We start from the raw sequence: 67,750 nt of genomic DNA, 5'->3' as shown, positions 1-67,750 counted from the left end.
TACTTAAGTGAGCCCCATATATACACATCACTCATTTATAATTTTTTTAATAATTGAAATTCCTGGCACACAGTGGACAGGTGTTGCTCAAGGTGTAGCAACACTTGTCTGTTGTAGACAGATGTTGTCACTGGTGCGCCAACACTTGTCTATAAACAGAGCAAATAACATAAAACAATACAAACAGTAAAGTAAATAACACACGAGAGTTGTTAACCCAGTTCAGCCTAAAGCCTACTCTGGGGGATACCAATCCAGGAATGAAGTCCACTATCAGCAGTATTACTTCGAAGCTAAACTCACCCGTTTACAACTTCTCACTTAATCACTACCCAATGACCCTTCTACCTAGGAACTCCTAGATATGAGACCCCGTCCCAATTCCCACCTTAGCAACACAGACAGCGCTGCTACTCAATTACACAATCACAACAGGTGGAGACACACTCCTAAGAAACTAGGATTCACTCTTGCTTAAAAGCTTGCGAGTAAACCACACAACACAATAGAACAATCTCCGTACTTCAAAGCTTAGGAGAAGTTCACACTTACAACTCAATAACACTCAGGTCCTAAGCTTGCATCAATGAGACACAAGATAGGCTCACAATTAACACTCTAAAATCCCTAAAAACACACGCTTTGTAATACACGATTTTAGATGCTTGAAACCATATGCTTGCCTTCGTATTTATAGTAGTAGAACGACTTGGGCTTCAAGACAAAATTAGGGCTTCTAGAATTGCGGCAGTAGTGATATATTTTTGAAACCAATAGTTTATATTTTTGAAACCGCAAAAATATATTTTCCAAAAATATAATTCCTTTGGAAAATAAAACTAGGGTTTAGCTGCCTCATGAAACACATTAAACACGTGCGCCTTCCTCTGTAAGAAACCTTGACATAATTCTTCAAACAGATCTTCAAAAGATTGAGTAGAAAATAATAACATCCAGCTGGCGCGCGCAGAACAGAGTCAGGTGTTGTTCCAAAGTGTAACAACATTTGTCACAACACTTGGGGTCAGCACACTTGTCTCAACACTTGGCTAAAATATGTTTTTGCAAAATGTAGCCAATATACAAAAACCCAACAATCTCCCCCTTTGGCAAATTTTGGCTAAAACAATATTAGACCAGTATATAGAGAGATATAGTATTACCTTTCCTTCGAGTCAACATGATCACACAACTAGGAAAGAAAGTAACACATAATAAAAACTACTTCCAGAAGAATTAAGTAGTATCAGAGGCAATGCAACAGCGGAACAAAACATCTAGCCTCATGGAACAACACAAGGGAGAAATAAACTCCCAATAGTAGATGCTTAGAAATAGGAGAAATAAACTCCTAATAGTTTAAGGCGCATTCCTTCAGTATAAGAACAACAGGGAAAAATAAATTCCCATAAACATCTGAGAAAAATAAATTCTCAGTCATAGTGGATAGTGGACTCAATAGTCAGGTGCCATAACACTTGGCACAACATTTGTCATCAAACATTCAGGCGATCAAGAGATAATATCACTCGCACTCCCCCTGAATTCATACATACACACACCAGATAGAGAAAGAATATTCACTACTCCCCCTCAGTACATGCATATTACTCACACTCCCCCTCAATACGAGCATACGAACAATTTCATGCAAACACAGTCACCAGATCCAGATGTGAGAACATCTGACCACACACTTGTCACACACACACACTACTCCCCCTTTTTAGCCACAATTTAGACAAACATCATGAATAGGAAATCATAGTGTACCAGAGCATAGAGAATATCAGTGTGCAGTTATTACAGACCATAGAGCACACACAGGTGCTAGAAATTCAGGGCCTAACCCATAAAGGAATAACAAAAGAAACACCAAAAGTACATCAGAAACAAATATAAGGAAAACATCAGAAATTAGATTGAAGAACTTTCATCAGAGTCCTCCATCACATCCTCAGAACCATCCTCAGACTCACTAGCCTCTTCTCCTTCTTGTCCATTTGGCTCACCCTCAGCCATCTCAGCAGCTTCCTCAGCCTTGAGTGCCTCAATCACACGGTCAATTTTCAACTTCCTGGCCTCAAGAGCTCTGCTAGTTTCAGTAAGATCAGCAATCATCTGTTTCCTTGAAAGTACACCACCCTGGACAGATGTGCCAACACCTGCTGCAGCATTTGTCCCATCCAGCAGCCTCTGCTCAATCACCAACACCCCTTTCCTTTGACAAGGAACATCAGTACTTCTCAAAATATCTGAGTGTTGCTCGAGTATTATATTGCATAGCAGAGTAGGGAGAGCAACTGGCTTCTCAACAGCATAAGTCAGGGCATGGCTTAAAGTTTCTTGAAAGAAATAAGCTCCATAGTCAAAATTGGCCTTGGTACCCACAGCATAAATGAACTTACCCAATCCTCTTGCAATATCACCTGAGTGGGTTGTAGGCACCCAATTATGGGCAGCAATCCTATTTAAAACAGCATAAAATGGAGAGAGGGAAGTTGCAGACAACTTAGCCTTGCTTGGCCATACTTTAACTCTTCCTCCAGTGAGGACCTTGCAGATTTCATTATCTGTGGCTTTCAGAGGAGCCACTTCTTCAGAATCCCTTTGCAAATATTGGTTGATCACAGTTGGAGAGAATTGAACACACTTTCCTCGTACAAAAACTTGCCTATATTCAGGGCTTTTTGGATCATTACAGTCTGCAGCCACATTAATCAGAAATTCCTTCACAAGCCTGTCATAGCACTTGTCCAAACCAACCACAGTTTTCATCAAACCTGCATACTCAAGAGCTTCTACAACACTAGGACATTCAAGAATATCAGCTTTCAAATTTCTTTCCAGAGCTAACCTTCTATGATATACAAACTTCCATCTTGCAGACCCATTTTCCAGATGGAATGAAACATTATCCAAAGGAGCATAGGGAACAGTTTGAGGGATCTTCTTCCTTCCTATACTCTTCCTGGATGTGCTGCCAGATGCAGCAACATCTGTCTCAGGTTCAAAATCAGAATCACTTGTTGGAGGAGCTTTTCTTTTCTTGGTCTCTGACCTAGGGATCACTTTACTGACAGGTTTTGGAGGTCCATACACAGGCTTTTTACCAGTAGCCTTTCCAGCCTTAGAGGGTTTGGGTGTACTAGCAGTCTCTACACCTTTATTAACCCTACTTCTAGTCCTCCTAGCCACACTAGCTTCAGAATGTGCAGGAATGCCCTTATCACTAACAGTAGTTTCATTTTCATTAACAATTATCACCTCAGGAGTTTCATTCACAACTTTATCAGAACCAGCTTCTTTATCAGTATTCTTAGGTGGGGGACTCTCATCAGACTCAGAATAGTCCACAAGGTTCTCTTGTGCCAAAGATGTGGTAACATCTGGCACCACATTTGGCGCAGCGCCATGTGTTGCAACATTCGGCGCAACATGAGTCTCAGGAGCAGTTTTCTTAATGGACTCATTAGCAACAGGATTATTGGTCTCAGTAGAAGCACCAATATTATCATCATCAGCAACAGGGGAGTTAGGAACACTTTTCCCCAAATTTTCAGACACAGTAGGTTTCTCTAAACCTAGGGTTTCAACAGAATTTGGAGCATCAGAGTTTTGATTAAGTGAGTTCTTACCAGATGTGTCAACATTAACCTCTGCAGCTTTTACGACAGGAGTAGCAACACTACTCGATGGAAGTGGATCAACATGCAGTTCAGACATTGTAAAACTTCTTCTCGATTCAGTTCGCGATTTCTTGCTCTTCTTCTTCGTTTTCTTAATTGAAGAGGAGGGAGATGAAGGATTTATGCTCGTTCGTGATAATTTTTCCTTCTTCGCAACTGATTTTCTCCTCATCGTTGGACTTGTGGAAGGTATGGTGGTTAGAGGAACAGCATCGATTACCACCTTTTGTAGTGATGGAGTAGCATCTGACTTTGTTGGTGAAGATTTGACAGAGTTCGACATGATTTGGAATTGAAGTTTTCTGAGAAAAGACAAGGTTGGAGAAATGTTGATGCGGAAGATGGATAGTTTTTGAGCGTGAGAGAGAGAATGAATGAGGAGTAATGATTGTGGTTGATGGAGGTTGTGGGAAGTTGAATGAGAACTTCCTTGATTTGCGTGTAACTTAAAGTGATGAGAGGTAGTTACACGCATTGCCTGCTGTAACTGCTATTTGTCTTCAAAAAGGCAAATTCCAAGTTTGCCTCTTAAATTTTCAAATTGACTTGCATCCAACGCTTTAGTAAAAATGTCTGCTAATTGTTCTTCCGATGCAATGTGCTCAAGTGTAACAATTTTTTCTTCTACAAGCTCCCTTATAAAATGATGACGTATATCAATGTGCTTAGTCCTACTATGTTGAATAGGATTTTTAGAAATGTTTATAGCACTAAGATTGTCACAGTAAAGTGTCATGACATCTTGCTCCACACTATACTCTTTCAACATTTGTCTCATCCATAACAATTGAGAGCAACTACTCCCAGCTGCTATATATTCTGCCTCAGCTGTTGATAGAGACACGCTATTTTGCTTCTTACTAAACCAAGATACTAGATTGTTTCCCAAGAAGAAACATGCACCAGAGGTGCTCTTTCTATCATCAGCACTTCCAGCCCAATCTGCATCACAATATCCAATTAAGGTAGAATCATTACCATGAGAGTATAGAATTCCATAGCCACATGTGCCATTGACATATTTGAAGATCCTCTTTACTTGAGTCAGATGACTCATCTTGGGTTCAGATTGGTATCTAGCACAAACTCCAACTGCAAACATGATATCAGGCCTGCTAGCTGTGAGATATAGTAAGCTCCCAATCATACTTCTATAGAGACTTTGATCCACATCAACCCCTTTCTCATCTTTGGTAAGCTTCAAGTGTGTAGGTGCAGGTGTCCTTTTGTGACTACCACCTTCCATACCAAATTTCTTCACAATGTTTCTTGCATATTTTTCTTGAGAGATAAATATGGTGTCTTCCATTTGTTTGACCTGAAGACCTAAAAAATAAGTTAGCTCACCTACAAGACTCATTTCAAATTCAGATTGCATTTGATGCACAAAGTGTTCCACCATTTGTCGCGACATTCCACCAAATACAATATCATCCACATAGATCTGAGCTATCATTAGCTTCCCTTTCTCTTCTCTTACAAACAAGGTTTTATCATTTCCACCCTTCTTGTATCCATGGCTGACAAGAAATTCAGTCAACCTTTCATACCATGCTCTAGGGGCTTGTTTCAATCCATAAAGTGCTTTCTTTAGTTTGTAAACATGGTTAGGAAAGCTTGGATCTACAAACCCTTTTGGTTGCTCAACATATACCTCTTCATTTAGATAGCCATTTAGGAATGCACTTTTTACATCCATTTGATATAGCTTGAATTTCAAAATGCATGCCACAGCCAAGAGTAATCTTATGGACTCCAAGCGAGCAACTGGAGCAAAAGTCTCATCAAAATCTACTCCTTCTATCTGGGTGTATCCTTGTGCTACAAGTCTGGCTTTGTTTCTAGTAATATCACCATTTTCATCAGTTTTGTTCTTGTACACCCACTTTGTACCAATAACATTTATACCATCTGGTCTAGGTACTAGATCCCATACCTCACTTCTTTTGAACTGAGTCAGTTCCTCCTGCATAGCATTGATCCAGTATTCATCAGTCAAAGCTTCTTCAACATTCTTTGGTTCAATCTTTGATATGAAGCATGAATTGGAAATTGCTTCTTTTGATCTTCTTGTTGCAATTCCTTGATTTGGATTTCCAATGACAAGTTCCAGAGGATGATTCTTCTGTGTTCTAGTAGATGGTCCCTTGTTTGGTCTAGGAACCTCTGTAGTAGACTCAGAATGTTGATCAGGTTCAGGTTCAGTTTGATCATCATCAGGTGTTGGGACAGGTGTTATGACATCTGTCTCTTCAGCTGGATCTGCACTTGTTGTATCACTGTCATCAACAACAACATTAATTGATTCCATCATAGTTCTTGTTCTGGAGTTAAAAACCCTGTATGCTCTGCTGTTGGTTGAGTAACCTAAAAATATCCCCTCATCACTTTTGGGATCCAATTTTCTCCTAGGTTCTCTATCTGCCAAAATATAACATTTTGACCCAAACACATGGAAGTACTTCACAGTAGGCTTCCTATTCTTCCATAGTTCATACAATGTTGTAGCAGTACCTTTCCTTAATGTTACTCTATTGTGAATGTAACATGCTGTATTCATGGCTTCAGCCCAGAACTTGTAAGGAACATTTTTGGCATGCAACATTACTCTAGCAGATTCCTGTAAGGTTCTATTCTTTCTTTCAACCACACCATTTTGTTGAGGTGTAATTGGTGAAGAAAATTCATGAATTATTCCTTCAGCAGCACAAAAATCAGCAAATTTAGAGTTTTCAAACTCCTTACCATGGTCACTTCTGATTCTTACAATACCACAGTCTTTCTCCTTTTGAAGTTGTACACAAAGATTTTTGAATTCTTCAAAAGTCTCAGATTTTTCCCTAATGAAATTCACCCAAGTATACCTAGAGAAGTCATCAACAATAACAAGAACATATTTCTTACCTCCAAGACTCTCAACTTGTATGGGCCCCATCAGATCCATATGTAGTAACTCAAGAACTCTAGAGGTGGCCAAGTGTTGCAACTTTTGGTGCGACACTTTGGTTTGCTTCCCAATCTGACATTCACCACAAATATTGCCTTCCTGTATCTGTAAGATTGGTAGTCCTCTGACGGCTTCTTCTGATATGACTCTCTTCATGCTCTTCAGGTTAAGGTGTCCTAATTTTTGATGCCACAGCTTAACCTCTTCATTTTTAGTTAAGAGACATGTAGATACATTACCTTCTTCAAAAGGGATCCACAAGTAGCAGTTGTCTTTTGATCTAACACCCCTCATAAGGATGTCTCCTTCATTATTGCTGACCAGACATTCATTTTTTGTAAAGTTGACTTTCATGCCTTGATCACATAGTTGACTTATACTGATTAGATTGGCAGTTAGTCCTTTTACAAGGAGAACATTTTCAAGTTTTGGTAGACCATGGTCAACAAGTCTTCCAATACCTTTGATTTCCCCCTTTGCTCCATCTCCAAATGTCACAAAACTTGTGGCATAAGATTTTACTTCCTTTAAATATTTTTCAACACCAGTCATGTGTCTGGAACAGCCACTATCAAAGTACCAATCTTCTTTTGATGATGCTCTGAGAGATGTATGGGCAATCATACTTTTCCCACTGCTTTCAGCTGTATACTCCTTGGTATTGGTTGCCTCATCTTTTTGCTTCCATTCCATCTTTGTTTTAGTGATGGATTGATCAGATTCTTGTGGAATTTCACTTGGATAACCATACAGTTTGTAGCAATAAGGCCTTATGTGCCCCTTTCTTCCACAGTGATGACATCTCCATGAATGGTACCTGCTTCTTGGTCTAGGTATAAACCTAGGTCTCTGCCATCTTTGCTGATGTGGTGCCACATGTGGCAACACTTGTCTCTGCTGTCTAGGAGACAGGTGTGGCGACATCCTGTCATGCATTTTTGGAGACGGTTGTTTACTCAACTCAGGCAAAAATTTCCCTTCTTTGTTGTAATCCATAATCCTATTAACATTTTTGTATTCATACCCAATGCCTGTTTTGGATCTACTAGGGGCAGGCAAAGTTTCCAGGATTTCATCTAGATCACTTCCTTTGAATAGCCTAAGAACATGCTTCTTTAAATTCTCAAGATGAGAGTTTAATTCAGTTACCTCTTCATTCAGATGGGCTATCTCAGTCAGTTGTTTGATCTTGTCAGCTTCTAAGTTGATGATAGTTGCCTTCTGTTGCTCAATGATCTTTAAACTATCTTCCCATTTAGTACCAAATTCAGAGATTCTTGACAAATTAGCAGCTTTCTCAGTTTGCAACTTAGTGATTGTCTCTTTTTGCTCTTCAGAGACTCTGCAGACTTCTGCACTCTTCAGACACAGCTTTTTATATGATTCAGCAAGCTCATCAAAGGTTAGTTCTTCTTCACATGATTCAGTGTCAGATGTGCAAACACTTGTCAATACATGTATAGCTTTTGCAGTATCGGCTTCTCCTTCAGAATCTTCATCTGACCAAGTTACAGTTAACCCCTTCTTTTGTTTCTTCAGAAAGGTTCCACATTCACTTCTGATGTGACCAAACCCCTCACATTCATGGCATTGAACTCCTTTATTTGGAGCTGATTTCTCATCTATTACAGGTTTTCTGAAATTCCTGTAAGTGTTGCGACCAATGTCAGCTGCACCTGTCTTAGAGCGTTTGTCCATTCTCTTTAGCACCTTATTAAATTGTTTTCCCAAAAGAACCATTGCATCAGAGATGCTTTGTTCAGACTCTGTGTCACTCAGTTGATCTTCTTCCTCAGCATTTGAAACAAAAGCAATACTTTTGTTTTTCTTATCCATCTTTTCATTTGTAGCTACCTCATAGGTTTGTAGTGAACCAACCAGTTCATCTAGCTTCATATCTGTGATATCCTTTGCTTCTTCTATAGCTGTGACTTTCATGTCAAACTTCTTAGGTAGAGACCTGAGCATTTTTCTTACCAGCTTTTCTTCAGGTATCTTTTCACCCAAGGCATCAAATTGATTGTCAAAATCAAGTATGGTCATGTGAAAATCCTGAATGGTTTCATCATCATTCATTCTAAGATTCTCAAACTTAGTTGTTAGGAGTTGTAGCTTAGACAGCTTCACTTTAGAAGTACCTTCATGAACAGTTTCAAGAATTGTCCAAGCTTCTTTAGCACAGACACACTTTTTGATGAGTCTGAATATGTGCTTGTCAACACCATTATATAGTGCATATAATGCTTTTGAGTTTGCAAGAGCAAGCTCATCCTCTTCTTTGGACCATTCTTCAGCAGATTTCAACTCAAGAGTTGGTTTACCATCTTTGTCCATCTTCACAGGTGGAGTCCATCCTCTCAGAATTGCCTTCCATGTCTTGCTATCAATTTGTTTTAGGAAGGCCATCATGCGGGACTTCCAATAGTCATAGTTTGAAGCACCAACCAAGAGAGGTGGTCTGGTAACAAAACCTCCTTCTTTGTCCATCCTTGCCAGAAACGATTTCCCTGGAGCTCACCCTAAAATTCAGAACAGGGTGCCTGCTCTGATGCCAATTGAAATTCCTGGCACACAGTGGACAGGTGTTGCTCAAGGTGTAGCAACACTTGTCTGTTGTAGACAGATGTTGTCACTGGTGCGCCAACACTTGTCTATAAACAGAGCAAATAACATAAAACAATACAAACAGTAAAGTAAATAACACACGAGAGTTGTTAACCCAGTTCAGCCTAAAGCCTACTCTGGGGGATACCAATCCAGGAATGAAGTCCACTATCAGCAGTATTACTTCGAAGCTAAACTCACCCGTTTACAACTTCTCACTTAATCACTACCCAATGACCCTTCTACCTAGGAACTCCTAGATATGAGACCCCGTCCCAATTCCCACCTTAGCAACACAGACAGCGCTGCTACTCAATTACACAATCACAACAGGTGGAGACACACTCCTAAGAAACTAGGATTCACTCTTGCTTAAAAGCTTGCGAGTAAACCACACAACACAATAGAACAATCTCCGTACTTCAAAGCTTAGGAGAAGTTCACACTTACAACTCAATAACACTCAGGTCCTAAGCTTGCATCAATGAGACACAAGATAGGCTCACAATTAACACTCTAAAATCCCTAAAAACACACGCTTTGTAATACACGATTTTAGATGCTTGAAACCATATGCTTGCCTTCGTATTTATAGTAGTAGAACGACTTGGGCTTCAAGACAAAATTAGGGCTTCTAGAATTGCGGCAGTAGTGATATATTTTTGAAACCAATAGTTTATATTTTTGAAACCGCAAAAATATATTTTCCAAAAATATAATTCCTTTGGAAAATAAAACTAGGGTTTAGCTGCCTCATGAAACACATTAAACACGTGCGCCTTCCTCTGTAAGAAACCTTGACATAATTCTTCAAACAGATCTTCAAAAGATTGAGTAGAAAATAATAACATCCAGCTGGCGCGCGCAGAACAGAGTCAGGTGTTGTTCCAAAGTGTAACAACATTTGTCACAACACTTGGGGTCAGCACACTTGTCTCAACACTTGGCTAAAATATGTTTTTGCAAAATGTAGCCAATATACAAAAACCCAACAATAATAATACATAATAAGTACTAAATTCCTCCAACCCAAAACCTCTTCAAAAGTTCTAAATTGGTCCCACTAGTAGCACATCTATCCAATAACTCAACATCATTTTAAATGGGTCCCACAAAAATTATTTAGGTACTATGTCTTATTGTAGAACTAGTACCTATTAGGTACAATTTTATTTTTGCTCCAATGGGAGTACCTATTAGGTACTAGTACTTAAAAATATAAGTACTACCATTGGAGATGGTCTAAGGGCACATGTTAAGAAGATAAATGTGGAAAAAATTTAATGAACTTGTAGTGTATTAAATTCTCTAAACATTAAATGTTTTCTATCATTAAATGCCATATTTCTATTTTTAGGTAGCTTAACATGTGCCCTTAGGGCACAAGTTAACATAACCCATATAAGAATAAATAGTCATAGCCAGCTGAAGTGTCACTCTTTCTCTAAATATTAGTTGGTATATATATATAGGGGGCTGCTAACTTAGACCCAGTTGGGTCTAAGTTAGCAAGGTGCACCTTTTCAGTTGGACAAAAATACCCATTCTTTTTAATTAATTAACCAAATTACCATCAATGGACGCGGATCCAGTGTCGCGCGCGTATCGCAGGACCATGGTTACAAACCGTTGATTTCCATCAGACAGCCAAGATCTGATCTCATCAAGACTGTCTGATCAATCAGACAGCCCAGATCATCCGAATCCATCAGATTCCAGCGCGTGCACCACACTGGATTACACCCTGGAGAGAGAAGAATCTACTTTTTAAAAGCAGGACACGTGTCGCTGTCTGATCGGCTGGGCGTGATTTTTTTCCATTTAATACTTTGAACTCAATTATTTCGTTGTAAATTAATTTTTTTTTTATACCAAAATTCATAATTTTTTTTTCTCTACAAATAGAGACTTGGTTCGTTTGATTTGGACACAGAAAAAAAAACCCAATTTTTCACTACCTTAATCTCATTTTTCACTACCTTACATCAACTCACTAAAACCATTCTACCAGCAAAATGGTTTCAGATTACAACTCTCTGAAACCATTGTACCAGATAAATGGTTTCAGAAGCAAACACAATTAATAAATTATTCACTGAAACCATTCTACCAGTAAAATGGTTTCAGAATACAACTATGTGCAACCATTCTACAAGCTAAATGGTTTCAGAAGCAAATAACTAATAATCAACTTACTGAAACCATTCTACCAGCAAAATGGTTTCAGATTACAACTCTCTGAAACCATTGTACCAAATAAATGCTTTCAGAAGCAAACACAATTAATAAATTACTCATTGAAACCATTCTACCAGTAAAATGGTTTCAGAATACAACTATGTGCAACCATTCTACCAGTAAAATGGTTTCAGAAGCAAACACTAGTTTTTAATTACTGTTTTATCTCATTAAATTAACTAAAAATAGTTCCAGGTCTCCAAAAATTTCATAAAATATACCAAAAGTTCCAGAATATTATCTACTATTTTCCTGGTATAATGGTTTCAGTGAGTTGGTTGAGTGGTGCGTGTTAAATTACAACACACAAGTAACGTATTTAGTAGACAAAAAATGAGATTAAGGTAGTGAAAAATTGCATTTTTTTTTCGGTGTCCAAATCAAACGAACCAAGTCTCTATTTGTAGAAAAAAAAAATTATGAATTTTGGTATAAAAAAAAAAATAAAAAATTAATTTACAACGAAATAATTGAGTTCAAAGTATTAAATGAACAAAAATCACGTCCAGCCAACCATTGTGTGACACGTGTCCTACTTTTAAAAAGCAAATTTTTCTCTATCCAGGGTGTAATCCAGTGTGGCGCACGCGCTGGAATCTGATGGATCAGGATGATCTGGGCTGTCGGATTGATCAGACAGTCTTGATGAGATCAGATCTTGGCTGTCTGATGGAAATCAACGGTCTGTAACCATGGTCCTTCGGTACGCGCGCGACACTGGATCCGCTTCCATTGATGGGTATTTTGGTTAATTAATTAAAAAGAATGGGTATTTTGGTCCAATTGAAAATGTCACCTTGCTAACTTAGACCTAACTAGGGTCTAAGTTAGAAAACCCCATATATATATATATACTGTTGTTAATTTATATCCACCTAAAAATATAATGGTGTAAATAGCAATATGCTCCTTTTCTTAATTGGACTAAAAAATAAGTAATATTAACTATTTAAAATATGTATAAGTTGAAGGATAGTAAGTTTCATTAAATGATGTACATCCAAGTTGCTAATAATTTACACCCGCTTTATTAAATTTTAAGCAAAACATTAAAATCTTTTTCTTAGATTTGCAGAGTTGTTTTGGTTTCAAAGCACGGCGGTTTCGAAGCGGGTACCTTGACTACATCCCTCTAATGATTCGTATATATTGGGATCTTCCGCTCTTTATAGCTAGCAGCTGGCGTATGACATTATTTGGATTGCAAGAATTGCTATACAGTAGGATTGATTATAATTGCAGCCTGTTTGGTGTGCTGTTTTCTTGCCATTATCGCCTTTTAGGTTTTCTTGACTACCTCATAATGCTTTGTTCGGTTGTCTCGGGTCTATAACTAGTTTTGCTTCTCGCGCCTTTGAGTCGTTATCGGCATTGGTGAGAGATCCCATGCCTGGTATTACCGTTGGTCTGCTATCTAATTGGTTGGTGGTATAACTGTTTGCTTGCAGTTTTGTGCTCAACAAACTTGTATTTTTTTTTTAAGCAAAAGGGCGCAAAACAAAAAGAGAAGGGGGGACATAGACCAAAGCCTTCTCGAGGAAAAAAAGTGAAATGAAAATCGGGGGACAAAATCCACACCCAAAAGAGAACAGAAGCAAGGAAATAAAATACTCGCTCCTGCCTCATATGTGTTCAAAAATAGCTTTTTTAGATTCATTGGAAAATAAATGTATTTAGTCTAAAATATAGACTAAATACATCACGTTTTCAATGAATCTAAAAAAGCTACTTTTGCTTACATATGAAGCCGGAGGGAGTACATAACAAACCAAATAAAACTCACTCTGAAAACTTACCCCTAGAGCGGGTATTACGAACCTGAAAACCCTTATACATATTCTTTTTCTTTGCCTTAGACACGACTTTAGTGAAAGACTCTTCACTAGCATATTCTTTTATTTGTGTCTGGGAGTGTAGCTGGTCTTACATTTATTTCTCTCAAATATTGAAACCTTGTACGGTTATCTCCCTGAAGCATGCCTTGGGGATGTTTTAATTGCTTTTTGAAGAGAAAGAATGAATTTGAATTGGTAGAGAGAACAATGAAGTAGAAGCTTGGATTTTTTTTTAAGTATTATTTATTGGATTTACAATGGAGTCGAGGATTGAACTAAGACCTCTAGCATTGTACCCAAATTCTTCATTATTAGACAAAACCTAGTGATTAGACAAAACCTAGGTGTTCACAAAAAAAAAAGACTATTTACATGGTCAATCGTTAGTTGATTTAATGGTGATTGACAATGAATTGATAGGAAGGACCGCAGTTCGATCTCCCACAACTGCGATCGAGAGAGAGAGAGAGAGCTGGAACCACTTGATGCCAGAACTGACCCCTGAACCAGATTAAGCGGTCAAGTGGACCTGATATTGGTGGTGAAAAAAAAAACTCATATGATTAATATAATTATTTTTTGGCAAAATTATTTCAAAAGTCACTTAACTTAATTTCAAGAAATGATTTAGTCTTTATCTATGTTTCATGACGGTGAACCCCTGGATCCAAACACCACCGACTAGTAACCACACACAAGGAAATATAATCTTCATCTCTATAATAAAAGTTGACATCTTCCCTAGTTTTGGAATTAATAAATAAAAGTTATGCAGACATTTTAATAATTATAACATCATCAGACATTTATGCGTTAAAACTATAGTAATTGAGACCTCCATTTCTTATGAAAAATGGAGAGGATATCTATTCGAGCACTTTCTGACCCAAACACTTGCAACTTTTAATGACAAATCCGGTGCATACACCAACATGATAATCTTGAGCACGACAGGTCCAATGACAATTGAGATCAGTACAGCCCCATCCCTCGGTTTGTAGCACCATCTCTGTATTAATTGATTGAACAAATATGTTAACCAGCACAACTTAATTAATAAAATTTCATTATTTACATTTAGTAAAAAAATTGTTATTTACATATTAATTATAATTATGATTATATGCACCAATTATTGTTATATGTTTTAATGCCAAACATATAAGACTTACCCGAAGCAAGGAGAGTAAGCAAAATGAAGAAAAATCCAAAGTGTGTCTTGTTCATCATTACCACTTGCTACAATCTTCACCTAGAGGTTTATTATACTTAGCTTGTGAATAAACTAAAATTCCCATTGAGTCATCTATTTATAAACGTGGAGGGTGTAAAAAACATTTTTTTTTCATCATTATCACTTGTTAATTATGATCTTCGTACCATATCAAGATAAAAAAAAATTAACTAGCATCTATCTATAGTGTGGTAGAGGGTGTAAAAATATAATAATTAAACTTGGCATTCAATTAACTTCATTTTGGAGTTTATGTCCCTATGGCATCTATCTATAGTGTGGTAGAGGGTGTAAAAATATAATAATTAAACTTGGCATTCAATTAACTTCATGTTTGCCTCATGGAACACCCACAATAAATCTGCAACTCTTCTGCACCGTCTTGCATATACTCTAAAATATAAGAATAAATAATCATAGGTAGCTGAAGTATTACTATTTCTCTAAATATTGGTCCATAAATTATATATATATTCGCTCTCTTCGTATCCAAATATAAGTCACTTTAAAAAAAATTATATCAAAGTATAAGTCATTTTACATTAACAATAAAACATTTAATGTCTGTTTATCTATTATACCTTAACTATTTATTTCTCTTTCTTTTTTCAATTCTTCATTTTATCTTTCTCATACCATTAATGAAGGACAATTTTAAAAACTAACTCAAAATTTATCTTCTCGATCATACTACATTAATTACATTTTTTTACACAATTACATTTTTTTTGGTACATAATTAATTATATTTTTTAATTTATGTAATATATATATATAGACAAAACGATTTATATTTTGCTATATAAAAAGTATAAGAGCATCTCAAATGGTGATACTCCTTTGAGTATCATATATTACTAACAAGTGGTCTCTACAATGCCATGTAATACTTATGCAATTTATACATATTTTGGTTTGACTAAAAATGTAATAATATTAATAAGAGTGTCATACGTACACATGCTGTTATACCAAAGTGTTAGTTTTGCTTTCCAGTGTAAGGTTTATTTTTTAGTAAAAAAAAAATGTGTTGTGTTTATTTGCCTTATACTATGATATAATTAATAAGGTCTAAAGAGATAGTGATAGAGAGAGATGCTTTAGAAATTGGGGAAGAGTTGTCTCTTGAAATTTCTATTAAATCAGATCCTTTGAATTTATAATATGTTGAAGAGGTTCCTACTGTTGATCTGTCTGATATTCTCCATGTTCAAAAAAACATTTTTTGGGTGTGGTATGAGGTATGCCAACATTATTTCTTCATATGAGTTTTTAAATCCCAATATTGTCCATGACTTGGTAATTTTGAAACAATATTGGGAGGGTAAGGATGCTTGTGACATTGGGCATTGGGTTTATACTGACGAGGAAGAAAGACAAGCAGCTATCAATTTTTTGAACAATTGTGTTGCTATTAGAGAAGAGCCTTTCGCTGATGTGGTGTCTAAGGCAAAAAAATATATATATTGAAGAAGGGTTTTGACTAGATACCACTTTCAAGAAAAAAAAGTTTCATCGTAGGTATTCAGCCGATTAAGATCCATCGGTAAAGATTAAGTCATTTCGGGAATTTCTAATCGACCAAGTAACACAGTAAATTAACAACCACCGTATGTGAGCTATCCTACCCGTACTCATCCCTAGCATAAACTCAAACAAGCCTATAATCACCCCAGACAAAGTATGTAACACCCTGATTTTTAGAATTATTTTTATTTTCTTGGGTTTGTTAATTATAAAATAGAAAAGGATGAATTAACATGAAATTAACGGTTAGAATTAAAATGAGATGTTAGTGAATTTTAGTAACTTAGTGGAGAAAGAAAATAAAAGAAAATGGACTTTAGTGGAAAGGAGTATATTTATTTGATTATAAGTAGGTGTGAGGGAGGTGTTAGCCCAATTGGTAGGAGTACGATTAGATAATTATGCGATACCTTAGCTAGCTCAAAGCAAGTATGTCTTAGCAATTAGCATATAATAATATAATTAAAGTAAACTATATGCTCCTTAATAATCAGAGATCCATGTATGTAGCTAGTGAAAAACTACAAATTAACAACGTGGTTTCTTGCAGTAGCAGCGATTATCGTAACCTCTGCATTTACCAAATAGAAAACCTTTAACAAGACAATCCGAAGCACATTTTTCATCACTCAAACAATTCCCATAAATCCAACGTCTCTTTGACTCACACTTCCTTCCATCAGTTAATACCACCATCTCTGTATTCATTAAGATCGATCACACGTTATGATTAACACAAATTAACACAACTTTATTAATTAATAACATATTTGATTTAATTGTGCTTATAAAAAAAATTTGATTTAATTGTCCTCGTAAGCTTAGCTCAGACGTCAAATATATTATTCAGGTTTGAATCTCAGACACTCCACTTATTCACCTTTATTGATTGACACCCTTTCTTTCATGTAATCAACAATTTTCATATGATTAATGTAATTTTTTTTGGCAAAATTATTTCAAAAGTCATTCAACTTAATTTCAAGAATTTTTTTCATGACGTCATTTTTTTCTTCATATTTGAATATGAATTTCAAATTTCAAATTTATAGTAATTTTCTCTCTATGCGCTATCAATCATAAATACATGTTATGCATCAAAAAAAAATCATAAAGTTTGAAGCTTGAAAAATCACGTGCAAACATGGATGAAGGACAGTCAAAATAACGTGAAAAAATAAAAAAAAGACCGAATCATTATCTAAAATTAAATTGTGGGATTGCAAAAGTAATTTGCCAATTAATTTTTTCTCTCAACTCTATTGAAAATCAATTCAGGGAAATAATTATTCTGCTACTTTTCTTTTTCAAAATTTTCATTAATTTATTGATTTTATTCTTCTAGAGGCTTCAATTTTTTAGAAGTTCTTCGTCGAAAAAAAAATTAGGAGAAGTTCAAAAAATCATGGCACAAAATGAAGTTTTTTTGGTTTAAATGTTCTTTTGATATCATTTTATTTTATTTTTCTTAAAAATCAGTTTTTTGTTCCCAATTCTACATTTTTTAGGATTTTGAATAATGTTTTGATGATATGACATTTATTTATGATGCGGCGGTGTTTATCAAACATATTTTTGTTGACATGAATATCTAATGTGGCATAATAAGCACTAACACATCATAAAATAGAGGGTTTAGCTATACTATAGTTTTAACTTATCTGTTCTATATAAAATGACACAACTATTTTTCTATACTTTTATCTTATCCATTTAATATATACTCCATCTAATTTTAAATATAAGCATAAATTTATTTTCAATATTCATTGAATAATTAATGAATTTTATCTATAATATAAACTAAATTTATTGATTATCTAATGAATCTAAAAAATTATTTTTTACTTATATTTAAAATCAAGGTAATAAATATGATTGTATGCATGCACCAGTGATTATTATATGTTGTAATGCCTTTATGTCAAAAATAACTATTGTAGTATGCAAAATATATAAGACTTACGACAAGCAAGGAGAATAAACAAAATGAAGAACAATCCAAAACATGCCTTGTTCATAATTACCACTTACAACAATCTTCACCTAAATCTATTATAATCTTTCTTTTTCTGAAGAAGCTAAATGCGAGTTATCTATTTAAAGATGTGGAGGATATAAAAAATCATTTAATTTATTTTTTGAAAAATTGGCGTTTAAATTCATTTTGGCGTTTGTGATCCTTTGGTTATGGCATTAGTAAATAAAGCAATTTAGTTGAGCTGTTTGGCTCATAGAATACCCGAAATATATGCAACTCTTCTACATACACCATCTTACATATATACTCCAACTTCCAAGTATATAATAAGAATTAATAAATAGTTAGGTCTCTAAAACATTCTAAAAGGTCTCGAAACTAATTTTTCATCCAATTATTTGGTCCAACAATTTTCATAAACATTGAGAATGCTAGAATGTTTCTAGTGGAAAGCTTGGAGAATGGAGAATGGAGATTTAGACTACTATCTTTTTGTTAAATTTTGTTGGTCAAGTGACTCCAAACAACACAACAGGAGGGTGAATTGTGTACTCAAAAATTGATTAAAAATAAGCTCTTAAAAAATTTAATCAAATAAAATAAAGTGCTTGTAAATAAGTTTAAATAAAATAAGTGTAAATAAATTTGTCGAAAACAAGTAAATAAGATGAAAATAACTTGCAAGGAAAATAAAAGAGATGAAAGGGAAAGTAGAAAGAACACAAAGAAATTATCCTGGTTCGGCCAAGAACAAAGGGCTTACTCCAGTCCCCAAGGAAAGCACCTTGATATTTCACTAAACCAAGCTTTTATAACAGGATAAGTTAATAATCTTTACAACCGAGAACTCTCAACACAAACAATGGGATATCACCTCCCTCACGACTAGAAAATAATTCAATTAAGACGGAATTTTGTGACGGAAATATTTTCCCCCAAAATAATTAAATCGGGACGAAATTTGCAACGATTTTCTGTCACGAGTATTTTTTTTAAAACTTTTTAATAGTTTGGGACAGAATTTATATTTTGTCTCCAATTCGAGACGGATTAACATTTCTGTCGCAAAGTTGGGACGAATGGTTTTATTTCCGTCTCATATTTAAAACAATTTTTATTTTATTTCAAAATTTAGTGAAAAAATAAGGGGGAATATTGGCGCCTAATTATTAGATTCTTTTAAAAAATAAAATAAAAATAATTGTTTCCTGTCAAAAAAAATAATTGTTTTTTTAAAAAATAAAATATAAAATAATTGTTAGTAGTAATTTTAAAATAATTTATGTCAAAATATTTTTATGTAAAATCATATTTAAATAAAAATCATTATGAGTGTGTGATATATTTTCAAGAGAGCTATTTTTACTACTCACATAACGATCCTAAAAATATGTGTATTATAACTCAATAAGTCTATAACTCAAGTCTTGAAAAGCTTGACCCTCTTTTCCGCTTTTTGCATCCTTGTCATTCTCGGTCTCTTTTGTCAATCATCAAAACAAAAATATTCCTGTCAAAACATATATTCACAAATTTCTTCTAAAACTTTCACATAGTACTCTCCTAAGTGGTTCACGTATGCAAATTCATTAGACAAGTCGACGATTTAAACAAAAATTTGATGAAAAGAACAAACTTGAAACTTTTTAAATATAAGGGATCAAACTGAAACCTAAAATAAACATAGGAAACCAAATATACAATTAAACCTTAAAAAAAAGCTAAAAAGAAAAATAAAGGCATATTTAAGGGCACACATGTTAGATACAACTTCAAATAGTAATTATATTTGTGGAGGGATAGTATAACACTCATTCTAAACACAATCTTTTTAATTGGTTAAAATTGATAAGGATCCAACAAAATTTATATGGGATCCACATTTTTTATGAGTCCACGAGTTTCAACTAATAAAAAAAGTGCGTTAAGATGTGTGTGTTAAAAAGTGTGTTAAAAAATAGCAATTTTTTACTTCTAAAAAATAAGATGTATAATTTATAATACAAACTTTTTATTTATAGTACACTAATTCTCAAAAACAAATTTTTTTAAGTGCAAAATTGGAGAGATTGCACAGTAAAATCTACTCCTCCATTCCATAATGAGTGACCTAGTTGACTGTTTCATGCATCCAAACATATAACTTTGACTATTAATATTTTTAATTGTATAACGTTAAAAATTATAAAAAATTTATATTTTGAAAATGCTCATTGAGACGAATCCAACATCTTATATGCTAAGTTTGATTCTCTCTGATGTCAATTTGAGTGGGCTAATTTAGCTTATTAAAAAACATATATAAATAGTGCATATAGTCAAAATAAGTCACTCATTTTAGGATTAATAGATTAACTTAAAAAGAATCCAATTCTTTCCAAGCGTTGCTATACTACATTTTTCCTTTTTTTTTTCCTACCTCTTGGGTCATGTGGTGGTTTAACTTTTTGATATATGATGGTACAACTTTTTTAATCTCTAATTTTTGGCTTAACGATAAGGATGTTATGATTTTACCGTTTATGCATTTTATATAATTTTTATATAAATATTTATTATAAATAATGTCGATTTTAGTCCCCACAAGCTTGATTTAGTTAGTAGGGCATCACATTATATACTTAGGAACAACTAGGGGATAGAGAAAATAATACTCAACAAGTAATTTAGCTGATTATGTCCCTATGACTATATAGCATTAGTTAAAAGCAATTTAGTAGCTCATTTGGCTCATGGAACACCCAAAATAAATTTGCAACTCTTTTGCACCATTTTGCATATAATCCTTAAATATAAGAATAAATAATCATTGCTATTATCACTCTTTCTCTAAATATTGGTTCATAAAGTACATATATGGTTGTTAATTTATACACATCTAAAAATATAAAAGGTGTAAATAGTAATGTGTACATTTTTTAATAGACTAAAAAACGCGTGATTAATTAAAAAGAGAAAAAATAAGGAAAAAAATACAAGAAAATTTGGGGGATAGGTCAATATCTAAGGGAAGCTAATAAATACAACTGTCTCATTAAACCTTATTTGTAAAATCTATATTTCGGTAAACTAAATATATTTTTAGTGAAATCATTGTATATATATACTATTTAGGGTGAGCAGATTTGCTGCCGTAATAAATGCCAGAGTTTTCATACAATTTATATTTTGGACCGTCCGATGTAACATATATTTTGGACCGTCCGATGTTGTATTAAGGATCAGAAGTGATCATGGAAAAGAGTTTGAAAACTCTAGATTCTCTGACTTTTGTGCCTCTGAAGGTATCATCCATGAATTCTCATCTCTCATTACACCACAACAAAATGGTGTAGTAGAAAGAAAGAATAGAACTATACAAGAGTCTGCAATAGTAATGTTACATGCAAAGAAACTCTCTCATGATTTTTGGGCAGAAGCTATGAACACTGTTTGTTATATTCATAATCGTGTCACCTTGAGATCTGGAACTACAATTACACTGTATGAATTGTGGAAAGGTAGAAAACCTACTGTTAAGTACTTTCATGTGTTTGGAAGTAAATGTTAGAAATGTTGGAGTAATTAAAAATGGAGATTTAGACTACTTCTATTATAAAAATTTTACATTTAAGAAATAATTTCTACATTTGTTTCCTTAACATGTGTCTTTAACATCATTTTAGTGTAATATTTTTTTTTACGGTCCTTTGTACTGTAATGTTATTGTCCCCACATAAAGGCAAACTAAACAACTAGTACAATGCAAACTTTGTTAAAAAAAAAAAAACTACAATGCAAACATAATTATACACTTGAATAAATTATTTACATGGTATGCCTCTGCCTCGGTAAAAACTAACTAGTAAATCTTTTCAAGTTCTATGGTAGTACTTGTTAAAAAAGAGTTTAATTGCAAATTTAGTCCCTTATGTTTATTTTAGATTTTAATTTGATCTCTTAGGTTTAGAAAGTTTCAAGTTGTTGTCTTATGTTATTGATCTCAACATAAGTTGGTCTTTTTTCGTTAAATTTTGAGTTAATTTTTTCTATCATTTTGTTAAATTTTGTTGGTCAAGTGACTCCAAACAACACAACAGGAGGGTGAATTGTGTACTCAAAAATTGATTAAAAATAAGCTCTTAAAAAATTTAATCAAATAAAATAAAGTGCTTGTAAATAAGTTTAAATAAAATAAGTATAAATAAATTTGTCGAAAACAAGTAAATAAGATGAAAATAATTTGCAAGGAAAATAAAAGAGATGAAAGGGAAAGGAGAAAGAACACAAAAAAATTATCCTGGTTCGGCCAAGAACAAAGGGCCTACTCCAGTCCCCAAGGAAAGTACCTTGAGATTTCACTAAACCAAGCTTTTATAACAGAATAAGCTAATAACATTTACAACCGAGAACTCTCAACATAAACAATGGGATATCACTTCCCTTGTGCAAGGGGAATAGATTCTCTCAAGTGTGATTTACACTTGAGAGAGTAAAGTGTAATCTAACACCATCTAAATTCATTTTCTCTAAATTTTTATATGTTTCTCTCTCTTGATCAATGGTAACAAACCACACTTTATTCTCTCAAGTGTAAATTACACTTGAGAGAATACATTCCCCTTAGAGCCTATAAACCAAGAGATATCACATCTCTTGAAAACCTTGGGATCACACCCAATACAAAAGAAATTACAATGATATTACATCAAGTGTGTAGATATAACAAATTGAAGCACAAGTAATACAAAGTAAACTATGTAGTATAAAAGAGCTCTAAAGTAAATATATTAGCAAGTGTAAAAATAGTGAGAGTGATGAGTATTATTTTCTATATGATTTTGATGTAAAAATTCAGTCCTTCAAATGGATGGCACAAGACTCTATTTATATAGAAAATGGAATGAGAATGAAGTGCAAAACAAATACTAGCCGTTAGCCGAGCAAAACACGTCTGATCATAAAATAAAATCCAATTTATACCATTTAAACCAAATAGCCGTTGTAACAATAATGGTCATTGAAAACAAATATGCCATAATCACATTGAAATCAATTTGGCTATGATCTCCAACATGCCATTTTGAGAAACACGTTGACATGCTAAGATTAATTTCAAAAGCATGGTCAAAAATATTTTTAAAGATATAAAGAAATCATGCAATTTTAAAATAATTTATGTCAAAATACTTTTTATGTAAAATCATATTTAAATAAATATCATTATGAGTGTGTGATATATTTTCAAGAGAGCTATTTTATTTTACTACTCACATAAGGATCCTAAAAATATGTGTATTATAACTCAATAAGTCCAAAACTCAAGTCTTGAAAAGTTTGACTCTCTTTTCCGCTTTTTGTATCCTTGTTCTCGGACTCTTTTGTCAATAATCAAAACAAAAATATTTCTGTCAAGGCATATATTCACAAATTTCTTCTAAAACTTTCACATAGTATTCTCCTAAGTGGTTCACGTATGCAAATTCATTAGACAAGTCGACGATTTAAACAAAAATTTGACGAAAATGACCAACTTAAAACTTTTTAAATATAAGGGATCAAACTGAAACCTAAAATAAGCCTAGAAAACCAAATATACAATTAAGCCTTAAAAAAAAAGCTAAAAAGAAAAATAAGGGCATATTTAAGGGCACACATGTTAGATACAACTTCAAATAGTAATTATATTTGAAGTGGGATAGTATAATTAACACTCATTCTAAACACAATCTTTTTAATTGGTTAAAATTGATAAGGATCCCAACAAAATTTATATGGGATCCACATTTTTTATGAGCTCATATGAGTTTCAACTAATAAAAAAAAAGTGCGTTGAGATGTGTTTGTTACTAACACTATTCATTATATTTTAAAATAACAATTTTTTACTTTTAAAAATAAGATGTACAATTTATAATACAAACTTTTTATTTATAGTACACTAATTCTCAAAAACAAATTTTTTTAAGTGCAAAATTGGAGAGATTGCACACTAAAATCTACTTCTCCATTCCATAATGAGTGACCTAGTTGACTGTTTCATGCATCCAAACATATAACTTTGAAAATGCTCATTGAGACGAATCTAATAACATCTTATATGTTAAGTTCGATTCTCTCTAGTGTCAATTTTAGTGGACTAATTTAACTTATTAAAAAAACATATATAAATAGTGCATATAGTCAAAATAAGTCACTCATTTTGGGATTAATGGAGTAACTTAAAAAGAATCCAATTCTTTCCAAGCGTTGCTATACTACATTTTTCCTTTTTTTTTTCTACCTCTTGGGTCATGTGGTGGTTTAACTTTTTGATATATGATGGTACAACTTTTTTAATCTCTAATTTTTGGCTTAACGATAAGGATGTTATGATTTTACCGTTTATGCATTTTATATAATTTTTATATAAATATTTATTATAAATAATGTCGATTTTAGTCCCCACAAGCTTGATTTAGTTAGTAGGGCATCACATTATATACTTAGGAACAACTAGGGGATAGAGAAAATAATACTCAACAAGTAATTTAGCTGATTATGTCCCTATGACTATATAGCATTAGTTAAAAGCAATTTAGTAGCTCATTTGGCTCATGGAACACCCAAAATAAATTTGCAACTCTTTTGCACCATTTTGCATATAATCCTTAAATATAAGAATAAATAATCATTGCTATTATCACTCTTTCTCTAAATATTGGTTCATAAAGTACATATATGGTTGTTAATTTATACACATCTAAAAATATAAAAGGTGTAAATAGTAATGTGTACATTTTTTAATAGACTAAAAAACGCGTGATTAATTAAAAAGAGAAAAAATAAGGAAAAAAATACAAGAAAATCAATAGGTCAATATCTAAGGGAAGCTAATAAATACAACTGTCTCATTAAACCTTATTTGTAAAATCTATATTTCGGTAAACTAAATATATTTTTAGTGAAATCATTATATATATATATATATATATATATATATATATATATATATATATATATATATATATATATATACTATTTAGGGTGAGCAGATTTGCTGCCGTAATAAATGCCAGAGTTTTCAGACAATTTATATTTTGGACCGTCCGATGTAACATGTATGGATGAGATCATTTTAAATGATTTTACAACTTTATCAATTTGAGCCGTCTGATCAATAATTAATGGTTGAGATTTAAAACCGCGTACTTCTTAACTGCAGTAAATCAAAATCCTTATTTAGAAATAGTGTTCCACCATTGAGAGTCTTGAATTTGCAATCGAAGAGTAGCGATACTATTAAGGCACTGATTGTCTTCCCTATAAATATGCAAGGTAATGAAAAAACATATGCTTTGCGAGCTCAACATAATTTAACTAACGACTACGTTGCATCCAAGGAATCATACAAGGATTTTTAAAAGCATCAGAAACAAAAATAGTATTTGTCTCAATGAAAGTAAATTTCCTCCCTTCCTATTAGCAATCTCAATAGCCAACATCACCCCAACAATTTCAACCTCAAAAGCATAAGTAACACTAAGATTCTTAGCAAAACAACCAAGAGTAACCACGTAACTATCCCACAAAGAATAATGCTAGCAACACACTCTTTAATAAACACACTCCAACACACTCTCTTTTATTGGTTGAAATTTACATGGGTCCCATAAAAAAATGTGGACCCATATAACTTTTATGAGACTCATATAAATTTTAACTAATAGAAGAGAGTGCGTTAAAGTGTGTTTGTTAAAGAGTGTGTTGCTAGCACTCCTCATCCCACAAAATACATCACGAATGGTGCAATTTCACTATTTTTTTTTAATTGAAAATACATCACGAATGCAGAACAAAAGTATCATAATAATTGGCGCTAGCTTGCTGGCTCAAACCAATCTAAAATGCCTAAGCAACTAGACATAAAGTGATGCCACTTAAAGAAATTTTAGATTAAACAAAATAAAGCATGACACACATATACTCTTTAATAACCAGAGAAATTGAACACAAGGATATAGTAGCTAAAGTCTAGTGAAACTGCAAAATCTAGAGCACCAGCGAAAAACAATATAATCTTCATCCCTCAAAAAAATATTGAGATCTTCGTTAATACTACCAACGTCCCCAATTATAAGAAAAAAAATCCATTTTTTTGTTTCAAATTATAAGAGAAAAAATCATTTTTAAGAATGTTTTTTTCTTATTTTCATAAAATTAAATGCAAATTGCATTTAATTTCCTCTCTCTCTCTCTCTCATTTTCTCAATAAACAACAACCAATAAAAATTGTTTACATCTTCCTATGTAACTTATTCCAAGGAAAACCCACAAAAACATACTACAAATTTTCATGTTTTACTTTTTCTTAATAAGTATGATTTTTTTATTTTCTTTTATAAATTGGGACGAAGGGAGTATACTTTTGGAATGAATAAAGAAAAGTTATGCACGCATTTCAATAATTTTGACATACCAACATTTATACATCAAAATTATAGTAATTGAAACCTATGTTTCTTTTAAAAAATGGAGAGAATCTCTATTCGGGCACTCATAATGAGCGGAGCTATTGAATTCTCACCGCTTGGCAATAGCAACTTTTAATGGGAAATCCCTGGCACGATCCAAAAATCCATCCAAGAGCACGACATTTGGAATAACAATCGAGATGATCACAGTCTGATCCCTCAATTTGTACCACCATCCCTGCATTAATTGACCGAACAAATATGTTAACCAACACAACTTAATTGAACAAATTTCATTATTTATATTTAGTAAAAAAACATTATTTATATATTAATTATTTCTATGTACTACTTCCTCCGGTCCTTTTTACAAGGAACGCTTTGGGAAAAAATTGGTCATTTTTATAAGAAACTTCGATCAATTTTCAAATGTTTTAAATGTTCTATTTCACTTATGCCCTTATTTTATTATTAGAGAATTTTAAAATAAGTAAGTTAGTTGAATAAATAGTAATTAAATAATTCTATACATGGAATAATATTAAATTTATCAGAGTATTAAATGAAAATAACTATATTAAATGTGTTTATTTGATCTGTGTAATTTTTTCAAAGTGTTTCTTATAAAAAGGACCGAAATGAGTACTATGCACTTATAATTACGATTGTATGCACCAATTATTGTTATATGTTTTAATGCCAAACATATAAGACTTACTACCAGAAGCAAGGTGAATAAGCAAAATGAATATAAAAATTGAAAGTGTGCCTTGTTCATCATTACTGTTGGGTTTTTGTATATTGGCTACATTTTGCAAAAACATATTTTAGCCAAGTGTTGAGACAAATGTGCTGACCCCAAGTGTTGTGACAAATGTTGGTACACTTTGGAACAACACCTGACTCTGTATCTGCACGCGCCAGCTAGGTGTTATTATTTTCTACTCAATCTTTTGAAGATCTGTTTGAAGAATTGTTTCAAGGTTTCTTACAGAGGAAGGCGCACGTGTTTAATGTGTTTCAGGAGGCAGCCAAACCCTAGTTTTATTTTCCAAAGGAATTATATTTTTGGAAAATATATTTTTGCGGTTCAAAAATATAACTATTATTTTCAAAAATATATCACAGCTGCCGCAGTTCTAGAAGCCCTAATTTTGTCTTGAAGCCCAAGTCGTTCTACTACTATAAATACGAAGGCAAGCATATGGTTTCAAGCATCTAAAATCGTGTTCTTACAAAGCGTGTGTTTTAGGGATTTTAGAGTGTTAATTGTGAGCCTTTCTTGTGTCTCATTGATGCAAGCTTAGGACCTGAGTGTTATTGAGTTGTAAGTGTGAACTTCTCCTAAGCTTTGAAGTACGGAGATTGTTCTATTGTGGTGTGTGGTTTACTCACAAGCTTTTAAGCAAGAGTGAATCCTAGTTTCATAGGAGTGTGTCTCCACCTGTTGTGATCGTTGAATTGAATAACAACGTTGTCTGTGTTGTTAAGGTGGGAATTGGGACGGGGTCTCATATCTAGGAGTTCCTAGGTAGAAGTGTCATTGGGTAGTGATTAAGTGAGAAGTTGTAAACTGGTGAGTTTAGCTTCGAAGTAATACTGCTGATAGTGGACTTCATTCCTGGATTGGTATCCCCCAGAGTAGGCTTTAGGCTGAACTGGGTTAACAACTCTTGTGTGTTATTTACTTTACTGTTTGTATTGTTTTATGTTATTTGCTCTGTTTATAGACAAGTGTTGGCGCACCGGTAACAACATCTGTCTACAACAGACAAGTGTTGATACACCTTGATCAACATATGTCCACTGTGTGCCAGGAATTTCAATTACCACTTGCTACAATCTTCATCTAGAGATTTATTACTTAGCTTATGAATAAACTAATAACTCGCATTAAGTTGTCTATTTATATTTTATAGATGTGGAGAGTGTAACAAACTTTTTTTTTTTTGTGAAAACTTGGCGTTTAAATTCATTTTGGAATTAATGTTCCTTTGATTATCGCATTATGAACAAGAAATTTAGTAATAGTATCTTATTAAAAAAAACAAGCAATTTGGTAGAGCTCATATTTGGCTATATGGCTAAATGGATTTTTTTTCTTTGTATTTTTTAAAATAGATTTTCTAAAATCGTTTCTTAAAATATTATAAGTTTTTTTTATATTCGTTTTTTCAAAATTGAAATCTAACTTTGACATCATATAACATAAACACACATTATTGAAGATCAAAACATAGTCAAAATCACAATTTGAAAAACTATTTGAAATAGCTTCAAAATTAAGTGATTTTTCGAAATTTTGATATCCGAATTTTTTTCTAATAAAATGAACAAATACCTAAAATAACATTTTAAGAATAACTATTCAAACCAAATTTTCATTTGAAGTTTTATAAAAAAATTCTTTATAAATTTTTTTACACAAAATTATTTAACACTACAAGAATCTGTTTTAAAAAAATTTATAACAAAGAGCCCCATATTAGGATGGAGAAAGTAATAAATTAACTAGCATCGGGTATCTAAAGAGATAGAGGGTGTAAAAAATCGTTTATTTTCTTTTTTGAAAACTTGGCTCTCCTCCTCTTCCCTCTGATTCCCTCATAAAAATTGAGCCAAACACAATAAATTAAGAAAATTTTCCCCCTTCACTTCCCTCAATCTATTCCCAACCAAACAAACCCTAAGGGAAGTGTCATCAATTATATGTTTTTTGCTTTTATTTAAAAAATAGTCATAAATATGATTTTCTGCACCAATGATTATTATATGTTGTAATGCCTTTATGTCAAAAAAAAAAACTATTGTAATAATGCCAAATATATAAGACTTACGACAAGCAAGGAGAATAAACAAAATGAAGAACAACTCAAAGCGTGCCTTGTTCATAATTACCGCTTACAACAATCTTCAACTAAATCTATTATAATATTTTTAATGGCAAATCTATTACGATCTTAATTAAATAACCCGCATCGAGTGATGTATTTATAGATCTATTTATAGATGTGGAGGATATAAAAAATCATTTAATTTATTTTTTGAAAAATTAGGCGTTTAAATTCATTTTGGAGCTTTTGTTCCTTTGGTTATGGCATTAGTAAATAAAGCAATTTAGTTGAGCTGTTTGGCTCCTGGAATACCCAAAAATATGCAACTCTTCTTCACCATCTTGCATATATACTCCAAGTATATAATATTTTATTATAAGAAAATATTTATTTTTAAGATTTATAGAATGTTTGATGTATCTAGACATAAATTAAATTATGTCTAGATACATCAAACATTCTATATATTTAAAAATGTAAAATTCTATGAAATAATTTTTACATTTATTTTTTTAACATGTACTGTTAACATTCTCCTTGGTGTAATATTATTGTCCCCACATAAAGACAAACTAAAACTACTAGTACTACAATGCAAACTTTGTTAACAAAAAAACTACTCCATGGTTATACCTCTGCCTCGGTAAAAACTAACTAGTAAATCTTTTCAAGTTCTATCCGTACTCAGGGACGGATTTGGAGGGGGTAAACAGTGGCCAAAGCCCCCCTCCCCCTCATTTACATATATACATATACATAATATATTATATGATATACATATTGTATTATATCATATCATATGTATATATTGTAATTTATAATTATATTATATAAATAAAAACTTTATTGATATACATTTACAGTGTTAAAATATTTATATTGTCGAACAATTATAAGTGTTGGATTATTAAAATTATAACCATTTAATTAAAAATTTAGTTGGTTTAAGTGGTAAGAGTCTCGAGTCCTTTAAGCAAGTGGTCAAAAGTTTGATATTTGGCTCTTGCGTATGAACAATGTTGGGTTTTTGTATGTTGGCTACATTTTGCAAAAACATATTTTAGCCAAGTGTTGAGACATATGTGCCTACACCAAGTGTTGTGACAAATGTGGGTACACTTTGGAACAACACCTGTCTGTCTGACTGTGCGCGCCAGCTAGCGGGTTTTAATTTCTACTCAATCTTTTGAAGATTTGATTGAAGAATTGTTTCAAGGTTTCTTACAGAGGAAGGCGCACGTGTTTAATGTGTTTCAGGAGGCAGCCAAACCCTAGTTATATTTTCTAAAGGAATTATATTTTTGGAAAATATATTTTTGTGTTTCAAAATAGAACTATTATTTTCAAAAATATATTAGCTGCTGCCGCAATTCTAGAAGCCCTAATTGTGTCTTGAAGCCCAAGTCGTTCTACTACTATAAATACGAAGGCAAGCATATGGTTTCAAGTATCTAAAATCGTGTTCTTACAAAACGTGTGTTTTAGGGATTTTAGAGTGTTAATTGTGAGCCTTTCTTGTATCTCATTGATGCAAGCTTAGGACCTGAGTGTTATTGAGTTGTAAGTGTGAACTTCTCCTAAGCTTTGAAGTACGGAGATTGTTCTATTGTGTTGTGTGATTTGCTCGCAAGCTTTTAAGCAAGAGTGAATCCTAGTTTCTTAGGAGTGTGTCTCCACCTGTTGTAATCGTTGAAGTTTATAACAACGCTGAGTGTGTTGTTAAGGTGGGAATTGGGATGGGGTCTCATATCTAGGAGTTCCTAGGTAGAAGTGTCATTGGGTAGTGATTAAGTGAGAAGTTGTAAACGGGTGAGTTTAGCTTCGAAGTAATACTGCTGATAGTGGACTTCATTCCTGGATTGGTATCCCCCAGAGTAGGCTGTTAGGCTGAACTGGGTTAACAACTCTTGTGTGTTATTTACTTTATTGTTTTATGTTCTGTGCTCTGTTTATAAACAAGTGTTGGTGCACCTTTAGCAACATCTGTCTAATACAGACAAGTGTTGATACACCTTGATCAACACCTGTCCACTGTGTGCCAGAAATTTCAGTTGGCATCAGAGCAGGCACCCTGTTCTGAATTTTAGGGTGAGCTCCAGGGAAACTTTTTTCTGGCAGGTATGGACAAAGAAGGAGGGCTCGTTACCAGACCACCTCTTCTGGTTGGTGCGTCAAATTATGACTATTGGAAGTCTCGTATGATGGCTTTCCTAAAACAAATTGATAGCAAGACATGAAAAGCAGTTCTGAGAGGGTGGACACCACCTGTAAAAATGGACAAAGATGGGAAACCAACTCTTGAGTTGAAACCTGATGAAGAATGATCCAAAGAAGAGGATGAGCTTGCTCTTGCAAACTCAAAAGCATTATACGCATTGTATAATGGTGTTGACAAGCACATATTCAGACTCATCAAAAAGTGTGTCTCTGCTAAGGAAGCTTGGAACATCCTGGAAACTGTTCATGAAGGTACCTCTAAAGTGAAGATGTCAAGGCTACAACTCCTAACCACCAAGTTTGAGAATCTAAGGATGAATGATGATGAAACCATTCAGGAATTTCACATGACCATACTTGATTATGATAATCAGTTTGATGCCTTGGGTGAAAAGATACCTGAAGAAAAGCTGGTAAGAAAGATGCTTAGGTCTTTACATAAGAAGTTTGATATGAAGGTCACAGCTATAGAAGAAGCCAAAGATATCACAGAAATGAAGCTGGATGAACTGGTTGGTTCATTACAAACCTATGAGGTAGCTACAAATGAAAGGATGGATAAGAAAAACAAGAGCATTGCTTTTGTCTCGAATGCCGAGGAAGAAGACCAACAGAGTGACACAGAGTCTGAAAGTAGCATCTTTGATGCAATGGTTCTTCTGGGAAAATAATTTAATAAGGTACTAAAGAGAATGGACAAACGCTCAAAGACAAGTGTAGCTGACACTGGTCGCAACACTTACAGGAATTTCAGAAAACCTATAACAGATGAAAAATCAGCTCCAAATAAATGTGTCAAATGTCATGAATGTGAGGGGTATGGACACATCAGAACTGAATGTGCAACCTTCCTGAAGAAACAGAAGAAGCGGTTAACTGTATCTTGGTCTGATGAGGATTCTGAAGAGGAAGTTGATACTGCAAAGGCTATACATGCACTGACAGGTGTATGCACATCTGACACTGAATCATGCGATGAAGAGCTGACCTTTGATGAACTTGATGAATCATACAGAGAATTGTGTCTGAAAAGTGAAGAAGTTTGCAGGGTCTCAGAAAAGCAAAAAGAAACAATTACTAAATTGCAAACTGAGAGAACTGACAATTTATCAAAAATCTCTGAGTTTGGTGCTAAATGTGAAGAGAATTTGAGAACCATTGAGGAGAAAAAAGCAACTATCATCAGCTTAGAAGCATATAAAGTCAAGCAACTAACAGAGATAGCTCATCTGAATGAAGAGGTAACTGAATTAAACTCTCATCTTGAGAATTTAAAGAAGCATGTTCTTAGGCTATTCAAAGGAACTAATCTAGATGAAATCCTAGAAACATTACCTACTCCTAGTAGAGCCAAAACAGGCATTGGGTATGAATATAAAAATGTTAATAGGATTATGGATTACAACAAAGAAGGGAAATATATGCCTGAGATAAGTAAGCAACCTTCTCAAACAATGCATGGCAAGATGTCACCACACCTGTCTCCTAGACAACAGAGACAAGTGTTACCACACATGGCACCACATCAGCAAAGAAGGTAGAGACCTAGATTTATACCTAAACATAGAAGCAAATACCACTCATGGAGATGTCATCACGGTGGAAGAAAGGGGCACATAAGGCCTTACTGCTACAAATTGTATGGGTATCCAAGTGAATTCTTTCAAGAGTCTGATCCATCCATTACTAAAACAAAGATGGAATGGAAACAAAAGGAGGATACAACCAACATCAAGGAGGGTACAACTGAAAGTAGTGAGAAAAGTCTGATTGCTCACACTTCTCTCAGAGCCTCATCAAAAGAAGATTGGTACTTTGATAGTGGTTGCTCCAGACACATGACTGGTGTTGAAAAGTATTTAAAGGAGGTAAAATCTTATACAACAAGTTTTGTGACATTTGGAGATGGAGCTAAGGGAGAAATTAAGGGTATTGGAAGACTGATTGACAATGGTCTGCCAAAACTTGAAAATGTTCTTCTTGTAAAAGGGCTAACTGCTAATCTAATTAGTATAAGCCAACTATGTGATCAAGGCATGCAAGTCAACTTTACAAAAAATGAATGTCTTGTCAGCAATAATGGAGGAGACATCCTTATGAAGGGTGTTAGATCAAAGGATAATTGCTACTTGTGGGTCCCTCTAGAAGAAGCCAATGTATCTACATGTCTCTTAACTAAAGATGATGAGGTTAAGCTGTGGCACCAAAAATTAGGACACCTTAACCTGAAGAGTATGAAGAGAGTCATATCCGAGGAAGCTATCAGAGGACTACCAAGTCTACAGATACAGGAAGGAAACATCTGTGGTGAATGTCAGATTGGGAAGCAAACCAAGGTGTCGCACCAGAAGTTGCAACACTTGTCCACTTCTAGAGTTCTTGAGTTACTACACATGGATCTGATGGGGCCTATGCAGGTTGAGAGTCTTGGAGGTAAGAAATATGTTTTTGTTGTTGTTGATAACTTCTCTAGATACACTTGGGTCAATTTCATTAGGGAAAAGTCTGAGACTTTTGAAGAGTTCAAAGAGCTTTGCTTACAACTTCAAAAGGAGAAAGATTGTGGTATTGTAAGAATAAGAAGTGACCATGGTAAGGAGTTTGAGAACTCTAAGTTTGCTGAGTTTTGTGCTGCTGAAGGAATAGCTCATGAATTCTCCTCACCAATTACACCTCAACAAAATGGTGTGGTTGAAAGAAAGAACAGAACTTTACAAGAATCTGCTAGAGTTATGTTGCATGCCAAAAACCTTCCTTACAAGTTTTGGGCTGAAGCCATGAATACTGCATGTTACATTCATAATAGAGTAACATTAAGAACAGGTACTGCTACAACATTGTATGAACTATGGAAGAATAGAAAGCCTACTGTAAAATATTTCCATGTGTTTGGATCAAAATGTTACATTTTGGCAGATAGAGAACCTAGGAGAAAATTCGATCCCAAAAGTGATGAGGGGATATTTTTAGGTTACTCCACCAACAGTAGAGCCTACAGAGTTTTTAACTCCAGAACAAGAACTATGATGGAATCAATAAATGTTGTTGTCGATGATGCTGATACGACAAGTGTAGACCCAGCTGAAGAGACAGATGTCATTACACCTGTCGCCGCACCAGATGATGATCAAGCTGAACCTGAATCTGATCAAAATTCTGAATCTGCCACAGAGAATGTGAGACCTAACAAAGGACCATCTACTAGAACCCAGAAGAATCATCCTCAGGATCTTGTCATTGGAAATCCAAATCAAGGAATTACAACAAGAAGATCAAAAGAAGCAATCTCTAACTCATGCTTCATATCTAAGATTGAACCAAAGAATGTTAAAGAAGCCTTGACTGATGAATACTGGATCAATGCTATGCAGGAGGAACTAACTCAGTTCAAAAGAAGTGAGGTATGGGATCTAGTACCTAGACCAGATGGTATAAATGTTATTGGTACAAAGTGGGTCTACAAGAACAAAACTGATGAAAATGGAGATATTACTAGAAATAAAGCCAGACTTGTGGCACAAGGATACACCCAGATAGAAGGAGTAGACTTTGATGAAACTTTTGCTCCAGTTGCTCGTTTGGAGTCCATAAGATTGCTCTTGGATGTGGCATGCATCTTAAAATTCAAGTTATATCAAATGGATGTAAATAGTGCATTCCTAAATGGCTATCTAAATGAAGAGGTATATGTTGAACAACCAAAAGGGTTTGTAGATCCAAGTTTTTCTAATCATGTCTACAAACTAAAGAAAGCTCTCTATGGCTTAAAGCAAGCCCCTAGAGCATGGTATGAAAGATTGACTGAGTTTCTTGTCAGCCATGGATACAAGAAGGGTGGTAATGATAAAACTCTGTTTGTAAGAGAGGAAAAAGGGAAGCTAATGATAGCTCAGATATATGTGGATGATATTGTATTTGGTGGAATGTCAAGACAGATGGTGGAACACTTTGTGCAACAAATGCAATCTGAATTTGAAATGAGTCTTGTAGGGGAACTAACATACTTTTTAGGTCTTCAGGTCAAACAAATGGAAGACACTATATTTATTTCTCAAGAAAAATATGCAAGAAACATTGTAAAGAAGTTTGGAATGGAAGGTGGTAGTCACAAACGGACACCTGCACCTACACATTTGAAGCTTACCAAAGATGAGAAAGGAATTGATGTGGATCAAAGTCTCTACAGAAGTATGATCGGAAGCTTGTTATATCTTACAGCTAGCAGACCTGATATCATGTTTGCAGTAGGAGTTTGTGCTAGATATCAGTCTGAACCCAAGATGAGTCATCTGACTCAAGTAAAGAGAATCTTCAAATATGTCAATGGAACATGTGGCTATGGAATATTATACTCTCATGGTAATAATTCTACCTTAGTTGGCTATTGTGATGCAGATTGGGCAGGAAGTGCTGATGATAGAAAGAGCACTTCTGGTGCATGTTTCTTCTTGGGAAGCAATCTAGTATCTTGGTTTAGTAAGAAGCAAAATAGTGTGTCTCTATCCACAGCTGAGGCAGAATATATAGCAGCTGATAGTAGTTGTTCACAATTATTATGGATGAGACAAATGTTGAAGGAGTACAATGTTGAGCAAGATGTCATGACACTTTACTATGATAATCTGAGTGCTATAAATATTTCTAAAAATCCTATTCAGCATAGTAGGACTAAGCACATTGATATACGACATCACTTTATAAGAGAGCTTGTGGAAGAAAAAATTGTGACACTTGAACACATTGCATCTGAAGAACAGTTGGCAGACATGTTTACAAAGGCTTTGGACGCAAATCAATTTGAAAAATTAAGAGGCAAACTTGGAATTTGCCTTTTTGAAGACAAATAGCAGTTACAACATGTAATGCGTGTAACCACCTCTCATCCGTCTCTCCACTTAAAGTTACACGCCAATCAAGGAAGTTTTAATTCAACTTCCCATAACCTCTATCAACCACAATCATTTCTACTCATCCACTATCTCTCTCACAACCAAGTTCTCTTCAACTTCCTCATCAACATTGTTCTAACTTCTATTTTTTTCAGAAAATTTTATTCAAACATCATGTCTGATTCTGCAAAATCCTCACCAACAAAGAATGATGATGTTCCATCGCAACAACAACTTGTAATCGATACTATTCCTCTCACCACCATACGTCCTACAAGTCCAACAAAGAAGAGAAAATCAACTTCGAAGAAGGATAAATCATCACGAACAAGTACAAATCCTTCCTCTTCTGCTTCAATTAAATCTTCAACGCGTAAAAGCAAGAAAGGAAAGGTTGAATCGAGTAAGGTTTTTACAATGTCTGAACTTCACGTGGATCAACTTCCATCGAGTGGTGTTGCAACGGCTGTCGCCGAGCCTACAGTTGAGAATGTTATTACATCTAGTAAGACTTCTGTCAATATAGGTCTTAAAATACCAAAGTCTGTTGAAACCCTAGGTTTAGAGGACCCTGTTTTGTCTGAAAAATTGGGGAAAAATGTTCCTAACCCCCTACTACTGTTGATGCTAATATTAGTGCTTCCACTAAGACCAATGATGATGTTGCTGCTGAGTCTCTCAAGAAAACAGGTCCTGAGACTCATGCTGCGTCAAGTGTTGTGACACCTGACGCTGAGCCAAATGTTGTGCCAGATGTTACCACATCTTTGGTACCAGAAAATCTTGTGGACTATTCTGAGTCTGATGAGAGTCCCAAACCTAAGTCTGCTGATGAAGAGATTGCTGCTGATAAGGATGTTAATGAAAATCCTGATGTTATTATTGTAAATGAAACAACTGTTAGTGATAAGTCTGTTCCTACAAATTCTGAGGCTAGTGTGGCTAGGAGGACTAGAAGTAGGGCTGGTAAAGGTGTAGAAACTACAAACACACCTGTCCAAACACCCAAACCATCTAGGGCTGGAAAAGGTACTGGTAAATGTTGGAACAAAATTGATTTAAAAATGTTTGCCCCTAAATCTATAAAGGTTTTGATGATAACAAAGTATTAATAAACAATTGGAAGGACTAAAAATTTATTTTAAGTGCGCAGATATAAGCATCATATAAGCTCTGAGTGAAGTTCAGAGGATGTGAATTCAGAAGTTCACAAGCGCTCAGAAGATGTTGGACTTCAGAGGTTACAACGTTCAGAGGATGAAGACTTCAGTACTTCTTGTCTGTCTACGAGCTTCATCAAACTCTGAAGATCTCTTTGAAAGCTGTGAAGATTCTCTTTACTAGTCAACTCTTCTACCAATGAAGAAAAGGACCTTTCAAGTCTGATCAGCTCAGCTATCTCTGTTTTGTCTGTCCTATCTTGAGAACGTGGGTCTTCAGTTTTGTTAGCTGAATAAGGAAAGTCCACTCTGCAGTAGTCAAAGTAACTGAAACTCTTTCTTAGTTTTGGATACAACCAAACTGCATCAAGACAGACTGCTTGAAGACAAAAGGTTATCAACTCCAACGGCTCCTTTGCAACGACTCTTTTCTAGTGGTATATATACTTGAAGGATCAGCTGCAACAAAATAATAATTATCAAGAATTGAACGTGCGCTGAACAAACTCTGAACTCTGTGATATACAAGCTCTGAACCTTTCTCAAGTGTTTTTGCACTTTAGTCAAATACTCTGTACTATTTGTATTTGCTCACCTTAGGTTCATCTAAGAGCATTTGTATATTTTTATATACTTTACCATTACTTGAGGAAACTTAAGCTTGTGTGCTTAAGTGTGTAACTTAAACTTGTGTGTTTAAGTGTGAAGTCTTAAGCTTGTGTGCTTGAGCATAGTTGTGAAGTCTCTTGCTTGTGTGCTTGAGCAGGTGTAATCTTGTGTGATTATAGTGAACTCCCTTGGAAGTGCAAGGGGACTGGACTACTCTCGTTTTGTGAGAGGAACCAGTATAAATTGCTTGTGTGATCTCTCTCTCTATCTCCTTAACTTGTTATTTATTGTGTTACTTTTCCGCTGCTAACGTAGTTGAGTTAAGAACTTGAAAAAGTTTTAACTTAGCTAAAACACAATTCAACCCCCCCCCCCCCCTTCTTGTGTTTTCACACCTTCAATTGGCATCAGAGCACCTGGTCTGTTACTTTCACTTAACAGTGAGACAGTAAAGATCTTGTGAGAACACTATGTCTGGAGGAGATGATAGTAGTACTAGAACTACTGGTGAAGGTGAGGCCAGTGGAGCTGGTGGTGGTCCTAGAAATGCTTTTGGTTATGACTACTTAAGTAATGAATCACATGAACATAGTGGCAACAGAAAAGCCCCTATATTCAATGGTGATGCTTCATTATTTGAGTGGTGGAAAGAGAGACTGTATAGCAATATTACTGCTATTGATCATGAGTTGTGGGATTTGGTTGAGTTGGGAGTAACTTTTGAAAACTTGAATGAACATGGTAGGTTGTCCATGGAGAATAGAAAGTTACTCACACCAGCTAACCTAAAAATCTACACAAAACATCATAGAGTAAAGGACATTGTTGTTGGTGCTATTAGACATGAGGACTATGTCAGAATAGAGAACAAGTCTACTGCTAAATCTATCTTTGATTCTATGTGTGCTACCTATGATGGTAATGAAAAGGTTCAAGAGGCTAAAGCTAGTCTTTTGATAAGACAATATGAACTTTTCACTATGCAACAAGATGAAAACATTGAGACTATGTTTACAAGGTTTCAAATCCTTGTATCTGGTCTTAAAGCTCTTAAGAGAAGTTATTCTACCTATGACCATGTTCAGAAGATTCTGAGAAGTCTTCCTATTGCTTGGAGACCCAAGGTCACTGCAATAGAGGAAGCTCAAAATCTCAAGACTCTGAGTCTTGAAGCTCTGATAAGCAATCTCAGAAGCCATGAGATGGTTCTGGATGCTGACTCAGAAACTAAGAAGAAGTCTAAGTCAGTGGCTTTACAGTCAACTAAGACTACTTCTAAGGCTCTTAAGACTCAGCTTCTTGATATTGAAGAAGAATCTTCTGCTGATGGTCAAGAGGATGAGATGAATGAGGATGAGTTTGCGTTATTCACCAAGTTTCAGCAATGGAACAGATTTAACAAAAGAAATTTCAGAGGAAACAGCTCCAGAAATTTTGTCAGCAAAAAGGATGATCAGAAGAACTGCTTCAACTGTAAGAAGCCAGGACACTTTATTGCTGATTGTCCAGAAATGTCTGCTAAAGACAAAAGCAAAAGATACAGCTCAAAGAAGCAACAATTCAAGAGTAAATTGAGAAAGAGTCTGATGGCTACTTTTGAAGAGCTATCATCTGAGGAAGAAGTTGAGGAAGAAGAAGAAGCAAATCTAGCCCTGATGGCTTCAACTGACTCAGATGTAGACTCAGACGATGAATCAGAATCAGATTCAGAAGTAACTGATGAGGTATTTTCTGACTGTTCTAAATCTCAACTTATAACTGCACTTAACAAGGTCATTGAGAAACATCTCAGAGTGTTAAGTAAACAAAAAGTTTTACAAGAAAACCTTAACACTCTGACTGAACAAGCAGAACATTTTCAAGGTCTATATCAAGAAACTCTGAATAGAGTAAATGATCTTGAAAAGGGTTGTGCTGTGTGTCACAAACCTACTGATGAGCAAGAAATGGCTCTTCAACAGTTTGTGCATCTCAACCTTGGTAAGAGCAAAGCTGCTAATCTTGTTTATAATGTCATGAGACATAGAGGAGAGGGACTTGGCTATGAATATGGTAGAACATATTCAAAGCTAAAGACCTATCCCAAAAAGGTTGGAAAATCTTGGGTTTACTATGTTGTACCTCAGAGTGAAGAAGGAAAGAAATTTGGTACTCTGGAAGATGAGAATAATAATCTGAGAGATTTGGGAAATGACAACTCAGAGGAACCAAGTTCCTCAGGATCTGGGAAGAAAAGCTCAGAAGATAAAACCTATTCAGAACTTGACAGTATCAGTTCAGATGTTCTGAAAGTTTCAAAATCTGAGGCTTCAACTTCTGGAACCAGAGGAACTCCAGTTCATGAGAAAAGTCAACCTAAAGGCTCAGAAGTTTTTAAAAGAAAGTCAAACCTCAAACCTCAGAGGCAACATAGGACTAAGGTTATTTATGATTCTAGAGTCAGTAAGTATAACCAGTCAAATCAATGGACTGGTGATAAATACAAACTCTGGGAGCATAAACAATCCAAGTCCTGGAATAATAACAGAACTCAAACTAAGAAATATTTTCAAAAGAGTTATTATTCCAAACCAAAATCTTTCTCTCACACTCAACAACACAGTAATCATTTGTGGACTAACAAGCGTGGACCCAGAAGATGGGTACCAAAAGCTGAAATTATGTATCATTCAGATTTACCAACTAGGAAAGGATATGTCCTACCTAGAGTTTGGAAACAAGTTCTATGCAAAGGAAGAAGGGCTTATGTCCTTGACCAATGGCTGACAAGTTCTCAAGTGAACAATCAGAACTTGATCAATGAAGAGGAAGAATATTGGGATGACTTTATCATTAACTGTGATAAAGAGTTCCATTGTAGTGATTAAAGTTGTTTCTCATACAGCCTATCACTCAAAGAAGTATCATGAATCATTCATGGTATCTGGATAGTGGGTGTTCAAGGCACATGACTGGTGACAAACAACTGTTTTCCAAGCTAACCATGAAAGAAGGAGGTTCTGTTGGCTTTGGAGGTAATCAGAAAGGAAAGATAATAGGTACAGGTACAGTAGGTAATTCCTCCCTATCTATTAATGATGTTTGGTTAGTTGATGGACTTAAGCATAATCTATTGAGCATAAGTCAATTTTGCGACAATGGTTATGTAGTTGTCTTTAATAAGGAATCATGTACTGTGTCTAAACAATCTGATAACACCATGATTTTCAAAGGTCTGAGAAAGAACAATGTTTATAAAATTAATCTTTCTGATTTGAATGAACAAAAAGTGATGTGTCTTTTGACCTTGAGTGAAGAAAAATGGATCTGGCATAAGAGGTTAGGCCATGCTAACTGGAGGTTAATCTCTAAGCTTAGTAAGCTTGACCTTGTCAGAGGTTTACCTAAAATTAAATATCACTCAAACACACTTTGTGGTTCATGTCAAAAAGGAAAGATTACAAAGTCATCTTTTAAACCTAAGAACATTGTCTCTACCTCAAGACCATTGGAACTTCTTCACATTGATCTTTTTGGACCAGTTAACACTGCTTCAATCAATGGAAAGAAGTATGGATTAGTGATTGTTGATGATTACAGTAGATGGACCTGGGTAAAATTCCTAAGAACAAAAGATGAAGCTTATGATGAGTTTAGCATCTTCTGCAAACAAATTCAAAATGAAAAAGGCTACACTATTTTAAAAGTTAGAAGTGATCATGGTGGAGAATTTGAAAATGAACCTTTTGAAAACTTTTGTGAAAAATTTGGCATTCTGCATGAATTCTCTTCTCCTAGAACTCCTCAACAAAATGGGGTTGTAGAAAGGAAGAATAGAACTCTGCAAGAAATGGCCAGAACCATGATGCATGAAACAAATGTAGCAAAGTTTTTATGGGCAGAAGCTGTAAACACAGCATGTTATGTTCCAAATAGAATCTATATCAGATCTAAGTTGAACAAAACTGCTTATGAATTGTTCAAAGGAAGAAAACCTGATATTTCTTATTTTCATCAGTTTGGATGTACGTGTTACATCTTAAATAACAAAGTCCATCTAAAGAAATTTGATGCTAGAGGTTATAAGGGTATCTTTATAGGATATTCTGAACGCTCAAAAGCATACAGACTATATATTTCTGAAACACACACTGTGGAAGAAAGTATGCATGTCAAATTTGATGACAAAGAGCCTGACCAAGTGTCAGAGCTTGTGGAAGGTTTATCTAGATTTCAGGTATCAGAGGATCAATATTCAGATATTCCAAACTACTCAGAACATCCATTCTCTGAAGTACCTCTGAACACAATAGTTCCTACAGACTCTGAACAACCAAGAACAGAAGCATCTGCTGAACCTGATGTTGATGAGTCTGAAGATGATGAGCCCCCAAGAAATACTTTCAAATACAAGTCATCACATCCAGAGGAACTGATCTTAGGCAACAAGGATAGTCCAAGAAAGACAAGATCTCAACTGAGAAATGAGGAATCATTAGTTGGTCTTATCTCAATGATGGAACCTTCAAAGATTGATGAAGCTCTGAAGGATGATGCTTGGATTGTAGCAATGCAAGAAGAGCTGAATCAATTCCAAAGGAATGATGTATGGACTCTAGTGCCTAAACCTTCACACAAGAACATTATTGGAACAAAATGGGTATTCAGAAACAAGCTGAATGAACAAGGTGAAGTGGTAAGGAACAAGGCTAGATTGGTTGCACAAGGTTATAGTCAACAAGAGGGGATTGACTATACTGAAACCTTTGCACCAGTTGCTAGACTTGAAGCTATCAGGTTACTTCTATCTTATGCTGTTAATCATGGAATAACCTTATATCAAATGGATGTTAAAAGTGCCTTCTTAAATGGTTTTATTTCTGAAGAAGTGTATGTTAAGCAACCTCCTGGTTTTGAAGATGTCTCAAACCCTGAACATGTTTTTAAACTGAAGAAATCACTGTATGGTCTGAAACAAGCTCCAAGAGCTTGGTATGACAGACTCAGTAATTTCCTTCTTGAAAAAGGTTTTGAGAAAGGAAAGGTTGACTGCACACTCTTTAGAAAGACAACCAAAGAAGACATCTTAATCATTCAAATTTATGTTGATGATATTATTTTTGGTTCAACTAATGCTGCTTTGTGCAAGAGTTTTTCTAAGATAATGCAGGATGAATTTGAAATGAGCATGATGGGAGAGTTGAAGTTCTTTCTTGGAATTCAAATCAATCAGAAGAAGGAAGGAACTTATGTTCATCAATCAAAATACACTAAAGAACTTCTGAAGAAATTCAATTTAGATGACTGCAAGATAATGAATACTCCTATGCATCCAACTACCAACATGGGCAAGTCAGATGATGAAGGAAAGGTAGATCAAAAGATCTACAGAGGTATGATTGGTTCTTTACTCTATCTGACAGCCTCTAGACCAGATATTTTATTCAGTGTTTGCTTATGTGCAAGATTCCAGTCAGATCCTAGAGAATCTCATCTTACAGCTGTAAAGAGAATCTTTAGGTATCTGAAAGGAACAACTAATCTTGGACTTCTCTATAAGAAATCCAATGATTATGTGCTAAATGGATTCTGTGATGCTGACTATGCTGGAGATAAAATTGAAAGAAAATCCACAAGTGGCAATTGTCAATTTGTTGGTGAAAACCTTATCTCCTGGGCTAGTAAGAGACAAACTACTATAGCTTTGTCTACAGCAGAAGCAGAATACATTTCAGCAGCTAAGTGTTGCACACAACTACTCTGGCTAAAATACCAGTTAGAAGATTATCAGGTAAGCAGTAACAATATTCCTTTATATTGTGATAATACTGCAGCCATTCATTTATCTAAAAATCCTATCCTACACTCTAGAGCCAAACATATTGAAATTAAACACCATTTTATCAGAGATTATGTTCAGAGAGGCATTATAGATATTCAGTTTGTTGATACTGAAAATCAATGGGCTGATATATTTACTAAAGCCTTATCTGTTGAAAGATTTGATTTTATAAAGAAACATCTGAACATGTTTTCAATCTCTGAATGAAAATTTTTTTTGGCAATTAAAGTGTAAGAAGTTATGTATATCAGAACTTATGATTCAGAACATCTGAAACACAAGCTCTGAAGTACTTGACTCTGATAGAGAATTTTAAATAACTCAGAGGCTCTGAATTATTTTAGTGGGAAACGTTCAGTATTCACTGCTGAACAGTTGTCCATTAAAATAGCAGTTACCGAGTAAATTTTCTGCACGTGGTCTACGTGTGTCAGGTAGTGGGTGGTTAATGATGATTTTTGGTATTCAACTTTTTGTCAATTAGCGTAACTTCCCAAATTTGCTATTTTCGTGTTAACTGTACTCATTTAAATAAACTTACACAATACACTTGCACACTATTCACTTTCACAACCTACACTTTCATATTCTCTCTAAACCTCCAACACAATTTCTTTCTCTCTCGTTAGTCTTCCAAACCTTACCCTAATCTCCAACAATGGCTGGTGCTTCGTCTTCTTCTTCAAAAAGGATTCCACCGTTCATATTCAAGAATCTTCAGATTGTTGGGAATGAGATGGAATTCCCAGAATCTGAACTTACTTTTCTTTCAGAGAAGATGGTTGATTTCGATGGTCTACAAGCGAATGGGTTTGATGTTAAAAAGTACTTTATCGCCCAGGGATGGGATAAGTACTTCGACATGCTTAATGGTCCCATTTATCCAGATTTGTTGAAGAAATTCTGGATGAAAGCAAAGGTGTTTGATAAACATGAAGCTAAGAAGGAAGAGCTTGCTGCAATAGAAAGAGATCCTAGTCTGAAAGGTAAAACTAGGAAGGAAATGGGTTTGCTGGATTATACAGGTGTACAGATTAGGTCAAATATCTGTGGGATGAACATGGCAATCTCGCCTATTCATTTCAATGCTCTTCTTGGTCTACCTAACTCTGGGATAGAGTTAGATGTGTTTGAAAAGGATACAAGATACAGGGATGATCTTCTGCATCTCATTTGCACAGATTTCTCTTTAAAAGGGAAAGTAAAGGGTCTGACTGATGAATGTAGAGTTCTTTTCAAGATCATCCTAGCAGCTATCAGTCCAAGGGTTGGTGGGACTGATACTATCTCCTGGACTCATCGTCATCTGCTGTATTTTCTTCTGACTGAAAAGAAGGTTAATCTTGGAGATTACTTTTTTGAACGTTTTTGTGAAGCCATTTTTGCAAGTAAATCTCAGAGGAAAACTACTATAGTTTATCCTAGGCTGTTGTCTGACCTTCTGCATCAAGGTCATGTTGTTCAGAACTTGAGGAAATTCCACCCTGAATTGGTTGAGAAGAGGTTCTATCCAGAAATTCTGAACGCTAACTTTCTGTCCAAGATGCGTTTGATTGCATCTAAGCCTGTTGCTCCCCCACAAGAGTTCACTGTTAGGCTTGAGGATCGTCTGTATGTCGCAGGCTATCCACTTATATCTGAAGCTGATGCTGAGCATGTAATTCAAGGCTACTTGGAAGTGCTCAGACAAGAAGGTTTTGTTGTTGATAGGAGTATGATTCCTCCTGCTCCTGTCAATCTGTATAACCCTAAGAGGAAACCAAAGAGAAAAGCTGATTCTCAGGATGAGCAAGTTAAGCCAGATCTTCTTGCTCAGAAGAAGGTTAAGGTTGAGCAATCTATGGCTGAACAGAGAACTAAGAGGAAGCATGAAGAAACTGCAAACAAGGCTGCTGAGGGAGCTTCTAAAAAGCCTATTGTTATTGAGGAAGATAGTTCAGACAGTTCATCTGAAGGATCTACGTCAGAAGATGAGACTGAATCTGATGAGGAGACTCTTGCTGCTCGTTTGAGGAAAAGGCCTGCTCCTATTTCCAAAGATAAAGGTAAATCTTCTAAGTATGTCTTTAATGAAAATGAGATTGGATTAGGTTACACCAAACCACTCAAAACCATCTTACCAACCTCTGATATTTCAACCTCTGATAACCCCCTATCTGAACTTGAAAAACATCTGAGCCCTGACCCTCTTAATAATCACCCTTTTTCTCATGAAACTCAACACAAATCTAGCTCACCTCCAAAACCTACATCACCTCAACCTGAACCTCAACCTGACATTCCACCATCTGAACCTCAACCAGATATTCCTGTCACTAAACCAACCTCTCCCACAAAACAATCCTCTCCACCTCCTGAACCAACCCCTGCACACAAATCTCCTGAACCAACCCCTGAACAAATTGCTCCTAAACCAACTCCTGAACATAAATCTCCTGAACCATCTCCTGAACATGTTCACCCTGAATCCACTTCTGACATCTCATCATCTGAACCAACCCCTGAACCCCATCCTAACCCAAGTGCTGAACATGCTTCTCCTGAGCGTATTCACACTTGTGCTCCCAAGCCTTCAGAGGTAGAAGTTGTGATTATTGACAACCCTACTCCTGAAATACCTACTCTCTCTACCATTCCCAATCCTTCACCCTCATCATCCAACACTTTTAGTAATCTATCCACTCAATTTCATGAAGACTTGCTTAGATTATCTACAATAAAGGACAGGTTCTTAGTTTGTCCTTCTGATGTGGATCTCGAAGTATCAAGCATTAAGGCAAGGATTTGCAATGCTTTGGATGTTGCTGCTGCAAAGGTTAAGGCTGTTATTGGTAAGCGGGATCTGGAAGGTATAAGCCTCATGAGGGACAGTCTGGCTAGGGCTGAGTTGAAAAGGTTAACGCCATTCAATCATGAAGAGCATGAGCGTGCTAAGCTTGTTGCTATAGCTGCTGCTGTGAGGCGTATGTCTGAATTCAAAGATTGCTGGGTTGATTCTACTCTTCTGCAACGTCTTGAGGATCAAAGGATTGAGACTGCACGTCTGGAAGAAGCTGCTGCTAGAGTTGCTGAGTTAGCAAATGAGGTACATAATGAAGATACCACAGAAGAGGATGTACTGGATGTGCTTGCCTCTCAGGATCAAGAGGATGTGCTGATGATAGACTATCCAGAGGAAAGTGAACCCTCTGATAAAGGCAAGGCACCTTTGATTGAAGAACCAGAACCTGTGATTGAAGATCAAGCTCCTGCTATGGCAGATCAGTTGCAGATTTTTCAAGAAGCCCTGAGGGAACAGCAAGAAGGTCTAGAACGTCAAAGAGTTGCTCAAGAGACATTGGAAACCAAGGTGGATGGTTTAGTTTCCAATGTGGGATCTTTGAATGATAAATTTGACCAACTCTTAGCCTTTCTTAAGAAACCCTAGGATTCTATGCACATTTTCTTCATATTTTTATGTTTTGCTTGCTTATTTTGTCATGCTTATTTCCTTGTTTACCTTCTGAACACTTTTTCTGGTTTATCTATTTCAAGATTTTGTTTATGTTTTGATTGATTACTTATTTTATGTCCACTTGATATCTATATTTTCTTGATAAATAAGAACACAAGAACACAAGATGCTTTTAAAAACGAAAATTTTTATTAATGATCTGATAATGTAGAGTACATTGGTAAAAAGAAAAAGAAAAAGACAACCTAATCCTAATCAGATGGATAAAACTCAGAAGAAATCTCTGATTTCTCCTCAGCATCCTCTGATGATATTTCAATGGGATCTGGGTTTTGCACTTGTTCTTCTTCTTCTTGTTCCTCTTCTGGAACATAGCTAGCCAAGAACTCCACATAGTCAGCATCATCTTCATTCTCTTCAGCTTCAGAGTCTGATGAGATGATTATTATCTCAGCATCTTGTGGTTTCTTGTTATCTTTTTTCTTCTTCTCATCGTCTTCGCGTTTTTCGTCTTCTTTCCTTCTCTTAAAATCTGCGATGCGTAAACTGAATCTTTTCATTATTCCAACCTTCTCTTGCTTCACTTGTTTCTTCTTGTTTTTACGTGAAGCAGGCATGTTAACTTGTTCCTTTTTATAAACCCTTGAGCGCGTTGGTTTTTGTTTTTGAAATTAATTCACCTTTGTAACAACCACTCTTTCTTCTTTGACTGTCTTGGTTTTATAACTTTGTTTTACTTTTTGATAATGACAAAAGGGGGAGTAGTTACGCATTAATTGATATGTTCCAAAACTGAAACCACGCCTTTTATCTCGCTTTTATCTGTTAAATTAAAAGTTGTTTCTTTTAAGTTGTCTTACGTATTTCAATGCGGAGACTAAGTTAGTTGAAACTGAAATAAATTTCATAAGTAAGGATAAGTTAAGAGTGCAATCTTAACTTAGCCTTATGAGACTTAGGGGGAGAGCTTGCAAACCTCTCACTCTGAAGAAAGATATGAAATTTGTTTTATTTCAAAACATCTTAATCTTATACTAAATTAAAATATCATGGATAAAACATAAAGTTCAGACTTTATGGAGTATCAATCTTAGGGGGAGCTTGCAAACCTCATAAACCTAAGAGAAACATGATAAGTTAATTTAACAACAATTGTCAATTAATACTTATGTTTGTCATCATCAAAAAGGGGGAGATTGTTGGAACAAAATTGATTTAAAAATGTTTGCCCCTAAATCTATAAAGGTTTTGATGATAACAAAGTATTAATAAACAATTGGAAGGACTAAAAATTTATTTTAAGTGCGCAGATATAAGCATCATATAAGCTCTGAGTGAAGTTCAGAGGATGTGAATTCAGAAGTTCACAAGCGCTCAGAAGATGTTGGACTTCAGAGGTTACAACGTTCAGAGGATGAAGACTTCAGTACTTCTTGTCTGTCTACGAGCTTCATCAAACTCTGAAGATCTCTTTGAAAGCTGTGAAGATTCTCTTTACTAGTCAACTCTTCTACCAATGAAGAAAAGGACCTTTCAAGTCTGATCAGCTCAGCTATCTCTGTTTTGTCTGTCCTATCTTGAGAACGTGGGTCTTCAGTTTTGTTAGCTGAATAAGGAAAGTCCACTCTGCAGTAGTCAAAGTAACTGAAACTCTTTCTTAGTTTTGGATACAACCAAACTGCATCAAGACAGACTGCTTGAAGACAAAAGGTTATCAACTCCAACGGCTCCTTTGCAACGACTCTTTTCTAGTGGTATATATACTTGAAGGATCAGCTGCAACAAAATAATAATTATCAAGAATTGAACGTGCGCTGAACAAACTCTGAACTCTGTGATATACAAGCTCTGAACCTTTCTCAAGTGTTTTTGCACTTTAGTCAAATACTCTGTACTATTTGTATTTGCTCACCTTAGGTTCATCTAAGAGCATTTGTATATTTTTATATACTTTACCATTACTTGAGGAAACTTAAGCTTGTGTGCTTAAGTGTGTAACTTAAACTTGTGTGTTTAAGTGTGAAGTCTTAAGCTTGTGTGCTTGAGCATAGTTGTGAAGTCTCTTGCTTGTGTGCTTGAGCAGGTGTAATCTTGTGTGATTATAGTGAACTCCCTTGGAAGTGCAAGGGGACTGGACTACTCTCGTTTTGTGAGAGGAACCAGTATAAATTGCTTGTGTGATCTCTCTCTCTATCTCCTTAACTTGTTATTTATTGTGTTACTTTTCCGCTGCTAACGTAGTTGAGTTAAGAACTTGAAAAAGTTTTAACTTAGCTAAAACACAATTCAACCCCCCCCCTTCTTGTGTTTTCACACCTTCAGTAAAAAGCCCCTATATGGACCTCCAAAACCTGTGAGTAAGGTGGTTCCTAGAACTGAGGAGAAAGGAAAAGCTAAGAAAAGGAAAGCTCCACCAACTAGTGACTCTGAGTTTGAGCCAGAGACAGATGTTGCTGCATCTGGCAGCACATCTAGGAAGAGTATAGGAAGAAAGAAAGTTCCTCAGTCTGTCCCCTATGCTCCTTTGGATAATGTGTCATTCCATCTGGAGAATGGGTCTGCTAGATGGAAGTTTGTGTATCACAGGAGGTTGGCTCTAGAAAGGAATCTAAAAGAAGATATCCTTGAATGCCAAAGTATTGTTGAAGCTATTGAATATGCAGGTTTGATGAAGACTGGCTGTGATTTGGACAAGTGCTATGACAGACTTGTCAAAGAATTCTTGATTAATGTGGTTGACAATTGTAATGATCCAGCAAGTCCTGAATATAGGCAAGTATTTGTTCGTGGGAAGTGTGTCAAATTCTCACCAACAGTGATTAACCAATATCTGCAAAGAAATTCTGAAGAGGTGGCTGATCTAAAGGTCACAGATAATGAGGTCTGCAAGGTCCTCACAGGTGGCAGGATAAAGGTTTGGCCTAGCAAAGCTAAGTTGGCTGCAACTGCTCTCTCTCCATTCTATGATATTTTAAATAGGATTGCTGCACACAATTGGGTGCCTACAACCCACTCAGGTGATGTAGCCAGAGGTTTAAGAAAATTCATTTATGTTGTGGGTACTAAAGCAAAGTTTGATTATGGGTCATATTTCTTTCATGAAACATTAAGCCATGATATGACCTATGCTGTTGAGAAGCCAGTAGCCCTTCCCACTCTGTTATGTAATATCATCCTTGAGCAGCATCCAGATATTCTGAGGACTACTGATAGTCCTTGTAAAAGGAAAGGATTGCTGACCATTGAGAAAAGACTGCTTGAAGGGACAAATGTTGCAGCAGGTGTTGGCTCATCTGTCCAAGCTGGGGTACTCTCTAGGAAGCAGATGATTGCTGACTTGACTGAGGCTAGTAGAGCAGTTGAGGCCAGAAAATTGAAGATAGATCGTGTGATTGAGGCCCTCAAGGCTGAGGAAGCTGCTGAGATTGCTGAGGGTGAGCCTGATGGACAAGAAGGTGTGGAAACTAGTGGCTCTGATGATGACACTGAGGATATGATGGAGGACTCTGATGAAAGTTCTTCTATCTGATTTCTGATGTTTTTCTTATGCTTTTCTGATGTACTTTTGGAATTTCTCTTTTGTTACTGTTGTGGGCTTGGCCCTGGATTTCTAGCACATGTGTGTGCATTATGGTCTGTAATATGTGCACTCTGATATTTCTCTTGTCTGCTACTCTATGTTTTCCTATGCATGGTGTTTGTCAAAATTATGGCTAAAAAGGGGGAGTAGTGTGTGTGTGTGACAAGTGTGTGGACAGATGTTCTTACATCTGGTGACTATTTCTGCGCTAATGACTATGCTCGTATTGAGGGGGAGTGTGAGTAATATGCATGTGTTGAGGGGGAGTAGTGAATATTCTTTATGCATGAATTCAGGGGGAGTGTGAGTGATAATATCTCTCGATCGCCTGAATGTGTTTGATGACAAGTGTTGTGCCAAATGTGATGGCACCTGACTAATAAGTCCACTATCAACTGTGACTGAGAATTTATTTTTCTCAGATGTTTATGGGAATTTATTTTTCCCTGATGTTCTTATGATGAATGGATGCGCTTTAACTATTAGGAGTTTATTTCTCCTATTTCTTTGCATCTACTATGGGAGTTTATTTCTCCCATGTGTTGTTCCTTGAGGCTAGTTGTGGTTTTATTCCGCTGTTGCATTGCCTCTGATGCTACTTAATTCTTTTGGAAGTAGTTTTATTATGTGTTACTTTCTTTCCTAGTTGTGTGATCATGTTGACTCGAAGGAAAGGTAATACTGTATCTCTCTATATACTGGTCTAATATTGTTTTAGCCAAAATTTGCCAAAGGGGGAGATTGTTGGGTTTTTGTATGTTGGCTACATTTTGCAAAAACATATTTTAGCCAAGTGTTGAGACATATGTGCCTACACCAAGTGTTGTGACAAATGTGGGTACACTTTGGAACAACACCTGTCTGTCTGACTGTGCGCGCCAGCTAGCGGGTTTTAATTTCTACTCAATCTTTTGAAGATTTGATTGAAGAATTGTTTCAAGGTTTCTTACAGAGGAAGGCGCACGTGTTTAATGTGTTTCAGGAGGCAGCCAAACCCTAGTTATATTTTCTAAAGGAATTATATTTTTGGAAAATATATTTTTGTGTTTCAAAATAGAACTATTATTTTCAAAAATATATCAGCTGCTGCCGCAATTCTAGAAGCCCTAATTGTGTCTTGAAGCCCAAGTCGTTCTACTACTATAAATACGAAGGCAAGCATATGGTTTCAAGTATCTAAAATCGTGTTCTTACAAAACGTGTGTTTTAGGGATTTTAGAGTGTTAATTGTGAGCCTTTCTTGTATCTCATTGATGCAAGCTTAGGACCTGAGTGTTATTGAGTTGTAAGTGTGAACTTCTCCTAAGCTTTGAAGTACGGAGATTATTCTATTGTGTTGTGTGATTTGCTCGCAAGCTTTTAAGCAAGAGTGAATCCTAGTTTCTTAGGAGTGTGTCTCCACCTGTTGTAATCGTTGAAGTTTATAACAACGCTGAGTGTGTTGTTAAGGTGGGAATTGGGATGGGGTCTCATATCTAGGAGTTCCTAGGTAGAAGTGTCATTGGGTAGTGATTAAGTGAGAAGTTGTAAACGGGTGAGTTTAGCTTCGAAGTAATACTGCTGATAGTGGACTTCATTCCTGGATTGGTATCCCCCAGAGTAGGCTGTTAGGCTGAACTGGGTTAACAACTCTTGTGTGTTATTTACTTTATTGTTTTATGTTCTGTGCTCTGTTTATAGACAAGTGTTGGTGCACCTTTAGCAACATCTGTCTAATACAGACAAGTGTTGATACACCTTGATCAACACCTGTCCACTGTGTGGCAGGAATTTCAAACAAAATTCAATCGAGGGAAGAACTCTTTTTTTTTGCCCCACATACTCGCCGGATGTGATTAGTCAGTCACCGTTAAACTAACGAAGATGAGTTTTGTGTCGTAAATATAACATAATAACAAAAAAATTACATGAACAATGTAACAAAAAATAATCTCTATAAATAAATAGATTCATTTTTATTATTTACTGTTTTTCGGCCCCCGGTGTGATAAGTTTCTGGATCCGTTCCTGTTCGTAGTTGTTAAAAAAATAGCTAAAAAGAAAAATAAGGGCACACTAATTAAGGGCACACATGTTAGATACAACTTCAAATAGTAATTATTTGAAGAGGGCAAGTAACACACTCATTCTAAACACACTTTTTATTGGTTAAAATTTATTAGGGTCCCACAAAATTTATATGTGAACCACATTTTTTATGAGCTCGTATGAATTTTAACCGATAAAAATGAGTGCGTTAAAATGTGTATGTTAAAAAGTGTGTTATTAACACTATTCATTATATTTTAAAATAACAATTTTTTACTTTTAAAAAATAAGATGTACAATTTATAATACAAACTTTTTATTTTTAGTACACTAATTCTAAAAAAACAATTCTTTTTAAGTGCAAAATTGGAAAGATTGCACACTAAAATCTACTCTCTCTCCATTCCATAATGAGTGAACACGTTAACTGATTCACGCATGACAACGTATAACTTTGACGATTAATATTTTTAATTGTATAATAATAAATATTATATATTTTGAAAATGTTCATCGAGACAAATCCAACATCTTATATGCTAATATTTATTTTTATTTATTAGTAGAAAAATATGGTTAAAACAAGATATATATGAATAATGCATATAGTCAAAATGAATCACTCATTATCATTGTGAAATAGATGGAGTAACTTAAACAAAAAAAAAAAAAAAATTCTTTCGAAGTGTTGCTACTACTTCTGTCCTTTTTTTTTCTTCTTCTTTAAATTTTTGATATATGATGTACAACCTTTTTTAATCTAATTTTGTGCTTAACGATAAGGATGTTATAATTTTACCGTTTATGCAATTTATATAATCTCTTATCTCTTATATTATAATATAAAATTGTATTAGTATATACAAGCAAACCCTAAATTTAATTTGTTTTCCCTCCACTTTTATCTTGTAATTTTTATTAAGAAATAGTACAATTTTGTCTTGATTAAGATTTGAACCCACAACCCTTCAGTGCAAGGCAATATTTTCAATCACTATGGCAAATATACCAATTGTGATTAAAATTATGTGCAATAATTGATAAGCATTTTCATAGAAAAGATTTCATACAGCAATTAAACACTATCAAATTACATTGCACAGTTTAAACAATTAAAAACCGATAATTATAAATCTAGCAAATCATCAAATCATATATTTTCTAAGTGTTTTAATTTTCGAAAAAATTTACATTTTTTTATCCTAATTCAATATTTTTTACTAATTAACTAAACATGTTAACCATTTTCTTTGTGTTTTTTTTACGGAAAGAAAAAAATCATTGGACTTAAAAGTTACTTTTTTTTTTTTTAACTAAACATGCTAAGAAAAATATACTTTTTGGCTTAATTAGTCTATTGATCCCTTAAAGATATTTTAGGTTTCACAATGGTTCCTTAAAAAAAAAGGTATAAATTCAGTTAGTTGTCAAAATTCATTTTTCAACCTGTTTATCACAATCCCTATGAAGAACGATAAACTTATCAGTCGAAGGAAACGTGCTAAGAGTATAACGGACGGAGAAACACTTCCATAGTCACAAACACAAACTATTTCAATTTAGGCACACATACATAATCTAAATAAAATTTAAAGATAAAAAGATTGATTAATATTGATTGATGTGACTAATTTATGATTTAATTTTTATCATTGATGTGAGTGTGCCTATAAATAAAAGATTTGAGATTCTGCCCATAGTAGAATTGCTCATAACAGACGTATTCCTACGGTGTTAATTAGTCTATAGAGAAATTGAAATCACCACTAGTATGTAACCCGGTTAATGGACTAGGTGATTTCGAAGAATGAATTAAAAGTATCAGTTTAGTAAGAAAAGAGTTAAGTATATATGAGACAACAAATATGAATGTTATACTATAGTTTTGTAGTGAATAAATAAAAGTTATGTACACATTTTAATCATTGTGACATAATTAGACATTTTTTATGCACTTATATGTTAATCTTCTGACCATTACAGACACAACTTTTAAAGATAAATCCCAAGCAAAGACCACCACCCATACAACCTTTACGAACACAGGCGAGAGCACATTGGATAGGATTACAGCTCCATCCCTCAGTTTGTACCACCATCTCTGCATTATTATTGATCGAACAAATATTTTAACGAACATAACTTAATTAAACAAATTTCATTATTTACATTTAGTAAAAACATCATTATTTACATATTAATTATTTTTATGTACTATTATGCAATTATAATTATGATTGTGATCGTGTAGACCAGAATGATGCGACTTCGCCGGCGTTTGCGGTGGTTGAGAGCGTTTGAGACCCCTGTTGGAGCGGAGGGGGGTTGTGTACCTGCAGGCACTCCGACGCTCAAGTCAGTATGTGTGTAAGGTTTTCTTAGCTATAAAATGCGTACCTTGCAAATGAAGTGGAGATGCATATATATAGCCCCCAGCGCTGGGCTAAGGCCCTTGATGGCATTAATGGCCATCAAGTGGCTGCCGGAAAACGGCTAAGGAGCCATGATGTGCAGTTAATGCTCATCATTCCGGTTTACGGCCGTTACAATACGCAAGGGTATCTGACCGTTAGGACGTGCTCGGATGGTATATGTGTTCGACACCCTCTGATGCTCGAGCTCTAAGCTCGGCCCAGAACAGATTGTATGTACCAATTTTGCATATATATATAAGATAAGATTAGAGGGAGTATAAGACTTACTAGAAGCAAGGAGAATAACCAAAATGAAGAAAAACTCAAAGTGTGCCTTGTTCATCGTTACCACTTGCTACAATCTTCACCTAGTTAGAGAGTTATTGCTTTGCTTGCGAATAAACTAATTAAACTAATAACTCACATGGAGTTATCAATTTGTAGATGTGGAGGATGTAAAAAACTTGTTTGTTTAACTTGTGAAAACTTCGCGTTTAACTTTCTTTTGGAGTTAATGTTCTTTGATTATCGCATTATTAACAAGAAATGTAGTAGTAGTATCTTGTTGAAAATATACTATAAAAAAGAGCCTCTTTATTTATCTACTCTATTAATAAATTGACTAGCATCGCTATAGAGATTGAGGATGTTAAAAATGTAATCCTTCTTATCTTAAATATAAGTAAAACTCAAAACGTATTGGCTCATATTTAGATTAAATACTTCCTTCGTACCACAATATATATATGTCGCTTTGACATTTTTACACATATTAAAAAAGGTAATTAATGTTGTATGGAAAATAAAGATTATGAGTTGATTTACAAAATTGTCCTTCATTTATGGTATGGAAAAAATAAATTGAAAAATTGAAAGAAGAAAGAATAATAAATAGTTAAGGGTATAATAGAAAAAATAACATTAAATGCTTCATTGATAATATAAAGCGTCATATATTGTGGTATAATTTTTTTCCCCAAAGTGACATATATTGTGGTACGGAGAGAGTACGTTTTGACTTTTACTTATATTTAAGACTGGAGCAAGTGAAATAATAATAATAATAATAATAATAATAATAATAATAATAATAATAATAATAATAATAATAATAATAATAATAATTAAACTAGGCATTTAATTTGAGTAAAAAAAAAACTAGGCCTAGGTTGAAAGCTTGGCGTTTAACTTCATTTTGGAGTTAACGTTCCTTTGATTATGACATTACTTATTAACAAGCAATTTAGTAGAGCTCATCTTTGGCTCATGCCTCATGGACGAACCGTCGGTCATCAATCTTTAAAGGCTTAACTATACATTTGGTCTCTTACATTTATTTTAGGTTTCAATTTGGTCCCTTACGTTTTAAAAGTATCAATTTGGTCCCTTACGTTTATTTTAGGTTTCAAATTAGTCCTTTCCGTCAATTTTGTCATATGTGGCAGTCAATTTGCATATGTGGACTGACACGTGGCACTTGGACACGCTGACACGTGTACTGTTCAAACGGTGTTAGTGACAAAACTAACGGAAAGGACTAACTTGAAACCTAAAATAAACGTAAGGGACCAAATTGATACTTTTTAAACGTAAGGGACCAAATTGAAACCTAAAATAAACGTAAGGGACCAAACGTGTAGTTAAACCATCTTTAAAAATGTAATATATGTAACATTATTGGACAGAACGCTAGATACACTGTCATTTAAAATACCATTTTTCTTTTTTACAATGTTGACAATGAGAATTAGGATCAAATCTCATGCGGTCTATCCAAATTTCTCACCACTAAACCAAACCTAGTGACTTAAAAATATCACTTTATACAATCCAAAAAACACAAGACATTCAAAAAACATATTCTTTAGTCTTTTTAGCTTATTAGTTTTGTCTCAAAACTTAGATTTTTTTAAGATGTACAAATAATGATGTTTTACTATTTGTATCCTTAAAAAAACTAAAACATTCATTAAATGAATTTACTATTTTTTAATAAAGTAAGAGTAAAACTGACTTAACTTATCAATCTTTATTATTTCTTAATATAAGTGTAAAACTCTAAATGGACCAAAGTTTTAGGACGAGAGAGTAAAAACACAATTATGAGAGTATGAGAGAGAATGTTATCTCCAAAGTTGTCCAAAAGTGATTGTACAAATATCATTGAGATGGGGCACGCCCCACTTATAATTATATATATGTGGATTATTAGTTTAAAAGTATTATTAATGATTTAAAATTATTTGGTACTCCCTCCGTCCCATAATATAAACAAAAAAAATATTTTCACACTTATTAAGATAAGTAAATTATGATAATTTCAAAATGGCTTTTTGTGTTTTTGTTGAAATAAGTTTCATGTGAAGATGTAAAAAGTATTTTTATTGGTTATTGATTATGGGGAAAAGAAGAAAGAGAGTAATTTAAGTAAAAATTTATCTTGAAAATGATAAAAGTTTTTTTTTTCTTATAATTTGGGACATGAAAAAGTGATTTTTTTTCTTATAATATGGGACGGAGGGAGTATATATATTAGTACAAATATTGATGAAAATATTAGTTTAGAGTTTATTATTGTTGATAAGTCATTCGATACACATGCATATTAGTTCCAGTGTTAGTGAAAATAATAGTTCATAGTCTATTAATGATGATTTCAAGTCACTTGTATCACGAATGCAATTTCACTACTTTTTGATTGAAAATAATATATCACGAATGCAAACAAAAATTGATGCAACTAAAAAAAGATTGATTAAAAAACATAAAACATGACACAAATGATTATAAGGGGTACTCCTTAATAACAAGAGAAACATAACACAAATATATAGTAGAGTAGCTAAAGTCTAGTGAAACTGCAAAAACTAGAGAACTGGCGAGAAAGAATATAATCCACAATTTTCAAAAAAAAATTGAGATCTTCGCTACTACGTACTTTATAGTTTTAGAGTGAATAAAAGAAGGCAAATGTTAAATAGTGTCCCCGGTGCACTCTTTAAGCCCTTAAATAAGCAAGACCCATAAAAGAAAAATTATGCACACATTTCGATAAGTGTGGCATAATCAGACATTTATACGTTAAAATTATTGTAATTAAGACTTCCAATCATTTGAAAAATGAAAAAGATCTTTACTCGAGCACTAACATGCTCATGACCCAAACTATTCACAACTACTATTTTTGCAGAAACAACTTTTAAGTGTGGCACTCCCATGAACACAGCTCATGCATCCAATGCATTCACCACCAAGCGGAAAACCTTCATCATGACAAGTTGAATTACAAATACGACTTCTATTATAACATTCCCCTTTAAACTTAGTGCTCCGTGTCCTACATTTCCATTCCTCACTTTTTACCATCATTTCTGCATTCATTGATCGAACAAACATTATAATCAATACAACTTAATTAAATAAATTTCATTATTAATTTACATATTATTTATTCATATGTAGTATAGTACTATGCAATTGTAAATATTATTCAAATTATTGTTATATGTTTTAGTGCCAAACATATACTCCCTTAGGTCCTAAATATAAGAGAAATTTTACTTTTTAGATTCATTGAGAATCTAATGTATTTAGTTTATAATATGAACTAGATACATTAAATTCTCAATGAATCTAAATGTTAATCTCTCTCTTATATTAAGGACTAGAGTGACTAAGACTTACGAGAAGCAATAAGAAGTAGGAAGAAGAAAAATCCATAGTGTGTCTTGTTCATGATTATCACTTCTTACGTACAATTTTCACTTAGAAATTTATTACTTAATTAGATTGTGAATAAACTAACTCACATTGGGTTATCTACTTATAGCTGTGGAGAGTGTAAAAGACAAAAAATGTTGAGACGATTTTTTATTATTTTTTTATACAAGACCAAGATTTAAAACTTGGCTTTAACTTCATTTTGGAGTTAATGTTCCTTCGATTATCACATTACTTATTAACAAGCAATTTAGTAAAGCTCATCTTTGGCTCACGGAACACCCAAAATATATGGAACTCTTCTACACCATTAGGAGGCATATATTCCATATATATATATATATGGGGAGAGATCAAATTACACCGGCGTAACATTTGAGTAATGTTACACCGCTCAATAACGTTTTAACGAATACAAATTTTACAAAATTCACCACTGGATTGAAAGTTTATATCATATAGATCATTTATGTTCAATTCTATAAAAATATAAAATCATTTCATATGTTTTTGAGATTGATCAAGCTTAACGGTATTCAATAAAACCACATAAAGCGTTAATCTTGATCAGTCTCAATAACATATCAAACGATTTTAGATTTTTGTAAAATTGAACATGAATGATCTAAATGATATAAAAGTTCAATCCAACGATGAATTTTGTAAAATTTGTATTCGTTGAAGTGTTATTGAGCGGTGTAACATTACTCAAATGTTATACCAGTGTAATTTGATCCCTCCCCTATATATATATATATATATATATATATATATATATATATATATATATATATCTTTGTCTATTTTTTTTTCCACAACCAGTATCCAGCTCACTGAACCACTTAATTTGGTTCGGGGGTCAGTTCTGACATCAATTTGTTTCAGCCCCCTCCCGATCGCAGTTGCTAGGACCGAACTGTGATCATCCCTACCAAGTCCAGCGCTAATCACCATTGGACCAATTAACGAATATACAAGAGTCAATTTATTTACTACAATATTCAATTGAGTTTTTTTTAGGTTGTCATGTTATAACCAATTTATTATTGGTAATAATTACCTAGATCTATTTTTCGGTATTTAACTGGGTCTCAGATGTACACATCATTCATTTATAATTTTTTAATAATAGTACCTAATAAGTATTCGATCCATCTAACCAAACAACTCTTAAAAAGTTCTATATAGGTCCTACCAATAACACATCTCACCAATAACTTTACATTTTTTTTAATGGGTCTCGCAAAAAATAGTATAAGTACCAAGTCTTATTTTAGATTCAGTACCTATTAGGTACTATTTTGTTATTGCTCCAATTGTGGTACCTCTTAGATATTAGTACTTAAAAAAAATAAGTACTACCATTGAAGATGGTGTAATACCTACATCGGGTATCTATAATTAAAGATGGGGGGTGTAAAAATGTTTTTTAATTTTGACGAAAGGGTGTAAAAAAATAAAAACTAAAAGAAACTTGGCATTTAATTTCATTTTGGAGTTTATGTCCCAAGCTATGGCTATAGCATTGGTTAAAAGTAATTTACTATAGAGTTGGTGTTTGGCTCATGGAACAACCGAAATAAATTTGCAACTCTTCTGCACTATCTTGAATATAATTCTTAAATATAAAAATAAATAGTTTTCGTTTAACCGTTAGATTAAAAATTTATATTATATAAATAAAATCATATTTTTAAATGTTAACTTAATTTTAAGTAACAATTTAATCTTTTATATTTTTTACATTTTTGTCATTTATGGTTTTCTACCCATGTTTGTATATAACTTTTTATGATTGAAAAGAACGGAAAAATAAAACTATAAATTGAAACTTAAAGTTCATATCCAAACATGAAAAAGGAATAAAATGTTATAAAATAAAATAAAAAGAACTAATTAAAGTGTTAACGGAAATCAAGTTAAGGGACAATTATTTTGCCTTATATAAATCACCAATGTAAAATTTTAAAGAAATCTAAAATAATATTTTAATATGTTATTGGGAACTATCCAGATATAACTTGAGAAAATAAGATACTGAGGATTTTACATTACTAGCCTTTCAATTTAGACTTCCACGTAAGCATTTGTGAGGGCAGTTTAGACTAAGCACATTTATTTCTTTGACTTAAACAAATCTGAGTTAAAGTACAAGGAAATACACTTTTTTTTTTACTTTCCTTAGCTTTTGCTGACCGATGGGACTGTGTCCTTCACAAAATAGTCTTTTTAATTCCCACTCTTTTTTGTACCGTATTTGAATTTCAAATGCTTCATTATCCTCACACTATCTCATTTCAATTTCATTATCTCACCTTTCTCTGGTTTTATTTTCCATCTTCTTCTCTTCTCTCTTTATATTTTTATCTTCAACTCTATTTTACTAACTAACATAAATTTTATTTTGCAGGAACATCTATAGTTGTTATTGAAGAAGAAGTACATGGGTAAATAAATTTATTCATTTATCTAACCTTATTATACATTTATTCTCTAACCTTACTATACATACACATGTATGTAAGTTAATAATAAATAAAGATATATAGCTTATATTCTTCGTATCATGTTTAACACTACCGTTTTTCTCTTTAGGTTCATTTTCATTACCACAACAGATTATACATAAAGGTATGATATTCTCTACAACACAAACTTTCTTAGATTTATGGTAGATTTACATAAAGGTATTGTAGATTTGGAACAAAATAAATTTAAGATGAAAAAAAAATATAGCTTTGATACTGTTTGTTGTAAAAGAATAGAAAAGTTTAGAAATATGAAAGACAAAAATAGGCCAAATATAAACTTTTTCTTATATGCAAAAATAAATAAAAAATAGGCAAAATATAAACTTTTTCTTATACGCAAAAAAAAAACAGATCAAACCATATCTATTTATTTTTCTTATTAAGATATTTCACTAATCAATGCAATAATTTCTTTTTTGTTTCTGGGAAACATAAAGACTACAACTACGAGGAGAAAACAAGAACCAATATTTGATTCAGGTAAAAAAAAAAATATTACTAACATTCAATACTGTATTGTTTTTCACTATTATTTTTCAATTTTCTAAAGAATAAAAACAACCACTAACATTTTTAGCTTGAAAGAAAACAAAAAAAAATATGTTGCAGAAAAAAAAAAAAAAAAAGAATAGATCTAGAAAGAAATAGAAGAATAGATTTAGACAAGTTGAGTTTGTAACTTCAGCATAGTTATTATTACTTTTGTTCAATCCAAATATAGACTTACACTTTTTTTCCAAAAAACTAAAAATGAAAATTGTTGCAGGAACTCAGACAAAGAAGACATCCTCAGATATAAAGATGAAAGAACAAAGTAAATAGCATGAGATGTAGCAATAACAGAAACAATTATTTATTATTTCCGGCGGGGCGGTGACAATTTCCGGCACGGTGGATACAATTTCCGGCACGGTGGTTATTTGCAAAATATTCCGATCTTAATTATTCTTTGTGGGTTTTGTAGAGGAGAAGGAGGAGGGTTTTTTTATGGTGATGATTTTTCAAAAAGTGGTGTTTGATGATCGATCTCTAGATCTAAAAAAATGATAACCACCACTCTTAGAAAAAAAAAACATAAGAGAAAGATTATGAAGAATAACGTTTAACAGGGTGATAAAGATGAGATTTGAGGGTAACAAAACCAAGTTGGAGGGATTTAAGGGTTGCCGGCGGCTAGGGTTTGTTTGTAGGAGAGAGCTTTACAAAATTTCTTAGTTGAAGAGAGAGAAAGAAATTAGCAAATGAGTAGATTGTAAGCTTATCAAAAAAAAGCTTATAAAAAAAAAAGTAGATTGTAAATTAAACTCTTATGTTGGAGTTCACGTGAAATAAAATACTAGAATGTAGACAAAAAAAAAATCAATGATATGGACTTCAAATAAACTTCAATTGAGCTATGGACTTCAAAACAAAAGTTAATTTTTAATTCAATTAAGTTAAGTTAATTTTCAATTTTAAATACAATTAATTTAATATATTATAAGAATATTATGGTGAGAGAAAAACTTCCACAAAAAAATATTATAGAGTTTAATGGAGATACATTGACAGTGTAAAATAATTTTACACGATCATTCAATAAAATATTATCAATTTCTCATGTAACATCAAAAAGAATTTAATTTATATACGTCAATAGTACGAACAAATTGCAAAAATACAAAACAAATATTTATTATTGTCAAAAAAATACGGGATATATATACACAGGATAACTTATGCCGATCAAAATTTAAATTAATTATTATACACACGACAAGTTGTCTTTGTCTTCGATAAAAACAAAAGTTGACTTTGATAAATATTCTAAAGTCACTACTATACACGGGACAATTGTCGTTAATAAAAAATTAAAAATTAATTAATATTTTGAAATAACTATTATACACTTGACTACTCATAAAAAATCAAAAATAAATATTGTACACAAAACAAGTTGTTAATAAAAAAATTAGGCAAAATTACACTTTTAGGTACCGTTTTACCTAGCTTTTTTTCTCTTCTTTTTTCTTAAAAGTAAGAAGTTAGGCCAAACAACCAATTTTTAAAAGCTCTACTAAGAAAAAAATAGCTTCTATATTTTAAGAAAAAATATAATATATGATCAAACATATCTTTTAACCTTATTATAAAAAGATAAAAATAACTTTTAACCTTTTTTTATAAAAAAAGTAAGATTTACCAAACAAATTTAATTTTAATTTTAAAGTTATTACTTCTAACTTTAATCCTTCTAAATTTCCAGTTTTCAATTTTAACTATTATACATGAAAAACAAATTGTTGTTGGTGAAAATTCTAAATTAACTATTATACACAGGAAACAAGTTGCTGCAGATGAAAATTGAAATATTACTATATATACACGGGGATCAAGTTATTAACTATTCCTTCAACAAAAAAAAAATTTATTAACTATTATACACCATAAACAAGTTGATGCTGATGAAAAAATTTAAATAACTACTATGCACAGGAAACAAGTTATTGTTACTGAAAATTTTAAATTAAATATTATACACGGGGAACAAGTTGTTGCTGATGAAAAATTTAAAATAACTATAAAAAATTATTAAAATTAACTATTATACACGATGAATAAGATGTTGCTGATGAAAATGTACATAATTATTATACATAGAGAACAAGTTATCAACTATTTATTTTGGGTACAAATTATCAACTATTATACATAGGAAACACATTGTTGTTAATGAAAATATTTAAATAACTACTATGCACGGTGAACACATTGTTGCCGGTGAAAAGGTTTAAATTAACTATAATTGAGAAACAAGTTGTTGCTGATAAAAAATTTAAATAACAACAATACACGGAGAACATGTTTTTTTGAAGACACAAAGAACAAGTTGTTGTCGGTGAAAACTTTTAATTAATTATTATACACGCGGACTAAATTTTTGCTTATGAAAAATAGTTAATTAACTATTATACATGGGACACAAGTTGTTGCTGATGAAAATTTTAAATTTACTATTATACACGAGGAACATGTTGTTGCCGATAAAAAATTTAAATAACTATTATATAATTTTTTTAATTATAAACATAAATATTTCTTAATCAAGTTTTTGTTTTTTTTTATTATTATTATTTTGCTACTTTCAAATTATTATACTTCAATAAAAAAATATTTGAGCATTTTTTAACTTTTTTTTTACAGAGCATTTTTTAACTTAATAATTGCAACATAGAGTGTTATTTAAATTTTATTATTACTATATAATCCCAACACACTTCTCATTTCATTTACTACTTAAAAGATAGTTCACTTTTCTAATTAATATTTATACTATCAAAAAATAAGACTGTTATTTAGATACATTGTCTTTTTACATACATTGCACGACAACGATATTTTTGTATCTTTATCAAATATATAAAAATAAACAAATCACTCGATTTGAACGCGCGGAACGCGCGTCCCGTGCGGATGCACGGGTAAGTTCCTAGTTAAGATTAAAAGTGTTCAATAAAAACACATAAAAAAAATTTGTAGCTCTCAATAACATATAATAAAATGATTTTATATTTGTGTAAAAAAATTATTGTTTTGTTCGAAAACAGTCATTGTTAATAATTAGTATTGTTAATTTTCTATATCATTACTCTCCCACCGACTTGAACATTTGAATATTTGCAAGTATCATCTATATCATTACTCTCGATGTCACTTGACCATAGGAGCAAGCGTCTTAACTTACACCAAATACTACAAGTCTATTTTAGTTAATCCAAAGTTTGTCGTTTATCACTTCAAAAACTCACACGAGCGATTTTGACTAACTAGTTGCATATTTTCATTTTTTTTTGACTAAGCTAGCTTTTCAGCTATTAGCTAGCTTATCAGCTGTCAGCTAGCTTATAGCTTATTTTTACCAAACATACCCTAAAAATACAGCACAAATGCAGAACTAAAGTATCATAATAATTGGCGCAGCTCTCTATCAAAAAAATAATAATAATTGGCGCAGCAAGCTCAAAGCCAATCTAAACCCATAAGCAACTAAAAGAAATTTTAGATTAAATAAAATGAAACAAGACACAAATGATTATAAGGGGTATATACCACTCCTTACTAATCAGAAAACTAGAACACAAAGACATAGTAGCTAAGATATAGTGATCACAGCTAAAACTATACTAGTAATTAAGACCATCAAATTGTTTTGAAAAATGAAAAGGATCTCTACTCGAATACTCGTGTGCTAATAATAAACGGAACTATTTACAAATGCTCGCCTTGCATATGATCTTTCATTACCCCCGCAATGGATATCTTGCAGAAGCATCTAATTTTATTAACGCATTGACCACCACGCGGATAACCTGCAATAATACATATCAAATCACATTCGGCAGGATCACAGCCCCATCCCTCAGTTTGTTCCATCATATCTGCATTAATTGATCGATTTTTTTTATCCAACACAACTTAATTAAATGAATTTACATATAGTAAAAAAAATAAATCATAATTTTCATATTAATTATATGTTTTAATGACAAACATATAAGACTTACCGCAAGTAAGGAGAATAAGTAAAATGAAGAAAAATCCAAAGTGTCCCTTGTTCATCATTATCACTCGCTACAATCTTCACCTAAAGATTTATTACTTAACTTATGAATAAACTAATAAGTCGCATTGAGTTATCTATTTATAATAGATGTGGAGGGTGTAAAAATTTTTTTTTTTTTTTTATTGTGAAAATTTGGCGTTCCTTTGATGATCGCATTATTAACTAGAAATTTAGTAGCAGTATCTGTCCAGATGGAGGGTGTAAAAAATGTAAAATAATAATAATAATAATAATAATAATAATAATAATTAAACTTGCATTTAATTAACTTCATATTTTACAGTTTATGTCCCTATGACTGTAGCAATAGTAAAAGGTAATTTAGTAGAGCTCATGCTTGGCTCATGGAACACCCAAAATAAATGTGTAACTCTTCTGCAGTCTGCACCATTTTGCATATACTCCTAAAATATATCAAAAAATAGTTATGGCTAGCTGAAGCATCATTTTTTCTTTAAATATTGGTCTATATATATTGTAACTAATTACACTTAAAAATATAAAGGTGTAAATAGCAATGTACATTTTTTTTTCTTGTAAAGTAACCTAATAACAAGACTCCCCAATTAAACGTGGAGAAAAATGAAATCCGGAAAATGCCAATAATGTCTTTGGTAGCTATCATTTAAACTATATATCTATGTTGCTAATAATATACACCCGCTTTATTAATTTTTAAGTAAAACATTAAAATCGTTTTCTTAGATTTCTCAACTTTGTTCTTTTTAGTATGGACAATTGTAGTAACAACAACATCATTAACGTGAAACAACACATATTTTTTAAATAATAATAATAATTAATACTCAATTACTAGTGTTTAAAAATGCTAAAGTTAAAGTTGGTTCGGTGGTAGTTCAAGACTAATTAAAAAATTGGTTTTAAATTATGATGTTAATATGTGGTGACTAATAGGCAAACTCGTTATTATTTTTGCTCAATCTATGTTAACGACAACTTCAAGCTTGTGTATTTTTGTTCCGTCGTCAAAATAAATGTGGGAATGAATGAATCGTCAAAATTATACTAAGCAAACAATGATGACTAACTTCCTCGGTAAAACTTTACCCGAATTTCACTTTTTCTAATTCACCCCTTTTGAACTTAATGTTTATAATTATATTGCAGATCGATATATAAAAAGGTTAAAGACAGCAGCGGAACTATGGGGTGGCTGAGTTGGGCCACGACCCACCTCATCCCTAAATTTTTTTAGTACTTAAAAAAAAATAAGTACTACCATTGGAGATGGTGTAATACCTAGCATCGGGTATCTATAATTAAAGATGGGGGGTGTAAAAATGTTTTTTAATTTTGACGAAAGGGTGTAAAAAAATAAAAACTAAAAGAAACTTGGCATTTAATTTCATTTTGGAGTTTATGTCCCAAGCTATGGCTATAGC

The 67,750-nt window shown here is 33.6% G+C and overlaps 1 protein-coding gene and 5 long non-coding RNA genes across 7 annotated transcripts; 2 read left to right on the top strand and 4 right to left on the bottom strand.

Annotated features, from left to right (window-relative positions):
* Positions 1-14,012: 14,012 nt before the first annotated feature.
* On the bottom strand, positions 14,013-14,965 carry LOC123917925. The gene is made up of 2 exons (XR_006812634.1): positions 14,486-14,965; positions 14,013-14,322 (listed from the first exon to the last, which is right to left on the bottom strand). It is a non-coding gene; the product is annotated as an uncharacterized LOC123917925 (long non-coding RNA).
* An 11,482-nt stretch (positions 14,966-26,447) lies between these two features.
* LOC123917924 lies at positions 26,448-29,547 on the bottom strand. The gene is made up of 2 exons (XR_006812633.1): positions 29,325-29,547; positions 26,448-26,725 (listed from the first exon to the last, which is right to left on the bottom strand). It is a non-coding gene; the product is annotated as an uncharacterized LOC123917924 (long non-coding RNA).
* A 2,413-nt stretch (positions 29,548-31,960) lies between these two features.
* Positions 31,961-52,767, top strand: LOC123915015. Its single transcript, XM_045966173.1, has 7 exons — positions 31,961-32,050; positions 32,396-32,779; positions 33,956-34,059; positions 36,583-36,969; positions 37,065-37,359; positions 50,023-50,859; positions 52,732-52,767. Exons 1-7 carry the CDS (start codon positions 31,961-31,963, stop codon positions 52,765-52,767), a joined length of 2,133 nt encoding a protein of 710 aa, XP_045822129.1.
* Positions 52,768-58,517: 5,750 nt separating this feature from the next.
* LOC123917921 lies at positions 58,518-59,477 on the bottom strand. Its single transcript, XR_006812630.1, has 2 exons — positions 59,178-59,477; positions 58,518-58,864 (listed from the first exon to the last, which is right to left on the bottom strand). It is a non-coding gene; the product is annotated as an uncharacterized LOC123917921 (long non-coding RNA).
* A 1,662-nt stretch (positions 59,478-61,139) lies between these two features.
* LOC123917920 lies at positions 61,140-63,137 on the top strand. Of its 2 annotated transcripts, XR_006812629.1 has the most exons (5): positions 61,140-61,537; positions 61,624-61,660; positions 61,809-61,844; positions 62,182-62,224; positions 62,511-63,137. It is a non-coding gene; the product is annotated as an uncharacterized LOC123917920 (long non-coding RNA). The 2 variants fall into 2 exon arrangements; XR_006812628.1 differs by having other exon boundaries at positions 61,461-61,660.
* Positions 63,138-65,763: 2,626 nt separating this feature from the next.
* LOC123917919 lies at positions 65,764-66,483 on the bottom strand. The gene is made up of 2 exons (XR_006812627.1): positions 66,289-66,483; positions 65,764-66,162 (listed from the first exon to the last, which is right to left on the bottom strand). It is a non-coding gene; the product is annotated as an uncharacterized LOC123917919 (long non-coding RNA).
* Between the last annotated feature and the right edge of the window lie 1,267 nt (positions 66,484-67,750).

The sequence above is a fragment of the Trifolium pratense genome, linkage group LG3, assembly GCF_020283565.1.
Source record: "Trifolium pratense cultivar HEN17-A07 linkage group LG3, ARS_RC_1.1, whole genome shotgun sequence".
Taxonomy (NCBI): Eukaryota; Viridiplantae; Streptophyta; class Magnoliopsida; order Fabales; family Fabaceae; genus Trifolium; species Trifolium pratense.
This window is presented reverse-complemented; position numbering and strand designations above follow the sequence as displayed.

Bases quoted from the DNA above. Each gene is read 5' to 3' on its own strand.
- LOC123915015 (XM_045966173.1), top strand. From the start codon at position 31,961: ATGCTTAGGTCTTTACATAAGAAGTTTGATATGAAGGTCACAGCTATA. The intron at 32,051-32,395 runs GTTGGTTCATTA...ACCTTCCTGAAG, and splicing joins AAATGAAGCTGGATGAACTG to AAACAGAAGAAGCGGTTAAC. The intron at 34,060-36,582 runs GTTCAAAGAGCT...TATTTTTTTCAG, and splicing joins AAGTCTGAGACTTTTGAAGA to AAAATTTTATTCAAACATCA.